The sequence below is a fragment of the Babylonia areolata genome, chromosome 34 (assembly GCF_041734735.1).
Source record: "Babylonia areolata isolate BAREFJ2019XMU chromosome 34, ASM4173473v1, whole genome shotgun sequence".
Lineage (NCBI taxonomy): Eukaryota > Metazoa > Mollusca > Gastropoda > Neogastropoda > Buccinidae > Babylonia > Babylonia areolata.
In genome coordinates, this window is record NC_134909.1 from 17,748,484 (window position 1) to 17,800,983 (window position 52,500).

Genomic DNA, 52,500 nt, shown 5'->3' on the forward strand with positions numbered 1-52,500 from the left:
GCTCACTATATACACAGCAGCAAATCAAATCCCAGCTTCTGGCCATTGTCAATTCACCTTTGTCACAAAATGCTGTTTTAATTTTTCCTGGCTTCCACAGACAAACTCCCTGAGACTTTAAATTGTGGGTGAAAATGCCCCCTAAGCTTCTTGAAATGTGATACTGCCCCATTCACCAGCAAGCATAAACACTATATTCTATCATTTCATTTGATGTGGTTGTTTCTTAATTTGTCAAATTTATGTTGATTTTTTTAATCAATAATAATGCAGTTGATCAAGTTATCTTCCCTGCTGGAAAGGGTGGGATTGGATTTTTTTTTTAACAGATGAAGTCCATTCACAAAATCACACTAAAGTAGCGGGGGGAAAGAATGGAAAACAATGCACCCAGTAATGAAATGAACCACCGCTTGCCTTCCGGACAACCACTGTGTGTATTCGTGTATAATTTACAAAGAATTGAACAAGTGGTTTCGGTTTATAAATACAACCGACCAAAAGACGAAAACTGGACTTGCTGGCCAAAACAGAGAAACTCTTAAGCTTATCTCCTGAATTTACAAATTTACGTTACAGTGCACTATTCGGACTGAAATGTGGCACTGAATGTGTTTCGCTTTCAAACGAGAGGGTTCAATGGCCCATAAAACGTGTAAGTGTGTGCTATCCCGTGACTCAGTCAACGGCACGGCAATGCCGCAATGCACATCTGCCGTTCTTGGTGGCCTACTGCAACCAGTGTTGGTTACGCGCTATATGTCTCTGTCTCCGATACTACTCACCGCCCCAAATGCCGATCTTCAGTTGGGAAGTGTCCAAGTTCTCCACAAAGTCGCCCAAATAGCGGTTGATAAGCTCAACCACAAGCGACTCGAACACCATGGTGCACCAGACGAAGTTTCCACACTTTTAGCACACGCCTGTCAAAACGCTCACTCTCCCAACCTTTGAAGCTGCGCCCGCTTTCACAGTGCCGGCGCGTCTGCCATCGTGTTTTCGTCAATATGCTAATTAGGTTAAGGCCATATCGCTAAAAATATGCTGGATTTGGTATTCGGTTTAGAATTGTAGTTTCTATTTAACTGATAAATTGTTTGTTGCTTTTGTGAAGTGTGGAAATTATTCTAGGTTTTACACATTTTCTGCACAACGGACAAAATGATACAAATAGGGCATGTAAGGTCTGGGTCTATTTTGGGAAGATAGAGTCTTGTGACCTGACCTGCTCAAAAGAATATTCTGCTCCCTGGGAAAATTTGTCACTTGTTTAAATAATCATCCAGCCGAGTTCGTCCGACCGGAGCAGCATTTCTCAGTTGCGCCCCCAGGTGCTCACTTTCTTCTTTTCTTCTTCTTCTTCTGTATCGTCCTCTGCAACTCTCACGTTCATTCAGTCGAATAGTGTAGCCTTAAACGCGGACCGTAAGTAACCATACTGTAGTTTCAGGTCGGTGCCGTGCTGTGTGCATCAGTGCTGAGTACATGTTCTCGTTTCCACTGATAAACCACAGCTGAAGACATCAGTTAGGGGATTTTTAACTTTTGATCTGCAAATTAAAATTTTTGATCTTCTGCATAGTTTACACACACGAATGGGGTTCGGACACTACTGAGAGGGTCTACACAGATATTGACCCAGGAGATCGGAAATAGGCTACGCCGCCGGCCGGTACCTCTCCATCCCCCGAACCCCTCCGCGGCTACCGCCAAGCATCGAACCCAGGATCGGATCGACTCTCACATTTAAAGTCCAACGCTTTAACCACTCGACAGTTTTGCCCGTAAAAAGATTTTCAGCTTATTCTATCTGATGTCTCCCTTTCCCACTGTCTGCCCCTAAACTTTTGTGCCGTTTACAACACTGTTGTTTACTACTGAACACAGTCAATGTTTGTTTGTCTTTTTGTTTTCTAGGTTCTGCCACTCTGTTGTTCAAACACCACACCACTCCACATCACCACTCACACACACACACACACACACACACACACACACACACACACACACACACACACACATACAGAGAGAGAGAGAGAGATGTCCGGCCGGTTCAGTGTCGATCACACCACTATTTTATGCCGGGGTTTTCAGTCGAGTCATTCAGTTCTGCCCTTTTACTGCTGTTTTCTTTGCAGGTGGCTTGATGAAAAAAGAACAGCAACAAAAAACACAAAACAACAACAACAACAAAAACCAAAAAAAACAAAAACAAAAAAAACAAACAGTTGCTGCATATGAGTCAATTTACCATCATAAACTTTTCCCTTTTTTCTTTTTTCTTTTCTTTCTTTCTTTTTTTCTTTTTTATTACTTTGACTTCGAGCGTTCTCTTTGGTCATTGGGAGTTTGCATTTCAGCATACCATATATATCTCAGTTCAAATTTGAATCGTGCTGTAATCTGAATTAAGTCAATGTTTTGATTTGGTATGCCCAGCTATTCATGTTCGTTTCCGGTCACTTACTGATTGGTATAAGACCCATATACCGCCGGAACAATGTAACGTGCCCAACTGATATGTCGACAATGCAAAGCAGATGAAGTACATTTTATCCTTGAATATTCCGAGATTCAGAATTTAAGACAACACTTTATCCCGCTGAGAAATACATGATGTTAGTATAAGAAGCATACCGTGTGTAGTCTCTCCCGATTTAATATGTTAAATTAATGTCTCCAACATAATGGAAAGGAGGTGAAAATCAGTGTATGTACATCCTATTTTTAGTATCAAACGTCAGTTTAAAGTTAGAGGGGAAACAATGCGTTCACAACACATTCTATTCAGAAATCTTTGTGTGATGGTACAATTTTGTCAAACACTCCTTCATCCAGGGCTAGCCTTGGCTTATAATGAAAACTTGATACCGTTCATTCATTCGTTTATTCATTCATTCAATTTCAATCATCAAAACTAGTTTCCAAAAACTTTCAAAATCGCTTAAGTTTTACCACTGTATAGCCTAAAATCAAGTGATCATGCTGATCCTTTAAACTATATACCATTATCTATTTTATCGGTTACTTCTTCTCAATATTATGAGAATCACATTATAAAGCTTATCTCAGTTTAGTCATTTTGACGAATTTAATCTGTTTCATCCTAACCAGTCGGGGTTTATGAAATATCACTCGTACAGTCACACTGCACTGACCAGTTTTGTTGATCATAACTCAGTCTCTCTCTCTCTCTCTCTCTAGTGTATATATATATATGTTTGTCATGTGTGTGTGTGTATGTGTGTGTGTGTGTGTGTGTGTGTGTGTGTGTGTGTGTACGTGTGTGCGTAGCGTGTGTGAGGCGGGTGGGTGGGGGGGGGGAGCGTTGGGTGTTCTTGTAAATGCGTTAATGTGGGCAAATAATGTCAAGGCTGGCCTTGAATTCCCACATCTGACTCAGTGAAGTCAGGTACTGAATATCGGGTGAATCAGCATACATCTCTCTCTCTCTGTCTCTCTAACACACACACACACACACACACACACACACACACACACACACACACACAGGCACACAATGTGCACGCCGACCTACTGTTCTATTTTCTTTTCTTCTTCTTCTTCTTTCTCTTCAGCTTTATCAGCTGTCAGTGTAAGTAATGTACATGGATCACCGGGTCCGCTCGCTTTCAAGTTGTCGTCTCATTGAAACTGAAACAAGAAACTATAGGACTCACAATCAGTGACGGGTGCAATAGCCGAATGGTTAAAGCGCTGGACTTTCAACCTGAGGGTCCTGGGCTCGAATCTCAGTCGCTGCACTGACCTCGTGGGTAAAGGGTGGAGATTTTTCCGATCTCCCAGGTCAACATATGTGCAGACCTCAGTGCTAGTGCCTGAACCCCCTTCGTGTGTATGCGCACGCAGAAGATCAAATACGCACGTTAAAGATCCTGTAATCTATGTCAGCGTTCGCGGGTGGGTTATGGAAACAAGAATATACCCAGCATGCACACCCCCGAAAACGGAGTATGGCTGCCTACATGGCGAGGTAAATAAATAAAAACGGTCATACACGTAAAATGTTACATGTCTGTCTGAGTGTGTATGCGTGTGCGTCTGAAATCTGATTGAATGACACAGGAAACGAATGATGAGCGGCCAGTGGCAGCCGTCAGTCGGCTCTACCCAGGTAGGCAGCCTGTGGTGCAAATGTCCCCGTGTATGTAAAGCGCTTAGAGCTTGGTCTCTGACCGAGGATAGGCGCTATATAAGTATCCACATCTACTGATCCACATCAGTGTGGGAACTATGGGGAATTTCAACCGTGCCCCCTTTTTCTCCGCGGGCTGAAGCTGCAGGATGACTACCCAGTTTCTTTTTTCTTTCTTTTTTTTTTTTTTTTTTTTTTTTTCTTTTTGCTGCCCCATCATCTGCGCCGTTTCAGTGGCATTACTCCCACGCCGCTCATTTAAGTTCCCCCATACACGGCCACACACGGGTTCGTCCGTCGCAGTTCCAGCGTCGGCAGTCCACAGGGAACCATCGATGTTAGGTCGCCTGGAGGCCACACACCAGAGGAGACCCTGCACTGCTGCTGAGTCACTTCGGTGGTGTTCAGTGGTGCCTGTTCTGTTTGACTATCCAGTTTCTGTTTGATTATACTTGTTCCTGAGAGGGGATAGGCGGTGGAGGTGGAGGTGACGGTAGCCAACCGTGAAGTGTCACGTGGAACACTGACGAATGGACTGGCGAACTTCTGCGTAGTAGTAAAAACACTGCATGATGGACATAAATAATAATAATGACATATGATAGTCAGTCGTGTCCGACTATGACCATCAGAACAGCAGAGGAGGTAACTGCTGTTCCGACTATTTGGGCAAGAATTTGATTATAGTGGAGAGTGTCTTGCCCAAGTACATCCCCACTCTCTCAGCCAAGAGGGTTTTAGGACAGTCGGCGTTGGGATGGTTCCCAAAGGGCAAGGCTGCAGCACTAAGAGCCAGTGCAATTTTGCCTCCTAGTTTGAGAGTCATAGTCCTTCACAAAAGACTAAGCTGTAAATGGTTTCCCATTGACTGGAGAAACCACTGATAATACAGAATGATACTGAGTATTTATATAGCGCTGAATCTTGTGCAGAGACAAAACTAAGCACTTTCACACCAGTCATTTCCACGCATGCATAAACTGAAACTGAAGACAAGGAAGAGGCAGGGGAGGGAAATTATCTTGTGAAGAGGTACTTTGGGGTTTTAAGGCCAGACTTGAAAGAGCTGAGTGCGGAGACCTGACGAAACGAAAGAGAAAGAATACAAGGTCCAGAGACCGAGAAAGAACGGCGTCCAACAGTGGAGTGTTTGAATCTGTGTGTGCGTAAACAGAGGGGATCCGATGAAGCCGATCGTAGAGAGCGAGATGGAGTGTAGAGGTGAACTTGAGGCAGCCACAAAGCCGGACCGGATGGGAAGGGGCAGACTGGATTTGTGAATACATTTATAACATAAAGTGCTGATCTTATACTTTATTCTGTGTGAGACAGGGCCGGAGCCATTGGAGGTAAGCCTTGCCTTGAATGTACAAAGGCTCTAAACTTCTTGCAAACTGTACAGTCTGATAAGCACACACACACACACACACACACACACACACACACACACACATATATATATATATATATAGAGAGAGAGAGAGAGAGAGAGAGAGAGAGAGAGAGTCTTATCCACAAACAGGCTCAGCCACAATTAGACTGACAAACTGATGAACACACACACACACACACACACACACACACACACACACACACACTGACACACACACACACACACACACACACACACACACCATGACACACACACGCACACACACACACACACTGACACACACAAGGCACACACACACAAACCAACAACAAAAAAACTTCTTATACCGTGGGTTTCACCATATGTGAACGTGAGAAAAAGTGAGTTTTGATTGTGATCACACTTCCAGCTGGAAGTCATCGAAACCAGTGTATACCATTTCTGGCTTTGTGGACAGTTTTTCACAAGGCAACAGAAGGACGAAACGTCATCTGTGCATTGATCCACGGAGCGAACAGGGCTACCCTGCTATGCAAGCAAACTCAACACACTCGCCTCACATTGCGCACACTGACCGTCAGTGCACGAAACGTATGCACGCATTTACTGTCACGCACGGACACACACGCGCGCGCGCCCGCACACACACACACACACACACTGTATGTGTGCTGAGTCGCTCAGTCGCGCTCAGTGGCTCAACAAGCTGTCGTCTCGCTTTCAGTTCTATTCTGCCGCGAACGGCTGCACGTGCAATCTCGACTGTTGCACTGACAACGAGCATCATTCTGGCACTGCAGCCAGAGTCCAGAATAGCAGAAAGTGGATGTACGGTATAGACTTTCCTTAGTTCAGCCTTCAGATTTAAGTCAGTCGGCTGTTATTAGGAACTTCCTACCATCAGTCCAGTCCGACTGCGTTGATACAGCAACTCTGAATTTAAACTTGACTCGAACCAGCGTTTAGCTATTTTGCTAAGCGTTCTCTTAGCTGTGTTGCACTGAGGCTCTGTGTGTGTGTGTGTGTGTGTGTGTGTGTGTGTGTGTGTGTGTGTGTGTGACCAGTGTGTCAGTGTGGATGGATGGATGGATGGATGTCAGTTCAGTTATGAGTATCTCAATGAACGTGGTGTTGTGTTACTGTTGTGCATGGATTGTGTACCAGTGTCAACACACAGAGTTGCATAACCTGACGCAAGATTTGCCTTTTTTGTGAAGACATGGACGTCTATACTGAGCCATCATGACCACGGTACAGCACCACACGGACGGAACAGGCCCACCGGGGGGGACAGGCAGTCAGCGGGGCGGGAAACACCGGCTGAACTCGCTGAGCATCACTTCACATCAGTACCCGCACTGCCGCAGCCGTGGACGGGTTGCACTGATGGGACATTGATGCTGTTGGAGCTGTTCAAGTTCACCGGCTAGACGTGTCTAAATGTTTGCTGTCCGCGCTGCACACACTGCACACACACACACACACACACACACACACACTAGTGCACGCGCTCGCGCGAGCACGCTGATACACACACACACACACACACACACACACACACACACACACACTGACTCACCGACACACACATACATGCACGGCACACCGCACACACACTCACACATGCAAGCACACACAACTGTGAAACTGCATGTTTGTTGCATATTATCTGTTATGCATATGTGTGTGTGTGTGTGTGTGTGTGTGTGTGTGTGTGTGTGTGTGGTGAACGTATTTTTTTAAATCATACATATATTTTTTTAAATTTTGTTTGTCTTTTTTTAAAATTTAATTTAATTTTATTTCGGTTTTTTTCTCAAGGCCTGACTAAGCGCGTTGGGTAACGCTGCTGGTCAGCAGGCATCTGCTTGGCAGATGTGGTGTAGCATATGTGGATTTGACCGAACGCAGTGACGCCTCCTTGAGCTACTGATACTGATACTTTACAAATAAGAATACAGCTTTGTCGGGGTGCGTGGAGTTTATGCGCACAATCAGAAAGGTTCAACCGACAAAATAACTGTTCTTTGCAACGAACATGACAATTTTACACACTGTATGCACGCGCGTTATTTATCAAGGGATAGAATCACAGTCTTTTTCCATAAAACATTTTAAAAGTTACTTCCCTTAGAAATTGACGCACTCCACAATGTAACGATAACAAGATTATTTACTTTCTTCTCTGTTCTCATCTGTCTATGATTGCACGACTAGATCCTTTAGTAACAAAACGAGTAAAATTTGTGTAAAACCTCAACTGATGGAAAAAAACAAACAAACAAAAAACTGAGACGGAGACAAACTTTCAACAAAAAAAAAACAACAACAAACAACAACACTGTCACCGTTTTCGTCACACCACTGTCAGCTCAGAGGTGGTCCTGCCGCCGGCCTTCTTGAGGTTCTGTGAGGGATTCATGTAAAAAATAATAAAGCACGTGTGTTAAAAATAAAAACTCCCGAATGCCATTCAGTTGTAATGACATCAACAATCCAAGGTTATTATACAAAATCAACTGCAATTTTATATCAGTAAACCCATTTATCTAAAATTTAAAATAATAAACCCAAAAGAAGACACGTGACCCATTGTGTTTTTCAGTAAGGGGCGTCAATAATCAAAACGGTGAAACAAAAAAAAATCTCTGTAATCTTTTTACATTGGTACACTGTATATGATATGGTCAAATAAACAGTTTTTCAAGCACAACTGTAGCCCCATGGATACAACTGTTTTAATGCACCTGTTTTTGAGACGGGAAATTGTAACCCAGTTAGGACCCCTTACGAGTCTCACGCACAGAGAGCATTTCCGTCATTTCGACGAGTCGTAGTGCTGCAGACACACCGCAACTTTGGAAAGGTGACACGGAAATATCCCTGTTGATATTGCCAACAGTGATTAAAATTTCGACAGGAAACATAAACCAGGTAAGTAACAAAACAAATATTATTTCTTTTCAAGTGTTTCCGCCTTGTAGATTGAGTTTGAGCAACTTTGAGCGACGAAATCAGTCAGGCGGTAAGTGGTTGACACGAGTTGCTGAGAAAAGACGTGCTTGACACAAGCCAGGCGCCCGTCCCTTGCGGAATGTGCCTTCCCAAGCACGTGATATAGCGTAGGGTAGGCCAGGGGACCAGGTAAGGAAAGTTTCTTCGACGTCGACAGGTGGAAAAGCACGTTTCGCTGTGTTTGGGACTGGCGTTTGGGATTTTCGTGCCTTCGGCTGAATCTAGGGCAGCATGTCGCACGTGTGCACGAATGCGCGTGACTGTTGGAGTGGTGCATGTCAAAGCCACGTCATAGAGGACGGTCGTGGGAATGTGACGGGTCGGGTTTCATGGCCTTTTGTTTTGTTTGAACTATATTTTAAAACTATATTTTATGACGAACTTTGGTCTAGATTTTTGCAAAGTTTGTCCTGTACATGAGTATTTCGTTACGTTTAAAAAAAAAAAAAATTATTTCCCTCCAAATGTCAATTTTTTCTTTCTCAAGGGCTACTTTTATGTATTCATTTTTTTAGATTTGTTTTCAGTTTGTGTTGATGAAATCAGATATTTTAAAGGCCTCTTTTCTATTTTCATGTAAAAATAAAATAATGATTATTGTGTATGATTATTTTGTTGCATAATGGATAATGAGTTTAAAATGACTGAGCTAGTCAACGACCTGACCAACAATAAAAAGGGGTAAATCTGAAGGGGCATAAAAAGCTAAAAATGGCTGAGTTGTATATAACAACGCCTCAAATCCTGCTCCTGAGTTTTCAAAGTAGATCACAGTCCAAGTCGCTGTCACACATGCATCATACTCTATAATGTGTCAGAGAGTACGCACATTAAGAAAGTAATTTTAGTGTAAACAGCTTGCCAAATTCTGAAACCTGCAACTAGTTCAGGACAGATACAAAAATGGTCAAAATGTCTGCAACAAAACCGTTCTTTTCACGATAAAATAGAATAAATCGTACTGATCACGCTGATATAAACTTGACCGCTGTAGGTGGGCGGGAACATAATTATTTGTCACACTTCTGGCCATGAGAGAGCGCCTTACAAAGATCCGCAAGGCAAGAGCAAGCCAGAGTTACGCAAGTGCGGTATAAGGGGTCGCCAGAGGAAAGCATTTAGCGTGGTACAGTACTTGGGGCTGACTGCTGCCGCACTGATGCTGTCCTATACCTCCGTTAGTAGGTCACTGCGGCTGATGACAGATACCATACAGAAAATAAGAGAACTCTTTGGGGTCAAAAGGAAACAAAAATTTTTAATTTCATCTATTATATACTAAATTGGTAGAAAACGCAAATTTGTTTTTATGAATGTTTTACAGTTTCTTACCAGTCCTGACATTTCATAAAGAATGAAATCGGTATTATACCGACTGCAAAGGTGAATTTACAAAGGCAGCACGGGATCATTTAGTTCGTAAGAACAATCATGTTGACATTTTACGCAATGGACAACTTGAAAATACTTCATGCTCTGCTTATTAACGTGTAGTATATGAATATCTCAATACCTGTTAACCAGGTTTGTTTCAATGAACATTGTCGGAGCACTGTCCAGACAATTAATTCAGAAAGCATGGAAGGCAGATGATGGCAAAATCGACCAACATCATGTCTTGATGTAAAAAGAACGGTATGAATTTTTTTTTTTTCTTTGGAAATGAAGCGGTATTTGCAAATGTGACTCACGAACCCTGGCGCAGTACACACGTCAGTTTAGCGTGGGAAAGAAAATGTATCTAGCTGGAGTATGAAGATGGCAAAATGAAGTGCATCAGATAGTCATGAAGAGCAAAGACTGCCTGGAAAATGAAAATGGGTCAGTCTCCAGAACTTTGTTGGAAATGGGGGTCTCTCAGTCTGATTCAGAAAAAAACATGTGTTTACAATGATTATTTAAATGTTTCACATGTTATTAGGATTGCAATTCATAAGAGAAATGTCTGCAACAATTTTGTGAGAATATGGTTTATTCTTGTGTCTTAAATGTGTTGAAAATTATTAAAAACATCCAAAATTTCGGCGCCATTTTGTGACATGGCAATGTGTCTGAACATGAAGTGGTCAGAAACAAATAAGTACAAACCTGATTAAAATCCAGTACATACAGACCTGATCTATATTCATTTGTTGCTATAATAAAACATTCATTATCAGTAAAAATGGTACATTATGTTTGAAATATTACGCAAAAAACCCGCGTGACAGACGTAAACAACCAGTTCCTCTTGACGTATTTTTATTCATTCAAAGGCAAGCACATTCATGAATACACTACACGTTCTTTACTTGCAACAGGTGGTCAATACATCTATCTTCTGCAGCACATACACTCATTTTCTGGGGGAAAAAAGTCTATTCAACTATTTAAATGCAATCGACGTCGTATATTAATTTTCAGTTCTGCTTTTCTGTGTTACTTCTGTGCATGTAAACGACCCAATAAAAATATACATGTAAACAAAATTAGAACTGTTTCCACATAAATCATGCGGAATCATCGTGGGAAAGTATAAATCGGTTTGACAAACACCCTTCAATCGTGTGTGTTTGAACACATATTGAGAGAATGTGTTGTTTCCGACAGCGTGTGAGATGTACATAATTTTATGTTACACGGAAATCTCCGATATGTTCATTTGCACCCCATGGTTGCTATATTAAAAAACAAAACAACAACAACAAAACTGTGTATGTTAATTTCATCGTTGTTATGGTTTGTTTGTACATTTATCTCTGATCCGAGAGACACAATCACTGTTTCTGACACATGGCGAGATGCGGTAATATACGGATACTGGTGTAAGATTTCGAACCAAGTCAACGCATGTAGTTCAGTAAGACAGTTTTCAGTTGAAGACTTGTTGCATCAAAAGTTCCAAACAACAAAGTTCAAAGTAGAAAATCACCCCCTTAAATTACCTTGATTTTGGCTTTTGCTGTCTGGTGAAGTTTTATCACGAAATGATGTAGTTTATCAGTTCACAAGACAGACGAAGTGTGGAACGAAAACATTTGTTGTATCCGAAAAATGTCAGTCCCTACACGCTTATTGTTTTGCAAAATTTGATTAGAACAGCCACATTTTACATCACACAAGTTCTGAAAAACCAAAGTATACATTGACTGTGAATGAATTTCTTAAAATTAATTAAGTTTGAAGCATTTCACGTTTAGTTGTGCTTGAGATGAAGTCAGGTGTCACATTCGGACACGGAACACATGTTCTTTGGTTCTGCTTTACACAGATAATAAAATTCCATATTTTTAGTTGTTGTTTGTTGTTGTTATTGTTGTTGTTTGGTTTTGTTTTTTTCTCAAAGTCTTACTTTTATTACATTTTGTTTTTTCTGCAATCCTACATATTTGTTCACTGAGAGGATAACGCTAATCAGTTTTCTGTTGATTGACCGGATAGAAAGATACAAAGAATTCGGTGTTTTGATCACAATTCTTCAGATAAAGAGGAAAACTCTTGTCAAGTGATATAAATAATACAATTCCCATTTCATAATAAGATGAACGGTAGTGCTTTAAGCAGTTAAACACTGGGGAGAATTGATGTGAAAATGGAGTGCCTGCAGTGTTTCTGAAAAATAAAATCACTCAGGGTGGGGGAGTTAGTTTAGGTATTTTGGGTTCCATGTTACATATGATGATATGTCATAAGGTTTTAGATAATCATTAATAAAATACATAATTTTGCACAGGCTTTGTTTGAATCATTATAAGCACTGCATTGGCTAAGGATAGCATGGTAGATTCATTACTATCATTGTTATAAATCCAGTAATTCAAACATCTACGTCGGGAAAGTTAGTTTAGGTAACTTGGATTCAATGTTACACGTGTTACAACAAAGTTTTACATAATCATTAATCAAATTTATGATCCATTGTTATCATTATGATTATTATTTATATCCCATTCTAAATCGACGTCTACTGCGCCAGGGTTTGTGAGTCACATTTGCAAATACCGCTTCATTTCCAAAGAAAAATATGTATTTCATACTGTTCTTTTCACATCAAGACATGATGTTCAATTTTGCCATCATCTGCCCTCTATACTTTCCCAATTTATTGTCTGGACAGAGCGTCGATAATGTTTATTGAAACCGAACCGGGTTAACACATATTTAGATATTTATATTCTACACGTTAATAAGCGGAGCATGGAGTATATCCGGTTCAAGTTGTGCATTGCGTAAGATATCAACAAAATTGTACTTACGAACTAAATGATCCCGTGCTGCCTTCGTAAATTCACCTTTGCAGTCGATATAATACCGATTTCATTCTTTATGATATGTCATGAATGGTAGGAAACTGGAAAACATTCATAAAAGCGGATTTGCGTCTTCTACCACTTAAGTATGAAATACATGAAATTGAAAATGTTTGTTTCCTTTTGACTCCAAAGAGCTCTGTTCCTAGCTTACTGTTCAGAATCAGTTGTCTGCCGCAGTGACCTGTTCACCGACCAGCATCAGCGCGGCAGCAGTCAGTCACATGTACTGTACCGCGCTGAACGCTTTCCTCTGGTGACCCCTTGTACCGCGCTTGCGTAACCTTCGCCTGTGCTTGCCTTGCGACTCTTTGTAAGGCGCTCTCACACAGGCAGAAGTAATAAAAATATTCGATTCTGGACATTAAAAATCAAAATCTACTTTGTTCCTGCCCCACTATAGTGGTCAACTTTATATCAGTGTGATCAGTATGATTTATTATTTTATCGTAAAAAGAACGGTTTTGTTGCAGACATTTTGACCTAACTCAATTTTTAATCTAAATTTCCTGGCCTAAACGTGAGTTATGAGTTTTATAGGTGTTGCCTTCCCTCATTTAATAACATTTATTGATGAAAACATTTAGATAGTGTGAAATATATGATAATTTGTTTGTTGATATAGAATGAAAATATATGAATGAAATTAAGCTCAAAACAGACTTTTCAACAGAAATATAATTTGCACAGAGGAGATAAAAGTAACGATAATTTTGTAGTGTATTGTTTGGAATGCAGTATGATGTGAATGAAATTTACCCAAAGCATGCATAGATCAAATTTGAGTTGATAGGGGGAAAAAAAACCCACCGTTTTCCAATATAAAAAATAAATTTTGAAAATATATATGAGGGGAAAACTAAAAAGTAAAATCATTGATATGTGCATGTACACACACACACACACACACACACACACACACACACACACGCATGCACTAAACTACATGCACACACTCTCTCTCTCTATGTAAATATGTTTCTCTCTCTCTCTCTCTCTCTCTCTCTCTGACATGTATGCCCATTAATGCTTCTAATCAGATAGGAATACTTGTTGGAATCAAAACAACAGTAGTGAGGTGAAGAATGAGACCAACATGGAGAAAGGAAATTTGCAGTCAGTATTGATCACATCCTCACTAGTATGTAGTCCATTGAGAATTGTATCAGAAGATAAATAATATATGTTATCTCCTCAAGGCCTGACTAAGTGCGTTGGGTTATGCTGCTGGTCAGGCATCTGCTTAGAAGATGTGGTGTAGCGTATATGGATTTGTCCAAACGCTGTGATGTCTCCTTGAGTAACTGAACTATAGGCAACATAAAAATCTAATCACGAAGGTAATAAATTGCTCTGTATAAAAAAATTAATTACTTGAAAAGGATCTAAAGAAGACACTATCAAGTGTAAAGTATCCCAACCTTATAAAACATCACCACAGAGAGCATACTTATGATGCTGTTTCTAGTATGCTTTACAGTTTATTTTGTCTTTTTTCATTAGAACTTGGAACTTTTTGATGCAAGCTTTTCACTGATCTCCCCCACAAGTGATTAAAAATGAAATTGTTTTGTGGACAGGTTGTACTTCAAGTTAACATACTCTTTGTTCTTATAGGGGTTGCTGAAACAGATGTTAGTATTGTATTTGTTTTGGTTTTAAGGTTTTTATAGGCTTATTCTTAAAGCACTTGCCCTCATTTTCTTTTCTTTTTCTTTTCTTTTTGTCAATATATTGTTTTTCTTTGTGTCAGAAATGCGATAGACATCTCAGACTTACTCCCAAAAGACTGATAGCCATAGAATGAATGTAATTTGCATATTTGCATGGTTCATACCATATAATGAACATGTTGATGTACATGGTTTAAAACTGTCTCTGACTTGTATACTTGTAGAAGAGCAGAGCAAGATGGTTTAAAGTTTAATACTCTTATAGGATGTTTGCTGGTCATTTCAAACTATGTACTATTCAAGGTTTTTATGAAGTCCTTCATTATTGGTTAATACGAAGCTTCAAAAGAACACAGTGATGCAGTGATAGTGTGCTTTGGCTGATGAGTTTATGATCTTTATATTTCTAAGTATTATTATGAACTACAGTGACTTTCTGTGCTTTAGCTGGGCATATTAATCATCAGTCATGTTGTTACTTCTGTGTGTTGATACTTCTTTGTAGTATCTTATTAGACTTCTTTCTTGGCACTAAATTTGCATCTCTTTATTTCTTCTGTGTGTTTGGGTATCATTTTCTTCTTGTTGGCATTTTGTTGTTACTTGTTGATTTACTGTTTAAAGTGTATGTGGTGATGGTAAGGGTAGTGAGACATGTATTCCTGACGGTGCTGGCATGGCCTGACATTGTGATGGACAGTGTGGGGATTTTCAGATCAGCCATGGTGTCTGTGGCGGACGAGGAAGGGCGGTTAGTTCTGATGGGGGTGGATGCCACATACTGTGTGGTGGACGAAGTGGACACCACTGTCGCCATCAGCGACCACTTCCTTCATCAGGTGAGACTTTCTCTCTTCCCCCCACACCCCCTCTCTCTCTCTCTTTCCCTCCTTTCTGTGTCTTCCCTGGTCATCCATCTTGTTTCTTATCTTGACCATCACTTTTATTTTCCTCTGTCCATGTTGTTTCCCCTGGTATGAGTCCATCATTCAAATGTCTTTTCCTCTGAGTCAGTTATTCAACTGTCAGTTATTCAACTGTCTTTTCAATTCAAATCAAATCAAAAACACTTTATTAACCCACATTGAAATTAACTTGTTCTCAATATGAGTCAGTCGTTCAGCCTTTTCCTATATGAATTTATCATTAACTGTCTTTTTCACTAGTCATTCAGCTGTCTTCCTCTGTGAGTCAGTTGTTCAACTGTCTTTTCCTCTGTGACTGTGAGTCAGCTGTTCAACTGTCTTTTTCTACTTCATATGAGTCAATCTTTCAGCTGTCTTTTCTCATGAGTCAATTATTCTACTATCTTTTCCTGTATTAGTCAATCATTCAACTGTCTTTTCTTCTGTGAATCAATCATTTAAATGTCTTTTCCTTTGTGTGTCAGTTGTTCAAACGTCCTTACCTCTGTGAGTCAATTGTCAGCTGTCTCTTCCTCTATGAGCCAGTCATTCAGCTGTCTTTTCCATCGTGAGCCTATTGTTCAGTTGTCTTTTCCTCTGTGAGTCAGTTGTCAGCTGTCTTTTTCTATTTTAGTCAATCATTCAACTGTCTTGTGCTCTCTGAGTCATTTCCCACTATGAGTCATTGTTCAACTGTCCTTTCCTCTGAGTCAATCTTACAACTGTCTTTTGCTATGTGAATCAATCGTTCAACTGTCTTGTAATATGTGAGTCAATTATTCAAGTGTCTTGCTGCAGTTGCCCTCTTTGAGTCATTTCCTTCTGAGTCAACCATTCAGCTGTCTTTTTCTCTACCAGTCTATGAATCAGTTGCTCTACTATGTTTTCCTCCCTGAATATGAGCCCGTGATTCAGCTGTCTTCTCCTCTGTGAGTCAATGGTTCAATGTAAGTCAGTCCATCTCTTCCTCAGATATACTGCCACATTGTATAGATCTGTCTCTTGCTTGAACTAACTTCCTTCTCCCAGTCCCATCCTCTCTCCCAGCTATCTCTGCTCGAATGAGTGAACTTCATTCTTTCTCAGCCCCCCACCCCCCACCCCCTTCCTTTATCCCACCACTACTTTCTTTCTCACCCCTCCTCCCGTCCCACCACCTTCTGTCCTTCTGTCACCAGTCTGTCTCACACATTTACTACCACCACTCCCTTTCATCACGTGTTTGTGTGTCTCTTGTATGCTCCTTAAGTCCTTTGTTTTCCTGCTTTGTCATTATTTACCACCACCACTCCCTTTCATCACTTGTTCGTGTCTCTCTTGTATGCTCCTTAAGTCCTTTGTTTTCTTGCTTTGTCATTATTTACCACCACCACTCCCTTTCATCACTTGTTCATGTCTCTCTTGTATGCTTCTTAAGTCCTTTGTTTTCTTGCTTTGTCATTATTTACCACCATCACTCCCTTTCATCACTTGTTCGTGTCTCTCTTGTGTGCTCCTTAAGTCCTTTGTTTTCCTGCTTTGTCATTATTTACCACCACCATTACCTTTCATCACTTGTTCATGTCTCTCTTGTGTGCTCCTTAAGTCCTTTGTTTTCCTGCTTTGTCATTATTTACCACCATCACTCCCTTTCATCACTTGTTCGTGTCTCTCTTGTATGTTCCTTAAGTCCTTTGTTTTCCTGCTTTGTCATTATTTATCACCATCACTCCCTTTCATCACATGTTCGTGTCTCTCTTGTATGCTCCTTAAGTCCTTTGTTTTCCTGCTTTGTCATTATTTACCACCACCATTACCTTTCATCACGTGTTCGTGTCTCTCTTGTATGTTTCTTAAGTCCTTTGTTTTCTTGCTTTGTCATTATTTACCACCACCACTCCCTTTCATCACTTGTTTGTGTCTCTCTTGTATGTTTCTTAAGTCCTTTGTTTTCTTGCTTTGTCATTATTTACCACCACCACTCTCTTTCATCACGTGTTTGTGTCTCTCTTGTATGTTTCTTAAGTCCTTTGTTTTCGTGCTTTGTCATTATTTACCACCACCATTACCTTTCATCACGTGTTCATGTCTCTCTTGTATGCTCCTTAATTCCTTTGTTTTCGTGCTTTGTCATTATTTACCACCACCACTCCCTTTCATCACTTGTTCATGTCTCTCTTGTATGCTCCTTAAGTCCTTTGTTTTCCTGCTTTGTCATTATTTACGACCACCATTACCTTTCATCACTTGTTCATGTCTCTCTTGTATGTTTCTTAAGTCCTTTGTTTTCCTGCTTTGTCATTATTTACCACCACCACTCCCTTTCATCACTTGTTCATGTCTCTCTTGTATGTTTCTTAAGTCCTTTGTTTTCTTGCTTTGTCATTATTTACCACCACCACTCCCTTTCATCACGTGTTCATGTCTCTCTTGTGTGCTCCTTAAGTCCTTTGTTTTCCTGCTTTGTCATTATTTACCACCACCATTACCTTTCATCACATGTTCATGTCTCTCTTGTATGTTTCTTAAGTCCTTTGTTTTCCTGCTTTGTCATTATTTACCACCATCACTCCCTTTCATCACATGTTCGTGTCTCTCTTGTATGCTCCTTAATTCCTTTGTTATCCTGTTTCACCTTTTTTAATTACTGTTGTTTTTATTTTTATTTAATTGATGGTTATTCTTTTATCTGTGTCTTTCTATCACCAGTACAGTATTTTATGTGTTCACTATTAGTCTTACATATAAATGTCTTCATTTCCTCAGCATTTCCTGTATCTGTAGATCTGCATCACTACATGTGTCAAATTTGGAAAGTGCTTAACAATAACATATATTGGAATAATTGAATGTGGGTAATGTTAGCACAAAACTACCTTATTCAGTGTGTAGGCATATGGATGATTTTGTTTCCAATAAGGTATAAATTGAAAATTATGATTTATTGGTAATATTTTATTTTGTTTATTTTATGCTTGCGTGCTCTGTCACCTTTTTTCCAGTATGAACCCCCACTCACTCATACGTGTACACACTCTTGTCTGTCTCTCAGTTGCATGATATGCACATACCTGTGTATACACATACCAGCATTATGATAAGTGATACTGTTGTTAAGAATACAATTTGGGATAAAAGATTTGTGAGTTTCAGTTTGTGTTTGTCCCCCACAGGCAATTGAAGATGCTGAAAGCAGTGTCAAAAAAGAGCCAGTGGCCTCTGACAGCGACAGTGAAGTTCAGAGAGACAGCAGATTGGACCAGGTGGACAAAGGCACAGTGGTCACAGAACACATCAAAACGGAACACTCCTCAGAAAATCCGGATGGAGAGGCCTGTAAAGGGGAAGGACCCTTCACACCTGGTGAAACCAGTCTGCTGCGAGCAGTTTTGCAGCGAAAGCCTGTCAGCCTTCGAGAGCCAGAAAAGGCACAGGTGGTGTCTGCGGGCACACAGGACATGTCCAGTACCTCTTCACAGTCACGCAATGTGGACATCATTGACTCAGCCACAGGAAAGGTCGTCACAGGTCCGGTCTTCAAACACAAAGGCAAACGGAAACCTCCGTGTAAGAGTTCGGGAGATGGCACTCCAGAGACTGTGGCAGACAATGGTAGTGGTGAAGGAGGAGGCGGAAAAGAGAAAGGGGAGAGCAGTGAGAGTGTGGAAGGGAAGGCAAGGAAGGGGAAACGCTCAAGGGAAAAGCCGTACCAGTGTGGAGTGTGTTTCCGGTGGTTTGGGTGCAAGAGTCACGTGGTGGAACACATGCGCACACACACCGGTGAGTATATTGGCTGGGGACATGGGCTGTGCTTGATAAAGCTTTGCTCCATGATTTTTAACTAGAACAGCATTTCTTTACAACATAAGTGTTTGAGATGTTTGCTCCAAAAAAAAATGTCAAGATTCTGAATACCAGTCATTTGAGTCTTTGAAAATCAGTCCACTTGAACTGGAGTTGTGAATGTCTAAAGCTGAAAGCAGTGGAAAGCTGGAGTGGGGATAGAGGATCATATTTGTGCCTGTAGGACTACCTTTGGCAAAGGTGTGGTGCCTTTCTCTGAAGGAAAAATCTGTTTTGCTTCAGCCTCACCGCTTTCTTTGCATGTGTTGAGGAGTATACTTGAGGAATCAACTGTCCAGCGGCATTAAGAAACATTATGACGGCAAGACTGCTGTCAGCTAATTGGTACTGATTATATAATCTGTAGTAAGACTTCATGTTGTCATTGCTTTGAAGATTTTTTCCCTATTCGCTTTTGAAAAGCAACTTTATGGATTTCATGTTGAAAATGATGAACGAAAGGTTCTTAAGGTTGATTTTAAATTGATTTGAAGTACTTTGCAGACTGTATGGCTAACGGAATTGTTGCATAGATTTTGTGAAGCAGTTCCGCTTTCCTGTGTTTTGACCTGGATATGGTGTGTGGGTGTGTGCAGGAGAAAAGCCGTTCAAGTGCCCGCTGTGCCACAAACGCTTCTCCCAGAAGTCCAACATTCACCAGCATATGAATACCCACACCATGCAGCGCCCCTTCAGGTGCGACGACTGCGGCAAAGACTTTATGTACCGTGGCTCCCTTTACAAGCACAAACGGCTGCACACCGGGGAGCGACCCTACACCTGTGGCGACTGCATGCGCCGCTTCACTCACGCCTCGCAGCTGTTTGAGCACATGCGAACCCACACCAACGAACGGCCATTCAAGTGTGGGGTGTGTGGGCGGGCGTTTGCCCACAGCGGGACCATGCACCGGCACCAGCGCAACCACTTCAGTCAGGTCAAGGGGAAGGGAGTGGTGGAGGGAGAGAAGGGGGTGAAGGAGGGGGTGGTGAGCGACATCAACCACAACACCCCATCCTACAGGTCCAGGATGGAGGGGAGGTCGCCACCAGAAGATTGTGATCCTGTGCACAAAGGACTGGAGCCAGGCTCACAGGTCACTGATCACAGCTCAGGAATGGACCAGTCCCAGCAAGACTTGGACCAGTCCATCAGTGGTGTGCAACAGTCCAGGAGTGAACTGGAGCCGTTGCAGAAAATCAGTCGTCATTCTCCTGGTGATTCCTCCCTGGCAGTGAGCCCTGTCATGGAAACAGACGTGGGTAGCAAAAATGAGGAAGCACTGCCACTCTCCACACCAGATGGGGTGGCCAGAAGATCTACAAACACCTTTCCATCCAAAGACAGACCCAGGACTGCAAAGAGAACATCCCCCAGCCAGCCTTCAGCAGAGCGCCCTTCTCCCAGAAGTGCCTCTCGAAGAAAGAAAGCCACAGCAGCAAAGTCACAGCTCTCTGATAAAGGACAAACCGATCTGAGTTCCGTCCCAACATCTTCCATTGTCAGGTCTGATTCAGGACTGTATCCATCTGTGGCCGGTATGTCAGACAATCCGTCCCAGGCATGTTCAGAGTCCACCACCAAGACGGCTGCTGAAGAGATGGAGTTTCAGCACTCAGCCACTCCCACAGAGGAAGACTGCTCTGTGAAAGAGCAGAACCAGACAGTGAAGATGCTGCTTGCATTGCCGTCTCCACCCAGTACGACAGCAGATGATGAGTCATCAGTTGTGATGCAGAGCAGCTCCTCCAACCCTGGTCCGGGGCCCAAGCCAGCCAGCAAAACTTCCAGTAAGCGTGGTGCCTCAAGCAGTCCTGAAGATGGCCAGAAAAAGAAACGTACCCGTCTGGAAACTCCAGACCTGAAAATCTTCACCTGTGATCTATGTGGTCGTGGCTTCTGCCATCGGCGGTCGGTGAAGCGTCACAAACTGGCCACCCATGCAGACCTGATGGCCGGTGAGGGGGAGGGGAAGGTGGGGAGGAGTGATGTCCACCTGCAGGGGGAGGGTGTGAGCGGCCAGCAGCTGCCAGGGGAGAGCAGCCAGGTGAACACCACTCTGCTGAAATCTCTGCTCACCTTGACAGCGAAGCACCTCACCTCACCTTGTTCCCAGAGTGACACAGAGGGCAGGGGGGAAGGGGCGGGGTCAGTGATGGCACCGTCAGTGGGTCAGGCATCGGCCAGTCTGCAGGCCATTGCTCACCTGTGTGTCCAGGGTCAGGCTGACATAAACCACAACATTGTCAGCACCGGCCAGCAAAACATGCACCTGGACATGAAGCCTGTGGCATCGGATATCCGTCAGAAAGAGCTTTCATCGTGTGATCCAAATGACAGTGCAGATGTGAAAGAACACCTGTCTGTGCACATGGGAGGAAAGACCGGCACAGCTAACATGCCTGCTGCCAACAGCTCTGCACAGAATGGAGCATTGGGCCAGGATGGTGCTTTTGAGGGAGTGGAGAGTATTGTCATCAAATTGGAGCCAGTAGATGACAGTGAATAAGTGAAGATCAAGCCAAGTATCATTCAGTAAATGGGTCCATATGCATGCAAGTCCACCACATGTCTGGGTATGCATCCCTCAAATGGCCCTTTCGTGCTCAGTTAGGCAATAGGTCAATATTTGATTGAACAGAAGATAAGAACATAAATAGTGAAATTGAATCCAACATTTGTCTATCTGCATCAGACCTCTGTGGTCTTTACAGTGTAACTGTTGCATGGTGTGATGATGTTCAGGTGACAAAATGGACAAATGTATTATCATTTAACTTCAAATGCAGATTTTTATTTAAACTTCTCTGAAAACTTTACGGACATGCATGAAGGCAGGGTTGTGGGAATGAAAATGTGTGCAAAAAAATGAATTTTTACTGATTGATGTATTCAGACATCAGGTCTGTGTCAGAAGAACTGGTGCGATAATTGATGTCAAACTCTGAAAAAAGATATAGTGATCTTTCTTTGGAGTCCATCATAGGGGAAAAATACCAGTTTCTGAGTCTTCTTCCTAGGTGTTCAGGGACTGCAGCTCCCTCACTCGTACACACATTCAAGTGGGATTTCATGTGTACGACTTTTTACACAACCATGTAGGCAGCCATACTTTTGGGGGGGGGGGGGGGTGGCGTGGGGGGGCGGGGTGCGTGCTGGGTATGTTCTTGTTGCCAGAACCCACCGACATGGATTACAGTATCTTAAAAATATGTTTGATCTTCTGCATGTGTTTACACACAAGTGGGGTTCGAGCACTGGCAGGTCCGCACATACGTTGAACTGGAAATTGGAAAAATCTCCACCCTTAACCCATCATATGCACGGAAATCCGGGATCAAACTCAAGAAACAAGGGCCAGAATCCAGTGCTGACTATTCAGCCACCACACTCAAAAGTCATCTATAGTGGGGTTGTTGTTTTGATTCTGACATCCATAAGATGGGGGGTGGGGTTCTAAGTCATCCAGGGGTTGGGGGATTAATACATTCAGGTATTCTGATCAGAGGAGTATTTATTTGATTTGCACATCCGTATGTGTATTAAAACAATGAAGGTGTAGGCTAATAGTAACAGTTTCAGAGTGTGTTGATAAATTAGATCTATTTTCAGTGAACTTATGACTGCTGATGTTACTGTCAGAGTGCCTGCTGTCATTATTAACTTTGCATTTCATTTGTTACTGTTTTCCATTATTTTGAATTGTTACTTTTTCTTGACCATTCCAGGCACATGTGGAGGGTTGTGAAGACCGCATTTCTGCAGGGGTTCGGGGTGGGGCGGGGTCCTTCCATGATGTTCTATTGGTGGCAGTTATTTGACATTCCATGTGTACTGTATGGTTGTGATGCAGCGTGGACTGTGTGTTCCCTCCCCCAGTGTGTACAGTAGTGAGTTTTCTGCAAATCTTCCCCCTCCACACTGTGTACAGTCAGTCAGCTGCAAACTTTCTTTCACTTTGTACAGGTGGCTGTTTGAAGAGCCTGTTGCTCCATTCAGTTTGAGTTGGTTTTCATAGTTTTTTCTTCACAATTTCATTTTCACTTTGAATATTCTTTTTTTACAGTGTGTATGTATGCATGCACCAGTGCATTTGTGCAGCATTTTAAATGTTGGTTTTCATTGGTCTGTATCATATTTATGAATATTTTTCAATTCCATTTTAGTTTGTGCATCTGTGCTGCTGATACTATAGCAAATATTCCAGACATGTTTTACAATACAGGTCAGAACTGTTGGGTTACTGCTTGTTGAAGGTTTTCAGTTTCAGTCATGGAATATGAAGTGAAGGTTTTCAGTGTTCCAGTCCTGAAATAGGTGGTGAAGGTCTTCAGTAATTCAATCATGAAAAACACTGTAGAACCAGAGGTCTTTCTCATTCCCATTCTTAGCCTGGACTTGTGTTCAGAGCTGTTGCAGCAATACATGTTTTAATGAAAGGGAACATTGTTGCAAACTTGCCAAAATGGTCAAACTCATTCCAGTGCTTTCATGCAGTGTACAGCATCATTGGTTTGTTTTTGTTGGGCAGTTACTGAATGGGATTCAGTGTTTGTTGCTGAAACATTGCTTGTTTGTAATTCGTGACTGCCTGCTGTTAGGTGTGTCCACTGAATCAGCTAGTTTGTAAAAATTTGAACAAGAGCTTGTATGTTGAATGTGTTCTGTTTAATCAATAACTTTTAATTGGTAATGGAATTTTATCTGTAGATTTGTCTATAAGTGCATGAATTGGCATCTTTGATTAAGATATTGTTTGTACAGTAGAACTTAATGCTCTTGTATCTTTGTTTTTAGTGAATTAAGTTTTTTGCTTTATAGATTTTTTTTTTATTGAATTGCATGCATTAAACTATTCGAGCAAAGAGTTTTAGTTCTAAAACATTTTAATTGAATATTACAGATAGTTTAATTGTCTCTATTTATGTGAATTCTGTATTGTTTTTAATGCATGCAAAACATCTTTTTTATAGTCTTTACACAGATAGTGAGATAGTGCAGACATTATTTGTTTGAATTATCCATGCAGGTACCTTGACATTGGAGGAAGAACCCCCCAAAAGGCCATTTGTTACAGTGTTTGTCTTCAACCAACAGTTGAGGAGGTCATTTGAGATGTTTAGACAAACAGAAATACTCTTGTCTAAAACTGCCACAGTGTTTCCCAGATTTACTGTATTGTGTTGTATTACTTTTTGTCACAGCAGATTTCTCTCAATCTATTTAACTCTCAGTCTCAGTACGGCCAGTCCTCTTTTCTCCTCTGCACAGACCCCTTGGATGTCCAGTGGGTGTCTGAATGACCCAACCTTTAGCTTCCATTATCAGAATTGTGATATTCTTTGTCAACATTCACGTCTTCAGTATAAGAGCCTTCCGCTTGCAATATTTTGATGATGGTAATTGGGGTGAAACGCTGTTAACGTTGTCTCTTTCGCCGTTCGTATGGAAAGAGTTAAGATGGAGAGTGTATCACCACACTTCAATGCCACTTTTTTCTTTTTCTTTTTTTCTTTGTTCCTTTTCTTTTCTTTTCTTCTTCTTCTTTTTTGCCTTCTCTGTCAGCAAGTTTGTTTTTCTATCTGTCTCAAAGTGGAATTTTCTACAGAATTTTGCCAGGGACAACCCTTTTTGTTGCCATGGGTTCTTTTTTTAATGTGCTAACATCCAGACCACCACTGATGGGGGGTGGGGGGGGGGGGGGGAGAGTAAAAATCCAAGTCAGTGAATGAGACTCAAACCTGTGGACCCATACTTCTCAGTTTGGCGCATTACCACTAGGCCACCACTCCACCATACTTAGCCTGGTCCGTTTGACAGTGATCCGTCAACTCAGGCTGCGTGTATGTCTTGCACATGGGGAACAAAACAATCATCATCTCATCTATCCCTTGACCCGTGGGTGGGTCGTTGGGGCACCATGGATGACTGCCTGGTCAGCTCGCGCCACCTGCCTCGGTCCTCAGCGGCCCTTTGAGTTGTGGCAAATGGCAGGCCCGTCCACTCTTTGATGTTGTCCTCCCACCGCTTTCTCTGTCTGCCTCTCTTCCTCCTTCCTTGTACGGTACCCTGCAGGATGGTCTTGGCTAGGCCGTCTGATCGTGTGACGTGTCCATACCAGCGGAGCTTGCGTTCCTTCACTGTGGTTAGCAGGTCTTTGAATGGGCCAATGGCGTTTTGGACTCTTCTTTTCACTTCCTCAATACAATACAGTAAATCTGGGAAGCACTGTGGCAGTTTTAGACAAGGGTATTTCTCTTTCTGTCTGAACATCTCAAATGACCTCCACAACTGTAAATCGGTAATGAAATTTTATCTGTGGATACTGTAAACTGAGGTAAATTGTATTGAGTTATTTTTTGTCACAACAGATTTCTTTGTGTGAAATTTAGGGCTGCTCTGCCTGAGGAGAACACTTCGCCACATGCAGCACCACTGCTTTTTTTAATGATATATATTTGCTAAGATGAACTATACATGTTAGAATGAACTGGGAATGGGTGATATATGACAATGACCAGTGACAGAGCGTAGAGGATCATGTGACATGTCAGCAGTAACGGTGTGAATGACACATCATGCAGTGTCATGTGTCAGTAAATGTGGGCATGTGATATGTGACCGTACATAGTCAGCATGATTATCGTGATGTTGGCATGAATATAGCAACAAGAACCAGTGACATACCAGCCACAAACAGATGTCCTTGTCTTTGTAGTCTTGGTTTTCTTTTGCCATTTTTGGTGAATGTGGTTGTGGGATGAATGTAATATTATGTCCATATCACTAGTAAAGGTTTAAAAAATACCTGGTATCACCTTTTTTTTTCAGTGTGTTAAACTCTATTTCATTACTGGTGCCTGTAAACTTTGTGCATACATAACAAGAGAGGCAAGGCCTTCAAGACTCACTTGTGATATGTATTGAGTATAATTTCAAAATGTAATGTTTAAGATGAGAAAGATCAGTTTAAAGCAAATTAAGTCCCCTAGCATTAATTACAGAGTAATTTCCTTTTTTTACTATCTGCACCAAAACGTTTGCAAAATAAATAAAACTTCCATGCTTAGCAAAAGAAGTTCCTGTTTGAACAAAAAATGATAATAATGACTGATCAAGATCAAAGTGCCAAGTTTAGAGAATACAAAAAATATAAATATAACAGTAAATGCAGTTTGCATATAATTAGGCTTCATTATTTATTTTTTTGTGCCCATCCCAGAGGTGCAATATTGTTTTAAACCAGATGACTGGAAAGAATTGAATTTTTCTTATTTTTATGCCTAATTTGGAGAAAATGTCAATGTTAAAGTTTACCACACACACACAGACAACCGAACACCGGTTTAAAACATAGACTGACTTTGTTTACACAAGTGAGTCAAAAACACACAAAATGTTCATGTGTGCATGCACATGTACATATTGTGCAGATTTGACACTCGTAACATGGGCAGATCCATGCATGCTTGTGAGCACATATACCCCAAAGTGCGTGTGAGCAAATCCCACATAAACAGACAATCCCACATGAACAGACTGAATACAGAGTAAGAAATGCGGCTTTATAGCTTGTTAACTTTAACACACGGTAAGTGTGTATACATGTATGCATTATTTGCTTTGCTAATTCCCATTTAGTGGTGTACTGAATTAATTAATGGAACATTTGACTTGATTTCTTAGGGAGTATTCCAATACAAAATGGGTGGTGAAAAATGTGCCTAACGCTGTTACTTATGTCCATCCTTGTTTTGTTTTTTTGGTTTTTTTTTTTTGTTTTTTTGCTGCCCCATCATCTGCGCCGTTTCAGTGGCATTACTCCCACGCCGCTCATTTAGATTCCCCCATACACGGCCACACCCGGGTTCGTCCGTCGCAGTCCCAGCGTCGGCAGTCCACAGGGAACCATCGATGTTAGGTCGCCTGGAGGCCACACACCAGAGGAGACCCTGCACTGCTGCTGAGTCACTTCGGTGGTGTTCAGTGGTGCCTGTTCTGTTTTTTAACGTACTTAGGACACCACCTACTAAGCCCCCTACTAACGACAATAATGGCTTAGTCGCGGAGCCAGACTGAGTGAGCGTCTCTCCCAGAGTGGAGACCGCCACCACGTCCCTCAAACAACAGCCCCCCCATGAATCTGCCGACACTGACGACATTGACAGGACTCACCCAAAGCACGGAAGTGGAGGGGTATCGAAACTGAGGTCACCATGAGAGCAGGGCATGAAAGGTCATATGTCCATCCTTGTTTGTGTGTGTGACGTACAGCATGGGTTTGTGTGTCCAGATGACTAACAGTCCGTACCGTGACCTGCAGTTAGTGTCGATTGAGAAAAGGTGCAACTTTGTTCTTATAAAGAGAAATTACATCAGGTGCAGAATTTTTTTTAAAAGCAACATAAAGATATGTGTATTACAAAAAAACTGTTACATGCATTTACTTTAAGACATTGTAATTTATATAATAGTCTGTTTGAAAAGACAAAAACCACACCATTGCATGTTTCATCATAGCATGATGATGTTAGAAATAGATTGTTGGGGGAAAAAAAGATAGATTATTACAGAAACTGAAACAAATACAACATATGCAAGCACTTTGATATGTTTTCACATGCAAACACACACGTGTGCGCGCACACACACACACACACACACACAGTGACACACACACACATCTTAGGAATCTAAAAGGTTAAACAGTCCACAGAATGAGGGTTGATACATAGTCTGTCCATCAGCAGCCCTCTCAAACCCAACACAGGCATGTCTGAAGCTCTTTCAGTGTATTTTGTATCCTTGCCCTCTGGAAATTACGTGCCAGAATTTCCCCCTTTTCTATCGCTGTCTTTCTTTCTGGACTTTTTTTTTTTTTTTTTTTCCCCATTGTCGTCTCCTTTCTTATTTTCTGCCTAGCTGATCCATTCACTTGCAGCGTTATGGGGTTTTTTTAACTTTTTTTTTTCTGGACCTGATAGCTGGACACTGTTTTATTCTTTTTTGTACCTAGAATGAGATGGCAATTTTTGTCTTTTTTTATGCATGTCACTGCATATATGATTTTGGTATATTATGTATAATTATGTTTGTGTTCACTTGTTTGTTTTTTATTCCTCTGGTAAAAAAATTGATGAAATGGTCAACATCTGAGGCTTGTCCCAGGTTTATGTGCATGGATTTGAACTTGAGGCTTGCAGGTTCCCCCCCCCCCCCCCCCCCCCCTTCAGGTGCTATGGGAACAATATTGACAGTATTTTCAGCTCTGATATGGCAAGCTGGGCTATAACTGTATAAGCAACAATGATACATGAAATAACTATTTGTCAGATTGAAAAGTTAAAGGCTCTCTGACAAAGTCACCCACCTGAACTTGAGTGTCATCATGAGAGGTTTTATGTCCATGTGTAGAAACTGAACATTCCACCGCAGCCTGTTTATTATTTTTAAGTTTAAAAATTTTTTTTTTATCAGCTGCATTTTTCTAACTTGCAGAAATTGTGAGCATAATCCTAACATGATGCAGTGTGGGTGTGGGTGTGTATGGATGAGAAAATCAGAAAGGGGGTGGGGGGGTGTTAAAGATGATGAGATGTTTTTATTCTTGTGCCTTATTGTTACAGAGAAATGCCTAGAAATTGTTTTATTATTGTATTATTGTGTGTTATGAACATTTTATTCAACAGTGATGATACTTTCTACAGAATCTAAGCATGTTGAAGAGAAAGCAACTAACCTGTGTGAAATGAGATATCTACTGGTTCTAGAATGTTTCAGATAAAACATCAAAAAGCATTCATCTGGGGTTTTTTGTGTGTGTGGATTATTTTGTATGTGTGGTCACTTCTACAGCTGTCGCTGTGTGTGTGTGTGTGTGTGTGTTGAAAACAAAACTATCTCACAGGAACCCAACCCCCCCAACACATTACACACTGTCACTGTCACAGGATCACAGTCCCCCCAACACACCACACACTGTCACAGGAACCCAGTCCCCCAACACACCACACACTGTCACAGGAACCCAGTCCCCCACCCCCCCAACACACCACACACTGTCACAGGAACCCAGTCCCCCCAACACACCACACACTGTCACAGGAATACAGTCCCCCAACACACCACACACTGTCACAGGAACCCAGTCCCCCCCCCCCCCCCCCCCCCCCAACACACCACATACTGTCACAGGAACCCAGTCCCCCCCCCCCCTTTCCCCACACCCCCAAGACACCACACACTCACAGGAACCCAGTCCCCCCAACACACCACACACTGTCACAGGAACCCAGTCCCCCCCCCCCCCAACACACCACACACTGTCACAGGAACCCAGTCCCCCCCCCCTTTCCCCACACCCCCAACACACCACACACTGTCACAGGAACCCAGTCCACCCCCCTCCCCCGCACCCCCCAACACACCACACACTGTCACAGGAACCCAGTCCACCCCCCCCCCTCCCCTGCACCTCCCCAACACACCACACACTGTCACAGGAACACAGTTCCCTCCACGCCCCCCACCCCCAACACACCACATACTGTCACATAAACCCAGTCCCTAAACAATCGGCAAAGGCAGCTACAAATGGGTATCCCCCCAAGCTCTCTTATTGGTCCTTTATTATTTAGTATCTTAATGTTCGACCTACCAAGAAAAGTAACAAAAAACATTGTACTTGTTCAGTACGCTGATGACATAATTATTTATTTGGATGAAAGTAGCATTAAAAAAGTGTACACCTGCCAGATCTCTGAACTATACAAAAAAGCTATATCAAAACGAACTAAACATAATTTCTGATAATAATTATGATCAAAAACGGCTTGCAGTTGTCCACTGAAAAATCCCATATGATGATTTTTAATAATGAATCTGATCCAATGAATATGCCTACCTTTAAAATAAATGATACATCCCTTGAATATAGAAAGGTGGTGAAATTCCTTGGAGTATATCTGACAACAAAATTAACATGGAATTATCATATAGAAAATATTCTAACAGAAACTAAACTTCTTAAAGGTGATAAGTAAGCAATCTTGGGGACAAGATAGATTAAGACTTTCGCACCTATCTACATCACTTATTCGATCAAAATTAACATATGCCCAAGAAGTATTTTTCAATGCCCAAAAATATCTATTGAAGAAACTCCAAAGTACAGACTGCAAAGGTTACCAGTTCATGTGTCATGTATTAAAACATACAGTGCAGCTGGGGTACTACCACTCGAAGAACACAGTAACCTTCAGTGCACCAAATTTGTCTCAAGAAGCTCTCCAGTAGAAAATGATCTGAAACCAGAACTAAATCTTAAGTCCGATACTGACTTTCCAAAAAGAGCAAGGACCATAGCCTCACATATTATGACCACTATAAGTACATACCCATCTACTACTGTAACAAGCTCTGTGTGTGCGGTGTGGCGTGTGCGTGTTCAAATATCTGTTTGTGTGATCAAAACCAACAGTGCAACAGTCTGGTGCGATGTTCCATTAATATGTTATATCTAATGAGTTAAGACCTGCTCCTGTTTTAATTGTCTACATGTACGTAAAGCCGTAGTTCACAATTAGACTTGCCCGTTCGCTTTTACCCTCAGACACCCCTGCCATTTCAAATGTCGACAAAACGTTGAAAAGAATGAGCAGACAAACTTTTCTTGGTGCAACCAGTTGGAGAAGGCCTTCAAAAACAAAAACAAACAAACCAAAAAAACCCCAACTATGATTGACTATTCTACGACATGTTATCTTGACAGTACACATGTTGAGCTGGTTGCTTCGACTGGACTGTTCGCAATTAGGCATACCTACCCTAAACAGTTTTTTTTAAGGATTGGTGTTAGAAAGAAATCATAATTGCTAAAGATTATTGTTTATTTCATTTGGTCATCTCTCTCTCTCTTCTTTCTTTTTTGTCAACTTTGCCCAGAGGGCCGGATGTTTTTTTTGTACTCCAAAGGTAGACACTACAAGAAATAGTACAGACAAAATATTTAAACACTATTCCAGAACAAATCTCAGAAAGTTTACATTTTGTAATAGAGTAACAAATTATTGGAACAAATTAACAAACAATATCAAACGTGCACCTAGTATAAATACTTTTAAGAACCTCATAGATAAACACGAGTTATTGACAAAAGCGAAATATGACTTTGATGGATAAAATGACTGAGCTAGTCAACGACCTGACCAACAATGTAAAGGAGTAAACTTGAAGGGGCATAAAAAGCCAAAAATGGCTAAGTTGTATAAAACAACGCCCCAAATCCTGATCCTGATCCTGATGTAAAAAAGCAACCATGCTTATTCCCTTTCCCTCATGAAATAAAATTTCGTTTGTTCGTTCGTTCGTTCGTTCTCAGTTCCCCCCCCCCCCCCCCCCCCGGCACTGTAGCCTATGTGTGAAGCTGTGCGTGTTTGTGTGCATATTTTTGTGTGTGTCTGAGAGGGAGAGGGAGAGAGAGAGAGTCTGTTTATATCAGTTTCAGTAGCTCAAGGAGGCGTCACTGCGTTCGGACAAATCCATATACGCTACACCACATCTGCCAAGCAGATGCCTGACCAGCAGCGGTAACCCAACGTGCTTAGCCAGGCCTTGTTTATATCAGTATGTGTTTATGTGTATTTGTCTTTGTATGTGTGTGTGTGTTTACGTTTGTGTGTGTTCGTGCGCCCGAGCTAGTGTGTGTGTGTGTGTGTGTGCGTGTGTGTGTGTCTTTCTTCCCATTCCGGCAATGCTGTAGTTGTTGCTGTTCCCTCTTCCTGCTGTCACATTTACCTCCCTTTTGACAAACTAGTTTAGGAAGCACGTGAAGTCACAGTGAGCCGATCCTCATGTGCCTGTCCACAGAGAGTTTGTTGGTGACAGCTCTGCTGTGTCCATCCACCGTGCACTTGGCCACGAAGGTGGGAGTGGTTGGTGATGGAGGGGGCGTTTGGGAGGTAGGGGGACAATTTCCAGTCAGCCATTGGCTAGGGTTTTTTTGTTTTTTTTTTCCCCGCACCTGCGCAAAATTTGCTGTGCTAAATGGGACCGCCATGTTTCGTGGCTCTTTTCACTCTGTGTGTGAGAGTGACCCTGGGTTAACGAGGGGTTAGTATTCATTTTGTCATGGAATATAGTGTTGTTAGTATTAGTTAGTCACTCGTGCACGGAATGCAGTGTTGTTAGTTTCAGGTAGTCACGGAATACAATGTCAGTATCAGTTACTTCGGGAGGATATCGGCCGTAGCTACTTTCGTTTTCTCCGCATAGGCGGGTAGTAGTTTGCACAGGACAGGAATCAGACCCCTGCCACAGTCTGCACTAGTGGGTCACGGTAAGTATGTTACTTAAACGTAGTTTTAGGAAGAACATTTCCTGTTGTCAGTATCAGTTAGTCACGGAATATAGTGTTAGTATTAATTACCCATGGACTATAGTGTCATGTGTGTCTTCATGTTTTACATTTATTTGCTTATTTATCATCATTGTTGTCTTATTTATTTAATTAATTATTTATTATTATTATTATTATTATTTTATTATTATTTTCATCACTACTACCTTTTTTATATCATAATTATTATTTATTTATTTATGTAAGCTTATCTATATATATATTTTTTTTTCTCAAGTCTGACTAAGCGCGTTGGGTTACGCTGCTGGTCAGGCATCTGCTTGGCAGATGTGGTGTAGCGTATATGGATTTGTCCGAACGCAGTGACGCCTCCTTGAGCTACTGATACTGATACTGATACTATAGTGTCAGTATCACGTATTGCTGGCATGTTTCAGAAACGCTCCACGCCTATAGCATGACGCCACTCCAGGCCTTTTGTCTTGCTGCAGATCGCCAGCTTCATCTCCCCGCAACACCTTCCTGGTGGAAGCTGATGGACAAAAGAAAGAAAGAAGTCATGGGATATAGGTAAGGTTAGTATTAATTAGTCATAATAATAATAATAATAATGGATACTTATATAGCACACTATCCAGAAATCTGTGCAAGGTGCTTTACAAAAACGCTTTGTTAACATAAAGCATTACATCTATGTTACATACACACACCAAAATATGACTACACACACACACACACACACACACACACACACACACACACACACACACTGCATACATACATTTTAACAATACATGTGTATCTAACAGCTACCCTAACGCATACGCACACATAGGCAGGCACAAACTTACGTAAACGCACGCACACACAATACACAATCATATACATGCATGTAGATATGTACACATACATATGTATACATACATAGTCAATCACAGCTAACACAAAGGAAGTGGACCTGCCACAATTGAACTTACTGCTGAGGGAAAAGGTGAGTTTTGAGACGAGATTTAAAAGATGCGAGGGAATCAGAATGACGGAGGTTATCAGGGAACTTGTTCCACGTCTTTGGCAATTGAAAAGAAAACGATCTGTGTCCATAGGTCTTACTTCTGACGTGAGGTATCCTGAGAAGTCGAGTATCAGAGGAAGAACGGAGCTGGCGAGATGGGGTATAGATATGTATTTGTATTTGTATTTGTATTTCTTTTTATCACAACAGATTTCTCTGTGTGAAATTCGGGCTGCTCTCCCCATGGAGAGCGCGTCGCCATACTACAGCGCCACCCATTTTTTTGTATTTTTTTCCTGTGTGCAGTTTTATTTGTTTTTCCTATTGAAGTGGATTTTTCTACAGAATTTTGCCAGGAACAACACTTTTCTTGCCGTGGGTTCTTTTACCTGCGCTAAGTGCATGCTGCACACGGGACCTCGGTTTATCGTCTCATCCGAATGACTAGCGTCCAGACCACCACTCTAGGTCTAGTGGAGGGGGAGAAAATTTCGGGGGCTGTGCCATGATTCAAACCAGCGCGCTCAGATTCCCTCGCTTCCTAGGCGGACACGTTACCTCTAGGCCATCACTCCAATGGAGGAGTTCAGAAAGATACTTGGGGCCAGATCCAGGTCATAGAAGATAGTATTGCCAGCGATGATTAGTCCCAGAATATAGTGTTGTTGGTATTAATTAGTCATGGATTTTTGTTTTAGTATTAGTCGCGAATTATGTGGTTGTTCATATTTATGATTAAAAAGAACGTAGTCATGGGATATATTGTTAGCATAAATCATTCATGGACATTAGTGTTGCTAGTATTAAATAGTAATGGATAATAATGTTAGCATAAGCCATAAGTCATGGGTTATAGTGTTAGCATTAATTAGTCATGGAATATAGTTTTATCACTAATTACATAAAGAATTTAATGTTACCATTAACTTGTCGTGGAACGTAGTAGTATTGTTTGTATTGTTCACTGAATATAGTGTTAGTATCAATCAGTCATGGAATGTGTAGTTTCTTCTTCTTTGTTCGTGGGCTGCAACTCCCACGTTCACCCTTATGTACACGAGTGGGCTTTTACGTGTATGACCTGTTTTTACCCCGCCATGTAAGCAGCCATACTCCGCTTTCGGGGGTGTGCATGCTGGGTATGTACTTGTTTCCATAACCCACTGAACGCTGACATGGATTACAGGATTTTTAACGTGCGTATTTGATCTTTTGCTTGTGTATACACACGAAGGGGGTTCAGGCACTAGCAGGTCTGCACATATGTTGACCTGGGAGACCGTAAATATCTCCACCCTTTACCCACCAGGCGCCATCACCGAGATTCGAACCCAGGACCCTCGGATTGAACCATTCGGCTATTGCGCCCGTCGAATGTGTAGTTTATATTCAAGATTTTGTTGCCTTTAAGTTACTGGATGTAGCATTGGTATTAACCAGTCATGGTATTAACCAGTCATGGTATTGACCGGTCATGGAATAAAATGGTGTTGGTAGTATTGATTAGTTTCAGATTTGTCAGTATGCTTCTCAAGGAGACATCACTGGGTTTGGGCAAATCCATTTAATTACACATACTTAGCCGTGACCCAACTGGTGCAGACTCCGGCAGGGGTCTGACATTCCTGTCCTGTGCAAACAACTATCCGCCAATGCGGAGAAAACGAAAGTTAATACGGCTGATAACCTCCTGGAAGTAGGTAACCTCCCCTTTGTCCCGCTAGCTAGCGCCCTCTTTTTCCGGCAGCCATTATGACTCCTGTTCCTGTGCTCTTCATACGGCTAAGTTTTTTTTGTATTTTCTCTCTGTCTGTTCGTTCTTTAGTTTAACGTCTTTTCACTGTAAGTGATATTAGACAAGGGAAGGAAAAAAATCGAGTGGGAGGAGGGGGAGGGGGTGGGGTGGGGAATTACTGTGTACGCGTACGAGTAAGTGAAAGTGTGTGTGTGTGTGTGTGAAAATTATTGATTTAAGTTTTGTTTAAAAAAATAAACAAAAAAACCATTACAATATAACATATTTCTAATGAAAAACTAACAACTATAACAGCGAATCAACTGGACTATTTAAAACAAGGAGTTGAAAAAGTCATACATTAGCAATGGACTGCTGAAGATCGTCAACAGTGAAGATGATTTCAGTTCAGGGATTTGAGACTTTAACATATCTTTGTCTGTCGCTTCTTTGGCGTTCTTGTTTTTTTTGGTCAAATTTTGTCTTCAGCCAGGTCACATAATTATATGGTTCGATTGGGAGATCGGGCTAAAATTAAGGCGCGATCGCAATCGATTCGCGGACACTCTGGACCGTCTATTTCTGGCCCTCTCAACAACGCCAACCCGCCGCCGCCTCCTCCATCCGTATATGCTACATCACATCTGCTAGGCAGATGCCCGCCAGCAGCATAACCCAACGCGCTTAGTCAGGCCTTGAGTGCATGTGTGTGTGTGTGTGTGTGTATACCTATTAGAATGAATTTCTTCTACTGAATTTTGGCAGAGGACAGCACTTTCATTGCCAAGGGTTCTTTTTCAGTGCACTAAGTGCGTGCTGCACACAGGACCTCGGTTTGTCGTCTCATCCGAATGACCAGGCAGGTGCTCAGTTTGATTTTCCAATGAAACGGGAGAACGGGCAAGAACAGGATTCGGAAAACCCAGACTGTCATGGCCACTGTATTGGCAGATGAAGCGTCTCAACCATTCTACCACCATATCAGTCCTAGGATGTGGTGTTTGCATTAAATACAGTGGTAGTCATTTAATTATTATGGTGGTGTTTGTTTTGTTTAGTCATTGAATACTGTTGGTTTTAATCAGTCATGGAACACGGTGTTGTTAGTATTAATAAGTTGTTGAATAAAGTGTTTTTGATATTACTTAGTCATGGAATATCATTGTCCAAAAATGGGTGCATCATCTGAGTGGTGAAAGCGTTTGACTTCCAATCTGAGGGTCCCAGGTTCGAATCTCGGTAACGGCGCATGGTGGGTAAACGGTGGAGATTTTACCAATATCCCAGGTCAACATAAATATGTGCTTACCTGCCAGTGTCTGAATCCCCTTCGTGTTTATACACAAGATCAAATATGTACATTAAAGATCCTGAAGTACATGTCAGCAGTCGGTCAGTGCGTTATGGAAACAAGAACGTACCCAGCATGCACACCCCCGAAAACGGTGTATGGCTGTCAGCATGGCAGGGTAAATAAACAAAAACTGGTTCCACATGTAAAATGTGTGTATGCATGAGTGTGCATGTGTACGTGACTGAAACCTGTGTCTAAAACACCTACTTCCGGGGGGTTATCGGCCGCAGTTGCTTTCGTTTTCTCCGCATTGGCGGATAGTAGTTTGCACAGGACAGGAATGTCAGACCCCTGCCGAGTCTGCACTAGTTGGGTCACGGTAAGTATGTTATTTAAACGTAATTTTAGATAGAAGATTTCCTTTCTGCCGAGTGGAAAACACAGATGACTCGGCTGCTTAGCGTGGTTCGACCCTCCACAGGCAGCATGCATGCGCACCCATCCATCTCCAAGTGCTTCGTTTTCCAAAGTTTTACAAAATGCTGTCTATAAAGTTATCAGCAGATGATAAGACGATAAGTTTGAATAAAAAAAGAAATAACAAGAGAGGCAAGGCTGTCATGACTCACTTGTGGCAAATTAAGTCCCCTAGCATTAATTACAGAGTAATTTCCCTTTTTTACTATCTGCACCAAAACGTTTGCAAAATAAATAAAACTTCCATGCTTAGGAAAAGAAGTTCCTGTTTGAACAAAAAATGATATTAATGACTGCTCTTGTTGTTGGGTCAGAATATCAGATCAAAGTGCCAAGTTTAGAGAATACAAAAAATATAACAGTAAATGCAGTTTGCATATAATTATGCTTTTTTTTTTCTTTTTTTTTTTGCCCATCCCATAGGTGCAGTATTGTTTTAAACAAGATGACTGGAAAGAACTGAATTTTTCCTATTTTTATGCCTAATTTGGTGTCAACTGACAAAGTATTTGCAGAGAAAATGTCAATGTTCAAGTTTACCACAGACACACAGACACACACACACACACAGACACACACACACACACACACACACACACACACACACACACACACACACACTGCCAACCGAACACTGGGTTAAAACATAGACTCACTTTGTTTACACAAGTGAGTCAAAAAGTCAGAATGAAAGCTGTGGTTGGTGCAGAATCGTCGGAAATTGCTTATGAATCACAATCTACCCTGTCACGACTTGACAGATGCGTGCAGTCACAATGACAACAAAACTCAAATCGTCGTTTGAAAATATAATCTGAGCCAGAAACATGGTCTGGTGGTCCAGGAAAACACACAGAAGAGTGGAGCACAGAAGGGGAACGTGATATTGAGCATAAAAACAGTCAATACCCTGTTCAACAGATACAAGTGTGGCAATTATAAAGAAACAGGCGTGTGTTGCTCTGCTTCAGGTATCTGGGAGATGGACCCGCTGATATCTATTGTTAGATCAGTGGGTGGGTGCTTGAGGAGACTACTACACATCTCCTACAAGGAGCACAAGACCAATGACTGTGTGCGGAACCTGGTCAGCAACCTTGTTGGGCCCCAAGAACCACTGCTGGCGACTGTCAAGCGATGGAAGATGGCATGGTTTGGTCCTGTCATACGACATAACACCCTCTCCAAAACCATCCTGCAAGGGACTGTAGAGGGAGGGCGCAGACGGGGGCGGCAGAGAAAGAGCTGGTCCGACAACGTCAAGGAATGGACCAAAATGACGATGCCAGATCTCCTCACGACAGCTGCCAACAGAACGGCGTGGTGAGCTATGACATCTTCCTCATGTCCCCCCAACGACCCCAGCGGTCGAGGGAATGAGTGAGTGAGTGAGTGGGTGGGTGGGTTCTGAAGATGGTTGTACTAATAAGTAGAGGTGCCAGTCTTTTTAGTCGGTGATAAAGTCACCTGACTGTGTTGTCACAAATCTCCACCTGATGTTTAGTGACTTTTTCCATTGCCTTTTTCTGTTTTTTATTCCCTTCTTCCAAAGAATCATGAAAGCATGCAATACAGTACTAATATGTACTACAAATGTAAGTGCAGTGTGTGTGTGTGTATGTGTGTGTGACTTATCTTTTTCTGATAACAGAACAAAAACTGTCAACACACATACACAAACTTACATGCGCACACTGCCCTGGTGCTTTCTGAAGCTCTGCACACGCCAGATTGCAGGAAAACACACTCACATAGTACATAGATGTGCAGAGAAAGTAAACAAAATTCTTGGATATCATTTCTAATTAATGTACATGGGTAAAAAAAATGCAGCCACAGTTAGTTAACTTTACAGTCCGTTTTCTCAAAATTACATTTTTAATAATAATAATGGTATTTATATAGCGCTGAATCTTGTGCAGAGACAAATCAAAGCACTTTCGCACCAGTCATTCACATGCATGCATAACTCTAAAACTGTAGAAACTGAAGACAAGGAAGTGGCAGGCGAGGGAGGCTATTTTGGGAAGAGGTGGGTTTTTAAGGCCAGACTTGTAAGAGCTGAGTGTGGAGACTTGATGAAGCAAAAGAGGAAGTTCATTCCAATTGCAAGGTCCAGAGACAGAGAAAGAACGGCGGCTGACAGTCGAGTTTTACAGTCATATCCTTGTTTAGGAACACTACGTCTTGAGTTTGAGTGGAGATAATGAATGAAAACTGGCAGGTGTATGTGAAAATGGTTGCTGAATACAATGAGACATTTTCAAAATTCTCTAGCTTGTGTCGTTGTCATGCAAAAAAAGAAAATGTTACATATATGACGAATGAAAAAATAACACATTTTCAACTTTCTGAAATAAATAGTAAATGATTTTCTAGAAATTTTTAAATTTCTCATTGTATTCTGTAGCCATATTTCTCTAAGTCCATAACAAGAAATAATTGGAGCTTTGGATCACTTGGGGTTGAGTTCCCAAAAGCCAATAACTTCTCTTAATTTTGTCAGATTTGCTCCCCCAAAATTGATAAACTACTATTCAGGTGTGATGATAATGTGCAAAATTTCAAGATTGTACCTCAACTCAAAGCTGAGGAACAAAAATAAACATCTTTTGATGCCGCAGTCGGTAGGAAAATGAAACACTTTTTTTTTTTTTTATTCACACTTGTTTTTTTCCTCAAGTTGCACTTTTTTTTTTCTTTCATATCAGACACACCAAATTGACAAAAGGCACTGGTCAATGGAAATATGGATTTATTTGTCTGGCTTTTTTTTGTGTGTGTGAAATACTTTTTCGTTGCTGAACTTTTACTTTGAAGGTATACTCGTAATGTTATTTTGTTTGCCTTTAATGTGTAGATTTAGTGACGTGCATTGAGTACCAATGAAGAAGACCTGTGTGTGTGTGTGTGTGTGTGTGTGTGCCGTGGAAGCTGCGATACGTAGACTAGAAATGAGTGTGTGGAGGAGGGGGGTAGAGGAGGTGCAGGGTAATGTGTGTGGTGTGTGTGTGTGTGTGTGTGTGTGTGTGTTGGAGCTCATGTACGTTTATATGTATTTAACTGTGCTTTCATATCTGTGAAACCGCATGTTTGGTGCTTATCTGTTATGCATGTGTGGGTGTATGTGTGAATGTGTGTATTCATGTTTTACATTTATTTGCTTATTTATCATCATTGTTATTTATTTATTTATTAATTATTATTATTATTTTATTATTATTATTATTATTACTACTACCTTTTTTAAAAAATTTTTAAAAATGATGATGATTTTTTAAATTTTTTTTATGTAAGCTTATCTATTATTTATTCCCTTTTTTTTTTTCTCAAGGCCTGACTAAGCGCGTTGGGTTACGCTGCTGGTCAGGCATCTGCTTGGCAGATGTGGTGTAGCGTATATGGTTTGTCCGAACGCAGTGACGCCTCCTTGAGCTACTGAAACTGAAACTGAAGAAGACCTACAACTCTTTAACTAAAATCTTACTTTTTTTTTTTATCTGTAATGATTGAAGGCGGGTGCGCTGACATTTGTATTTTGTCATTAACATATTTTTTTCTTTCTTTTGCATGTTTCAGGTCAGCAGTCTTGTGGCGGAATCCTTCAGGTAGCTGGGTCTCGCAGGACAACTGATGGCTTCTGTTCCAGCAAGTGACAAGTTCATCAGTGACAAGTATCACCCAGTGACAGTACATCAGTGACAAGTATCACCCAGTGACAGTACATCAGTGACAAGAAAAAAGAATCACGTGGTAACAAGTACATCAGTGACAAGTTTTTTTGTTTTTGTTTTTGTTTTTTTGTTTTTTGTTGTTGTTTTTTGCTGCCCCATTTGTCTGCACCGTTTCAGTGGCATTACTCCCACGCCACTCATTTAGATCCCCCCATACACTGCCACACCCGGGTTTGTCCGTCGCAGTTCCAGCGTCGGCAGTCCACAGGGAACCATCGATGTTAGGTCGCCAGGAGGCCACACACCAGAGGAGACCCTGCACTGCTGCTGAGTCACTTGTGTTCAGTGGTGCCTGTTCTGTTTTAACGTACTTAGGACACCACCTACGAAGCCCCCTACTAACAACAATAATGGCTTAGCCGCGGAGCCAGACTGAGTGAGCGTCCCTCCCAGAGTGGAGACCGCCACCAATCAGTGACAAGTTCATCAGTCTTATTTTTGTGCTTAGTGTTTTCCTGCTGAGGGGGGGAAAAAAAAAGGGTGTGTGGTTGTATGGGATAAAAACGTGTTGCTCACACATGTCTTGAGATCGAAAGCCTGTTGAACACAACACCTGCAATGCAAAGTTTACAAAGTGAACACCCTTGATCGTTGGATTTTCGATCTGAGGGTCCCGGGTTCGAATCACGGTGACGGCGCCTGGTGGGTAAAGGGTGGAGATTTTTACGATCTCCAGGTCAACATATGTGCAGACCTGCCAGTGCCTGAACCCCCTTCATGTGTATACGCAAGCATAAGATCAAATACGCACGTTAAAGATCCTGTAATCCATGTCATGTTTAGTTGCTGTGTAGACCAATAGCTGTCTCTAAGAACAAGACACTATCATCAGCAAGAAATATTATAACTATAAATCCTGCACCAGGTCCTGGAATTATTACATTTAATGTTTGTCCATTTATAATACTGAGAATGAAATCGGAACTGCTAGCATCCCCCTGTTTCATATCCAGTGTAAAATTTTTTATTTGTATTTCTTTTTATCACAACAGATTTCTCTATGTGAAATTCAGGCTGCTCTCCCCAGAGAGAGCGCGTCGCTACACTACAGCGCCACCTTTTTTTTTTGTATTTTTTCCTGCCTGCAGTTTTATTTGTTTTTCCTATCGATGTGGATTTTTCTACAGAATTTTGCCAGGAACAACCCTTTTGTTGCCGTGGGTTCTTTTACGTGCGCTAAGTACATGCTGCACATGGGACCTCGGTTTATCGTCTCATCCGAATGACTAGCGTCCAGACCACCACTCAATCAAAATTGACGCAGTCTGTTACCCATTCACTACACGTGCTCGTAGTACATTTCAGTTGTCATTTTTTTGGTCAGAATATGCTATAATTAAATTCTGTTGATAGACTCAAACGCTCGTTTTAAGGTCATTACATGATTTTCACAAGAGCCAAAAGAGGAAACCTGTGAAGTGATGGCCTAGAGGTAACGCGTACGCCTAGGAAGCGAGAGAATCTGAGGGCACTGGTTCGAATCGCGGCTCAGCCGCCGATATTTTCTCCCCCTCCACTAGACCTTGAGTGGTGGTCTGGATGCTAGTCATTTGGTTGAGACGATAAACCAAGGTCCCGTGTGCAGCATGCACTTAGCTCACGTGAAAGAACCCACAGCAACAAAAGGGTTGTTCCTGGAAAAATTCCGTAGAAAAATCCACTTTGATAGGAAAAAAAAAAAAAAAAAAAAACTGCACGCAGGAAAAAATAGAAAAAAATGGGTGGGGCTGTAGTGTAGCGACGCGCTCTCCCTGGGGAGAGCAACCCGAATTTCACACAGAGAAATCTGTTGTGATAAAAAGAGAAATACAATACAATACAATATAATACAACCTGTGATATTCACCTGTTATGTTTTCACACTCTTGTAGACTACAATTGATAACTGAACTGAATTCTTTGCTACTGATCGCAGAAGTGAAATACTCATGTTATTAGTATTATATATATATCTCCTTTCTTATGGACAGAGAGAGTAGAAATTAATGCCGGATTTTTAGGAAAAGTACCCTTATCGGATAAAGCATTGACATGGTGACTAAATAAATCTCTTATCATTCTGTCGGAACCAGCGGCTCTACAATTCTTTAACTTTCTAAGGGCAAATAAACTTTTTCTTTTGAAATCGGGCAATTCATATAATCCCTTTTCCATCTGTGGCAAATAATGATAATTGCTATTATGAATTGGAAGCTATCTGGAAAAGCTTGAAAATGTGAAAACCGACTATCTGCAGATATGTTGTTCATTTTGGAGGAAGTTTTGACGGGTGCAATAGCCGAGTGGTTAAAGCGTTGGACTTTTAATCTGAGGGTCCCGGGTTCGAATCACGGTGACGGCGCCTGGTGGGGTAAAGGGTGGAGATTTTTACGATCTCCCAGGTCAACACATGTGCAGACCTGCTAGTGCCCGAACCCCCTTCGTGTGTATATGCAAGCAGAAGGTGGCGTTCGGTGGGTTATGGAAACAAGAACATTTCCCAGCATGCACACCCCCGAAAGCGGAGTATGGCTGCGTATATGGCGGGGTAAAAATGGGTCATACACGTAAAAGCCCATTTGTGTGCATACGAGTGCACGTGGGAGTTGCAGCCCACGAACGCAGAAGAAGAAGAAGAAAAAGGAGGAAGTTTTATTTAAACATTCCTCAGATTCCTTCAGGCACAAGCAGGCAGGTCTGCTCATATGTTCACCTGGGAGGTTAAAAAAAACCCAAAAAAAACAACATCTCCACCCTTTACCCACCAGGTGCCGTTACCAAGATTCAAACCCGGTACCCTCAGATTGAAAGCCCAACGCTTTAAGAGCTTGGCTATTGCACCTGTCAGTATACTATATGATTTGAACTTTAACCCTTTCACCGCCAGTCAGTTTAGAGTGCAAATTAACCTTGTGCAGGAACCGCAGAAAATATGGTGTCTAAGAATAGCTGGGGATTCCCCTGTGATGTGGAGAAAAAATGGCCAATCCTACCACTGAAAATTAAGAGCATTAGGTGAATGCACAAAAGGCCCATCAACTGGTTGCATTTCAATGACATCGGTGCTTTACCTAGCTGGTGCCGAAATGCGACCATGGCGGTGAAAGGGTTAAAGAAGATGGGGAAGAAGTATCACAGCATATTTTGTTGTTCTGATTATACAGTTTGCATGAAATAAAAGAATGAGAATGGTTGATTCTAAAATTAATATCATGACACGATAAAATAAATCCATGATTATAAGTTCAGTTCAGTTCATTTACTCAAGAAAGCGCCACACCATTAGGACAAATCCAGATGCCTTCCTTACACATCTGCAAAGCAGATGCCTGACCAGCAGTGTAACCCAACCTGCATAGTCAGGCCTTGAGGGACCGTATAAAGATCGCCCACACTGATGAGTGTCCATGTGGCACTGGACCCCAGACCCCTGAACACATCCTCCAACACTGCCCAACCCATGAAGCTCTACGGCGTCAAACCTGGCCAGGGGGCACAGAGCTACAGGCGCAGCTTTGGGGAGACCTGCCACGACCTGGAGAAGACCGTGGGTTACATCGTGGCGACAGGGGTGACCGTCTGACACAGCCAAAACATCGAACGCAGAAGAAGAAGAAGAAGGCTTTGAGGGGAAAATAATCACATCTGTATTACATATCATCATCATAATAGTGATTATACCAGAATTATAGTAATTAATTCAATAATAAAATCATTATCAACATAAATTGAAAGAGATATATAACAAAATACAATAGATTAAAACTTGTTTGTCTTTTTTTTTTTTACAATATATCTTCTGCACACTTTGAATAATTATGTTGATGAAGTTTGCCAATCAAACTCGAAGCTGTCAAACTCCAAACAGCGGATGGCAACTGGTATCTGGGAAAAAAAAAAACAACAAAAAAAAAACCGAAGAGAAGATAATATACAACAAAAAATTTGAAGTCGTCTAAGAATCACAATCCAATTAACATGATCGACTGACATATCTCATACAATTTGAGCAGCCATATATAACATATATTACAGGACTGACTGATATAAGTGTTATCTCATACAGGTTGAGGAGCCCATATCATCAAAGTAGTTTTTTTTGCTACTTTCGCTATATGATAACACTAGAAAAAAAACATTATAATGGGTGGGGGTGAGAGGTGGCATAGCATATTTTGTTTTCCTGATTTTCTGTTCTTTATAGAAAGTAGTAATTGGTACAACTAGGTTATATATGAAATTATACTGTAGCAAGTAAAAAAAACAACAAACAACAAACACAGCAAATCACTCAAAGTGCGGTATACTTTACAACTCTGGAACTGTTTTTACTTCTTTTTTTCATCCAGTCTCCCCCCCCCCCCCCCCCCCCCGCCCTGAAACAGGGTCTACACTAGACAATACTACTTTATGTATGTCATTGCATGCACACCACAATGCTACTTAATGTCAGAACATGTGTACACAATACTACATAGAGGCATAAACATGGTAATAATAACACACACACAGGCACAAACATGGTGCATGCACACCACAATGCTACATAATGTCAGAACATGTGTACACAATACTACATAGAGCCATAAGCATGGTAATAATAACACACACACAGGCACAAACATGGTGCATGCACACCACAATTCTACTTAATGTCAGAACATGTGTACACGATACTACATAGAGGCATAAGCATGGTAATACACACACACACACAGGCACAAACATGGTATTAATAAACTACATAGGATAAAAAAAACAAACCCACAGAGAACTAACTCACTCACTCACTCTTCGTCAGAGCCGGAAGAAATGTAGAGTACTATACTGAGGGCCAAAATTACATTGCTATGGATCAGTATACAATTTTTTTTACCGCTTGAGCCGAGCCGGAAAGGAATTTGTAGGCTTATCATCATTGGTTTTTAAAAAAAGAAAAGAAAAAGAAACTCTAAGAAAATACTGAAAAAGAAGAAAAAGAAAAAAAGATTCGCGAGATTTCAAAGATTTTGGAAATGGAGTTCTTCGCACTAGCCTACCTAACACAATACAATACAATACAATACAATACAATACAATACAATGCAGGTAAGCCTATTCAGTGACTCAGTGAAGCGCACAGTCGCTGGGTCAATTGCCACTCAGCGGTGAACTGATGCTGTGACCATAGACGAGAATGATGATAATAATAATAATGGATACTTTTATAGCACACTGTCCAGAAATCTGCTCTAGGTGCTTTACAAAAACCGGCTTTTGTTAACATAAAACATCTACATCAATGTTACATATACACACCAAAATGTTACTATACATACACACACACACACACACACACACACACAATGCATACATACATTTTAACATGTGTATCTAACAGCTACCCTAACACATACGCACTCATAGGCAGGCACAAACTTACATAAACACACGCACGCACAATACACATAGTATACATGTGTGTACACATACATATGTATACACACATAGTCAAGCACAGCTAACGCAAAGGAAGTGGACCTGCCACAATCGAACTTATTGCTGAGGGAAAAGGTGAGTTTTGAGACGAGATTTAAAAGATACGTGGGAATCCGAATGACGGACTGGGTTATCAGGCCCTGATGTCTTTGGCGATTGAAAAGAAAACGATCTGTGCAATTCATCATTACAATGCACCTGATGTCTTTGGCGATTGAAACGAAAACGATCTGTGCAATTCATCATTACAATGCACCACAATCTGCACAAAACGGCACAAGAAATAACGAAAATCAAATAGAAAGCAAGAAATTATGAATGAAAGAAATACTCGGAATTAAAGCTTCGGTCGGAATATGAATTTCAACGCCGAAGGGAGTGTCATGCAGTAAAGGGAAGACAACCAAGCGGGCACTGATGACTTGGAAAAGGTGATGCGGTAATTTCCCTTGGCAAGGCAAGCCATTGGATCAAAGGCTTTGCAAGTTTTGTGACACGTCCACACCGGCATACTTTTCTTCTTCTTCTTCTTCTCAACCCTTTATTTCTCTTTTTTTCTTTCCCCCTTTGTCCTCCACCCACGATGCTTTTTTCGTTCTTTCTTTTCCTTTGCCTTTTTCAAACAGACGTTTGCATTACTTGAAACACTGACTGGCACACCGCGGCATACTTCAATGCGTGCGCGCGCGCGCGGCGCCCGCGCGCGTGTGTGTGTGTGTGTGTGTGTGTGCGTGTGTGAGTGTGTGTGTGTGTGACTCTCACTCACTCTGTGTGTGTGTGTCTCTCTCTCTCTCTCTCTCTCTCTCTCTCTCTCTCGTGTCAGTGTGTGTGTGTGTGTGTGTGTGTGCCGATATCCGGTCATGTCCGCGTGCCGTGCTCTGCCGCCCGGCCGGCGGACACACTCGAGTCAGTGGCACTGAACGTTTGTCACAGAGAGAGAGAGAGAGAGAGAGAGAGAGAGAGACTGAGAGAATAATAAACAGTCATATGAATCGGTATATATATGCCGTATGTATGTATGTACACATATATCAGGCTCGCTCTATCTATCATCTATCAATCTATCCATGTGCCGGCGTGTGTGGGTGTGTGTGTGTGTGAGTCGGTGTACGCGCCCGCGCGTATGTGTGTGTGTGTGTGTGTGTGTGTGTGTGCGCGCGCGCGCGTGCGTGTGTGTTTGTCAGTGTGTGTGATTGCCTTTGTACTATTTTGTATTCAGCCGGTTTCAGTGGAACTAGTTTCAGCCTGGCTGGCATAAGCTGACACTTTATCACTGACTGATTCTTTTCAAGTGAAACGACAAATGACACAAACGTAAGGAATCTGATCCCATCACACGGAACAGCCATCGTAACCACGTCATAATTCGCGAATACTGGTACGTCAGTATAGTTCAAGTTTATCAGTATAATTTAACCTGACTAATTAGTATAATCTGTGTCAACTTCGCTCGGTCTCAGTTCAGTAATGCAGTTTTGTTAGGGGTGAGGGCGGGGAGAGGATGCACGTGGATCCGTATCTGGCATTGAATCAAATAGTGCATTGGGGCAAAAAAAAAAAAATCTTTCATTTCTTACTACATAAGTCTGTATGAAATCGCTGATGAAACTGAATTTCACAACGTGTATACACTTCGCGATGCAGATTCGCATTTATTACAGGGGGTTCCTTCAACACGGATTGATCAAGCCTCTGTCATCTGAAGAAAAGAAGAGTGTGACGTAATTTCAGACATTCCAAGCGCGCTCAGCGTTAAAGACGTTGGTGCATCATCAGGGGTCAATAGGCCTAATTTTTTGTCACGTGTGACCCCAAAAAACTTTGCCAGCGCTCACTCCCCTTTTCCACGCGCACGGCATGCACTGCGCTCGTGCTGGCGAATTAGTTTGTTGTTCAAATTTGATCTTTTGGAGAAGACTCAATGGAGACTTACACATACTCGAAGGTGCTCGATTTTGTAAAATGTGAGGGCGAAAGACAAGGGAAACACTGTTGCTAGGGCAACATGCCTACGCGCGGGTGCAAATTCCATGAATAGATGCTTGCCTAGAGCCTCGTTTGGGAAAACGGGAGGCGCCATGTTGGAATCCGAACTTTGCCGAATTTCATGGCCTCTTCGTTTCAACTCAGTGAGGTCTGACCGAGGAGTGGACCGTTACCTCTAATGGTGTGGAGTTGGATGCTACAGTGTTCTTGTCAGTGCCCTTTTGTCTCTTCTGTTCACGAAAAGGATTATCAAGTGGAAGACGGAATTCAAATCAGTCGTTTGCGCGCCATTCGTGTGTCCCAGAACTGCTTGGGTCAAGTTGACTTCCACGTTATCCATGTAAACTTTGGATTATACCTATCTCTGCTGGAGTATATTTTTGTGTCTGACGACCCATTGAAAATGATACTGAGGTGAGTGTGTTTGATCATCTACTTTTACTTGTTTTTGTCAGATATCTGTCTCACATTTCTTTCTTCTTTCTCTGTTGACAACGTGGGTTGGTCTTATTCGTAGTCTCACTCAGTAGGAGAGACTACGAGAGGTTTCAGCGCATTGACAACTTGCATTCATGAACAATTTCTACCTCTGTAGCAGAAAAAATATTTAATTATCACGGAACGAAAGTTTCTTTTGGGAAGTACTTTCATGGAGCGCGTTGGTTTTTTGAACAAGAAAAGCATATATATAGGTCAAAGAAGCCTCAGTCGCTGTGTGACATTCTGATTAAAAAAAGACTAATTCAGCTCAGTCTGACTCTGGGCGTCGTAGACAAAAGCACGATCGATTAAACTGAAAGGAAACCGGACTCCATTCAGCTTAGCACCGCCTATTTTTAGTCAATTGCTAGTGTACGGGAATGTGCTGGGCAAGCAGCGTGTTGCTGTACGGGGGGGTGATAGGGCATGGTCAGACAGGGGGGCTGTTGCGAAGCGTTTCCACTTTACCGTCACATGCATGCGCAGACCACCATTCTTCGCCGCTTCCGTGTTTACTCGGGTCACGTGCTTGCTCCGGCTTGACGTCCATGTGCCGCTTGCTTCAAACCGAGTGTAAACTTGATCTTTAAACTTAACCACAACGAAGTTATGAATAGCTCGATCGAAAAGGCTGACAGCAGTAGGTCGTCAGTACCCTGACAAATACTGGCTACAACATTTTATCGACAGTCACTGGCAGATCTAGGAGGGAAGATGGGTGTGGAGCCAGTCAGAATGTTCACACCCTTTTTCATCGTTATTTGCCGACCACTCGCTTGTTGGTGGCATTACCTTAATTTTACAACAACATGGTGTTATGTTTGTTTGCTAATGTTGATTCTGTGCTGATCATGTTCGCTCTTTTGTCTGTTTCTGCTTGTCTGTCTGTCTTTCCTCCATACCCCTCCCCTCTCAGTTCTACACACACTCACAGGCACTCTCTCTCTCCCCCCCCTCTCTCTCTCTCTCTCTCTCTCTCTCTCACACACACACATGGGACACCTAAGGAAAAATTCATTAGCTAACAGAAATACACAAATATGGAATGCACTACCAATTGAAACTATTGCACGGAATGCTATATATGATGCTTTAAAAATCACCTTGATATGTATGAACACCAAATTAAAATAAAAAGTTTTTGACATTGATGAATGAATTACACAGTGAATGAATATGTCAGTGAAATAGTGTATGCCTATCCCACAAATGAGGAAGAAAGAGGCAGATATTAAAGGGGACATAAGGCTGTGAGGCCCAGGCAGACAACCTGCCAGTCCCGTCACTACTACTACTACTGCTATATGGGATGAAGAGGAAAAGGGTGATAATCACAATTTTAAATCACACTTACAATGACATAATAGTAATTACTGACTTTGACTTCATTTCATTTTGAAATATGTTTGAATGATTATAAACAAAGATCAGTGTAAAGCTTTGTGCATAAGCAGTGTTTAAAAGCCATTGGTCAAGAAACATATTAGGGTCTTGTAATGGGATGTATCTGACACCAGTGACAGTGACAATTTAAAACTCGTGCTATGTCAGATAAACTTTTCAATTAAAAAAGTTCCCTGACCCAGTCAATCACCAGTGAGAAATGTCATCTCTTGCAGAATATGGTTTCCAATAGTTTTTCACTGGCTATCAGCTTAATCTCAGATTTAGCTAGCTCCTAGCAGAGTCAAAAGTAAGGGATGACAATCAAAAGAGTATTCTGTGAACATTTTAAGTCAATAGAAAGAGAAAAAGAAAGGGCTAGGCATTTGATGAAAACTTACAAAGAAGAAAACGAAACAACAACAAAAAAAACAAAAAACCCACACATGATGATGACAATGTTGAAGATGATATGATGATAATATAACTTATAAGGGACAAGACAGTTACTAACTCTAAAGAAAGCTTACTCTCAAATTCATAAGTGTGAACAGTATGTGAATTGTGATTGATTTTGTTGCACTTGAGATGAGAAGATAGTTGACCAGCAAATTGAGCAACTGTTCTTTTGTTTGTGTGTGTGTGTGTGTGCATGTGTGTATGTGTGTTTACTCTTTAGATCATGTAAGAGTCTACTGCCAAAGACACACACACAGTTAAAATCTTCAGACCGATATTGAAGATATAGCATGATTATGCATGTGCTCATTCATGTATCATGGAGGAAAGGGGTATCATAGGTTGAGAGGGACAGCTGCCACAAGCACATGACAGGCATGCATGCTGCTTTTGCAAGCTGTACATGATTGGGTATGTGCACTGTGATGCTTGTGTCTTTTGTAGTTCATTTTATCGCATTTTACTTGACATTTCTGTTGGTCACTCTGTCTATCTCACTCTCAGTGTCCATTATTCTGTGTCTCTGTCTTTCACTCTGTATTTGTCTGTCTGTCTCTCTTTCTCTCTCTTTCTCTTTGTGTATTCCCCTCCGTCTTGCATTTTACTTTTGAGAGTTTGTGTGGCTTGTGCTCTGGGACTGCCCATCTAGTTCGTGGCTTGTACATTTCTGTCCACAACAGTGAGTTCTGGAGTGGACATTTTTAGCTTATTATTGGTGATTCCTATTCTTCCCTGTGTGCACCTCTTGACTGTGTGTCATGTGCTGTACTGGAAAAAAAGAAAAACAACAACAACAACAAAACAACACTTAAGTCTTTAACTAGTTTAGGTTTTAGGCGAAACACTTCTTTTTTTTTTCTGATCAAGATCTGTTGTTAGTGTTAATGTAGAAGTTCTTTCAGGAAGGGCAGATATGTAAAAATTTCTTCAAGTCTCCTCCATCCTGTTTCATGTAGCACCATTGACAGGATCGATGAATGGTGTCAGCTGATAAGTGTCGGTCACCTCTGCTCTGCTCTGTGTTTGCAGTCAGTGATGCTGACATGTGTGAATGATAATCACAAATAAAAGATACCATTCTGCAACAAATATCTCCAACATAAGAAAAACATGTATGATCTTTATTTTTTTTATTTTTTTTTTTTTCAATCATAATTAAATGTCCAGCTATTTCCACATGAGAGATTCCCAACAGAAATATATATATATATATATATATATATATATATATATATAGACACACACACACACACACACATTGAAGTGCTGAGAAGTTGTGCAGTCTTGTTTCAAATAAAGTGTTTTTAAACAAAAACAAACAAAAAACAAAACAAAAATGGAGCTGATAAAGATGTAATTATTTGGAGGCAAACTCGATGATTTGAGTGGGTATACACATCATTTATGTATAGTAAAACAAGTCATTTAAGACTCTCTCTCTCTCTCTCTCTCTCTCTCTCTCTCTCTCTCTCTCTGTGTGTGTGTGTGTGTGTGTGTGTGTGTGTGTGTGTGTGTGTGTGAAACTCCTGAATAAGAAAGAGAAGGGAGAGTGCTGGTGCTTGGATAAATACATGTATGCATCACCATGTGCATACTTCATTACTTGTAAAAGTATGTAAATCAAATTTATGTCTGTGTTGAGGTGTATCATAGAAGCAAAACTTTTTGCAAATTTATTTAAATATTTGTGTAATTGTAATGCTGGTGGAGATTATTTAATTTGTTAATAATGTAATAATCAGTGTCAGACATGATTGTGAAAACCCAGGAGGTAAACTTCAAATCGTGAACAAAAATTGGTACAAGATAAAACTGGCACCTGATGTATATTTGAAATTAAATAGTCATCATTGATTATAGTTTTTAATCATGAAATGATGAACTTTGCCAGTCT

General features: G+C 41.4%; 2 protein-coding genes across 2 annotated transcripts in view; one reads left to right on the plus strand and one right to left on the minus strand.

The window, feature by feature from the left end:
- The window catches only part of LOC143277558 (intermembrane lipid transfer protein VPS13A-like), a 240,807-nt gene extending 239,853 nt beyond the window's left edge, over positions 1-954 (minus strand). Inside the window, exon 1 of the mRNA XM_076582437.1 lies at positions 786-954. Within this exon, the coding sequence (XP_076438552.1) occupies positions 786-885 (100 nt within the window). The 5' untranslated portion in view covers positions 886-954. The remainder of the gene's footprint in view (positions 1-785) is intronic.
- Positions 955-8,380: 7,426 nt separating this feature from the next.
- LOC143277565 (uncharacterized) lies at positions 8,381-41,611 on the plus strand. Its single transcript, XM_076582444.1, has 9 exons — positions 8,381-8,462; positions 15,221-15,344; positions 18,563-19,169; positions 19,829-21,279; positions 21,451-21,723; positions 23,086-23,162; positions 32,100-32,155; positions 38,079-38,430; positions 40,687-41,611. Exons 2-9 carry the CDS (start codon positions 15,228-15,230, stop codon positions 40,739-40,741), a joined length of 2,988 nt encoding a protein of 995 aa, XP_076438559.1. The 5' UTR covers positions 8,381-8,462; positions 15,221-15,227; the 3' UTR covers positions 40,742-41,611.
- The last annotated feature ends 10,889 nt before the right edge of the window (positions 41,612-52,500 follow it).

Coding starts and splice junctions, on each gene's coding strand:
- LOC143277565 (XM_076582444.1), top strand. CDS start 15,228: ATGGTGTCTGTGGCGGACGAGGAAGGGCGGTTAGTTCTGATGGGGGTG. Junction 15,345..18,562: donor GCGACCACTTCCTTCATCAG/GTGAGACTTTCT, acceptor TGTCCCCCACAG/GCAATTGAAGATGCTGAAAG. Junction 38,431..40,686: donor GCTGCCAACAGAACGGCGTG/GTGAGCTATGAC, acceptor TGCATGTTTCAG/GTCAGCAGTCTTGTGGCGGA.